This window comes from Somniosus microcephalus, chromosome 8 (genome assembly GCF_052327205.1).
Source record: "Somniosus microcephalus isolate GS21.2 chromosome 8, FLI_Smic_1.0, whole genome shotgun sequence".
Taxonomy (NCBI): Eukaryota; Metazoa; Chordata; class Chondrichthyes; order Squaliformes; family Somniosidae; genus Somniosus; species Somniosus microcephalus.
The window spans coordinates 253676192-253748280 of NC_140994.1; positions in this window are offsets into that span (position 1 = coordinate 253676192).

Consider the following 72089-nt stretch of genomic DNA (forward strand, 5'->3'; position numbering starts at 1 on the left):
TCCCAGATTTTTTCTCCCAAATTGGCCATTGGGTTTTTTATCTGGTTTTTCGCCTCTCCCGGAAGATCACATGTTTTCGGGTGGGATGGAGAGTGGAAGTAGATTTCAGGTTAGGATCAGATCAGCCATGATCTTATTGAATGGTGGAGCAGGCTCGAGGGGCCGATTGCCTACTCCTGCTCCTATTTCTTATGTTCTTATGTACCTCTTTGACCAAGCTTTTGGTCACCTGTCCGAATATCTCCTTCTGTGGCTCGGTGTCAAACTTTGACTGCACTCCTGTGAAGCGCCTTTGGATGTTTTACTGCATTTAAAGGTGCTTTATAAATGCAAGTTGTTGTAGGGCAAATCAGGAGTACTGCTAATTTCGTGGAGCCATTCTGCACAAGTTCTGCGCACTCCTCAGATGAGCCACCAAACCTTTCACCATTTGTACCCAGCTAAGTGTCAAGTTATAAAAACAGAAAATTGCAGGAAATACTCAGCAGGTCAGGCAGGATCTGTGGAGAGAGAAACAGAGTTAACGTTTCAGGTCGATGACCTTTCGTCAGATCTGGAAAAAAGCAGGAAATGGAACAGATTTTTAGGCAAGTGAAGAGGCTGGGAAAGGGGGGAGGGGATGAAAGAACAAAAAGGGAAGGTCTTGTAATAGGATGGAAGGCGGAAGAGGTTAAGAGACATTAAGAGATATTCAAGGCATCAGTGATAACTCCCCTGCTCTTCTTCGAAATAGTGCCATAGGATCTTTTACATCCACCTGAGAGAGCAGATGGAGCCCTCAGTTTAACATCTCATCCAAAAGACAGAACCTCGGTTTAACGTCTCATCTGAAAGACGGCAGCTCTGACAGTGCAGCACTCCCTCAGCACTGCACTGGAGTGTCAACCTAGCTTTATGTTCTCAAGCTTCTGGAGTGGGACTTGAACCCACAACCTTCTGACTCAGAGGCGAGTGAGCTACCAACTTTTTTTTTATTATATCATTTATTGAACATTCAGACCATCATGATCATTCCATTGTATCATTCACAGCCATTCCTCCACCACATATCAACTTCAAAACCTGAAGTTTAATTTGTCTCCCATAACATATATTAATCGATTGTACTTTAAAAATTGATCATAAAATACTATCTTTAAATTTGTTTCTGAATAAAACATCCACAGAGCCTTATAATGATTTTGAGCTTATATTTAAAATACTCCTTTAGATTGATTTTCCTCCCCTTAAAACAGAGCATTCCTTCTTTGCACAATCACAAATCTAGCCAAACTGAACATTAAATTAATTGCCGCTCCGCTAGACTCGGGCAAATTCTCCTGCAATCCCCATCTCAAAATTGAGTCCCACGGGATTCCCATTCTTGCAATTCAGTCCCCATCCAGCAAAGAAACCTCACACAACTGTCGAACACAGTACTTAAAATAATTTAACTGCGCACATAACACCAGTAAATGGGACAGAGTCTCATCCCGTGTCCCACACACTGGGCAAGTTGCCCCCTCCGCTCGCCCAATCTTACACAAGACCATCATGGTAAAAATCCGGTTATGAGCCAATTTGAAATCCAGTTCAATCCACTCTGGACATTTAAAATTCGCCCACACTCCCTTCCAAATCCTGTTGAAGTCCAGCTGTGGGTATATACTCTGCCAAAACTCCTGACCAGCAGGTGTCTTGAATCTCCATATCTCCATTCTCTAAATACCTCATAGAAATCTCGAGTATTACAGTTGTCAAATTGGATCAACTCTCCCCCTTTCTCCAGCAGAAAGCTTGGAAAAGCGGGATGCATTTTACTTCCTTTGGAGATTTCCACATTTATTTCTTCCATTCAATCCTGTGGCATTGCCCTCACAATCTTCTCATACATGACCAGAATTGCTTTTTCCTCTACCTCCTGATCCTCCTCCCACACCATGTCCCTCACTATCGCTTCTGGCAACCAACCTGGAATTACCACATATAATACATCTTTCACACATATAATACCAGCTTTTATAAAAGCTTGATTAAATAATACCTCTCCTTCGATGTTGACCAACTGTTCAAAAATAAGGGCTGTTCTAAAAATTCCTCAGCACCTTTCGGCATAAACTGCACACTTATTAAAAATTGGGCACAAGTCTCTGCAACCCCCTTATAAAACCTAGGGAGAAGTTTAATCGATTTCAAAAATATATTATTGTATTCCATATACAATATCCCCTGTATTTGACTGCTGAAGAAATCTCTTCACCCATTTGATTCTAAAAGATTTTTTCTTCAAAATCAATATCCGTCCAATTATGGTATTGTAAGCAACCAAGGCTGGTTTCCCTTCCCATAAAAACCGCAAGCGCTTTTCGGATTAACTTTTCCGCCCACTCAGGAATATCCTCCACCATCAATAAGTACCATAGCTTACATAGCAGGAGAGTGGACACCACTGTCGCTCTTCCTTGCACTTTCAAACACATTCTTTCCCATCTTCCCAAAATCTTTTTAATTTTCATAACCTTTGGTTCCCAATTTAATTGATCCATTTCATCCCGGTCTTTGTTGTACCCCATATGCACCCCCAGAACTTCCAAAACCTCCACCACCTTAAAGGGACTTTCCTCCAACCATTCCCCTCTACCCCTTCCTGCAACCAGCATTGGGATTTATTACAATTCACTCTGGCTCCTGAAGCTCTACAAGACTCCTAATAATAATAATAATTCAATTTTATTTGTCATATATGCAGCAAACATGTGTACTGCACAATGAAATGTTGATTTTTATGAGTCCTCCCAACATTGGAATAAATATGGCATAGCAATGATAAAAATACTAATAGAAATACAGTAATAATAAATAAAACAACAGTAATAAATAATAATAAATTATTCCTCCACTATGTCCATAGCTTTCCTCACTGACTCACCATTTCTCAATGTTAAGGTGGTATCATCTGCATATTGGTGTATCACCGACACCAGCCCAGAACTGGAAACTGCAATCCCAACTACACCTTGTTTCTTTCGCATCATGTAACCTAATGGTTCTGCTATCAATGTGTGCAACAATGGGGACAGGGGACAGGGGACAACCCTGTCTCACTGTCCTCTATCAGAAAATACTTGGATAAAAAGCCATTACATTTAACGCAGCTAAATATGTTTAAATAAAAAATCCTTATCCACTCAATGAAATTTTCCCAGAAACCAAATGCTTCCAAAACCTTCAATAAAAACTAATGAGAGACCCTATCAAAGGCTTTATCTTGATCTATCTTTAATACATAAGCCTCCCTCCCACTCTCTTCCATGAGCTCTATCGCATCTCGGATTGAGACCACAGAGTCTGCGATGTCCTGGCCTATGACTCCATAGGACTGAGAGGGCAAAACTACCTGCAGCAACACCTCCTTCATTACGATTTGCCATAACCCTGGTCAAGATCGTATAATACACATTTAATAATGTGATGGGCCTCCAATTTTTCAGATCCCTTTCATCCCCATTATTTATATATAAGCTAAGCTTATGACACGTCTCCTCATAGATGGGGCCAGGCTTCCCTCAATTTTAATCTCCTTAAAAACCTCTAAGAGCAATGGACTTAAAATCTCAAAAAATTCTTGATAAAATCCTGCACTTAGTCCATCGGACCCTGGGCTTTCCCCCCCCCCCACTTCATTCCACTTATCGCTACTTTTATTTCTGCTAATCCTACTTCTTTGTCACACATGCTTCTCTCATCCTCCTTTAAACCTTCTCCATCACCAAATTGGAAATGTCTTCTTTTGTATATAAATCTTGAAAAAAGCTGCTAGTCGCCTCTATAATCTGCCCACATTCATTAATGATCTTCTCCCCAACCTTCAACTCTCCAATTAATGATAATCTCTGTCGCAGCTTCTCGCTCTAGAAAATCTCTAGTGCATCTTTCGCCCTCCAATGCATCTCTAGCCTTTCACGGAGAATGGCCCACCTGCATTTTTCTGCTTGCAATAATTCCCACTCTTCCTTTAAAACCCAGAACTTAGTCTCAGCTCTCTTATCCCCTTCGTCAACTGCTTTACCGACATCTGTAAACCATTTGTTTATATTCTCTTCTTGACGCCGGTTAGCTGCCGCTCTCTCTTTCCCATAATGTACCGAAAAAACTTTTACCTCGTATTTGAAATTGTCCCACCAAACTCTTCTTTCTTTCAAGAACAAAGATTCCTTCCAAGCATTCTTTATTATATTTAAAATCTCTTCTTTATAAGCAATTTATTTCAGGCATTGATTGTTTAAAATCCACACCCCTGAACTGACCTTAACTCTGCTGTTCCTAATTCTAAGAGTCAAAGCCGAGTGGTCACTAAAAAATACTTTTTTATAATAAATCTCCATCAGCTCAGAACTTAACCCTTCCCTTAATTAACACAAAATCTATTTGGCTCCGTTTTAAAACATCACCCACCCAACCTATTCTGGAGAACTCCCTTTTTATGGGGTTCCGGTCCCTCCATAAGTCTCTCAAATTTAAATTTGCCATCATTTTTACAATCAACCCTCTGGAGTTATCATCCTTAAAGGTCATCTAGGCTGAAATGTCCATCCGAGATAAAAATACATTAAAATCCCCCACTATACAAGGGTTTTTCCACCTCTGCCACTTCTGTGAATAACAACCGAAAAAACTCGATGCTTGCAATGGTCATTCGGTGCATAGATATTAAAGAGATCACAATTAAATTCCTCCATTTTTACCCTTAGCCATAAAAATCTCCCCTCACTGTCCTTGTCCACCAAGGCAACGTTCTCTTTTATGGACGGACTCCACAAAACAGCCACCCCTCTACGGTTATTGATTGCACAACTTGCAAACACCTCTCCCTTCCAAATCTTCTGAACTCTTTCTAGGATATCCTCATCCCAAAATGTTTCTTGCAGACATAACGGGCTCGATTTTGCCAGGCGGCGGGATTGGAGGCGTGTGAGGTGTTAAAATTTCAAAAACTGGCGGCCGGGCCTGATCCCGCCTCCGAGCAATTTTCCCAAATGCGTGTTTTCTGACCCCGTTTCCATCCCGCCTCCAAGTGGCAGGATGGGCCCTTAACAACCAATTAAGTGCCTCTATAATCCCATTTTGATTTTAACAGTTTTCCCACGTGCTGCACACCTCCTCTGAAACACGCCAGTGAAGCCTGGCGGGAGCACAAGTGGATTGCTTACTACCAGCTGCAGCTCCACCATTAAAAAGGAGTTTTCAGCAATCTTCATTCGCAGGTGGCAGAACTTTGTTGTCTCCGGTCTGTGGGAACTTTTAGCAGGCATACTAATTGTTGTGGAAGTTTGGAGCCGGACACCCATCTCCAGTGTGACCTCCTGGGAAACCCCTCTCATCACTTTGACTGAGCGCTTCCTCAACTGAGGCATATACCAGAAGCATGGGAACCATTTATTTCCTTTCCTCCTGGACATCAGATTCGGATGAAGACCAGCCATGGCAGCAGCAGAACCATGAGCAACAGCAGCACCAACAGCAGCAGCAACAATAGGAGCGCCAAGCTGCTGCTCACCCATCCGAAGCTGCACAGGCCGGAAGGGGCCAGCGCATGGAAGCCCGTCGGCGCAGGAGATACCCCCCAAACAGTGTCTACAGACAGAGGATCAGCTACCTCAACATGACTGAGCAGCAGTGCCAAAGGAGGCTCAGACTTTCGCGAGAGGTAGTGGGTGATATCTGCGCAATGGTGCAGCAAGACCTGGAGCCCAGAGGAACAGGTAGACACCCCTTACCTGTGGCCATCAAAGTCACCACCGCACTCAACTTTTTTGCCTCGGGCTCACTCCACTGATCAGCAGCAGACATCAGCAGCATCTCCCAGGTGGCTGCACACACTTGCATCACGCAGGTAACCGATGCCCTCTTTGCCTTCGCGCACAATCACATCCATTTCTCCAAGGATCAAGCCAGTGTAACCGCGCGTGTGGTTGGGTTTGACAATGTGGCAGGCTTTCCAAGGGTGCAGGGCATCGTTGAATGCACACATGTGGTCCTTAAGGCACCCCATCACAATCCAGGTTTTTTTGTCAAACCGCAAGGACTTGTGCTCCCTCAACATACAGCTGCTGCGTGACCACAAGAAGGAAATTTTGCATGTTTGTGCCAAGTACCCTGGCAGTTGCCATGACTCCTTCATCTTGCACCAGCCTAGTGTGCCTCCGCTCTTCAGTCCGCCAGACCAACTTAACGGATGGCTACTTGGAGACAAGGGCTAGCCCCTGAAGACGTGGCTAATGACGCCGTTGAGGAGGCCATCCAAATGAAGCTGAGGAGCGCTACAACTACAGCCACATTTCCACCAGATCCATAATCGAGCAAACCATCAGCATGCTGAAGATGTGCTTCAGATGCCTGGATAGATCAGGCAGAGCCCTGCAGTACTCAGCAGCCAGGGTCTCCAGAAAGGTCGTGGTTTGCTGTGCACTTCACAACATGGCACAGCGTCGTGGCTTGCAGATGCCTGAGGAACAAGTGGCTCATCACATAGCCTCCTCAGATGAGGAGGAGGAGGAGAGTGACAACGACTAGCTTGCAGAGGCGCATCAACCAGCGCCAGCAGCATGCGAGCACATTGCTGGCCGGGATGCATCTTGGCCAGATTTGCTTAGCCTGGCCAATCAAAAACTTTTGTTTCGCACCATTGACAATGGCCAAGAACCTGCGGATTCCTATCACCCTGACCACCATACTGACAATTGCAAGTCACCCTAAGCCCTCATTGTGGAAGTCCCATTTGCGAAATGACACAGGCCACAACTGCAACAGTTTGCCATCAGAATGTTTTTAACAAAACAAGCAACTGATGGCATTTCAAAAATAAACACATGACACCCAAGTGACTGCCCTTGTGACTACTTGTGCATTATCTTCCTCTTACGCGTGCTCCTACGTGGTGCTTCCCCTGTGGCTTCAGCAGATGTGGAGGCCCCTTGCTCACTTTCTTGCTGCTCCTGTCTCGACACCTTTGGCGGGCGTCCTCTGGGGTTGCGAACCTGTGAGGGCTCAGCAACAGTCTGCTGCTCCTGCAGCTGTGCAGGAGTTGAGACGCCGATCTCAGTTGGGTGGGAACTCTGACCGAGGGCTCTGCAGTGGCATGGTCATGTGAGCGCTTGGAGAGGAGCCCTCACTTCCTTGATGTCTGCCACCAACATCCCTCTCATGGGTCAGCCCCACTTCAGAGCTAGCAAATGGCTTGACAGCACCTTGCTGCAGTTCAAGGGGGCCATGAGGACTCATTTCTGTACTGGAAGTCCTACTCCTGAGGACATGCCTGAAGGTCTGGTTTGTTTGCTCAATATCTGATCAATCGCTCCTCAAGAGATGTCAGTTTATTTTGAACAAAAACCATGTTTTCCATACCCTGGCGATTAAACGCCTCCATGGACGTAGCCATCCTCTCCTCTACCGTAGCCATCCTCTCCTCTACCGTAGCCAGCCTTACCATGGAGGTAGCCATCCTTTCCGTGGTGATGCATTCTTGCGCCAACGCCTCCACAAAGGCTCTGCTCATGTTCGCGATGGACTCCTCCATTCGCTCCACACTCAAAGAGACCCTGGAGACAAAACCTGCCAGAGGCTCCTGCACCTCTTCCTGGAGTTCCAGCACCGCTTTTCTTCTGGATGGACCTGGAGGCAGAGGGTCGGCATGCAGCTGAGCTGAGCTGGCAGAGTCCTGCGCCCTCTGACTAGGACCCTCCACTGCTGTCCCTGTCTCCACAATCTGCTGATGCTCACTTGTGAGCTGTGACACACCAGGTGACAACTCTACTTGTGGTGAAATAAGTCTTATAAGTATATACCTTATTCTACCTGTGTATAGTTTCCTATTGTAATCTATTGTAACCCTGCTGTTTTCTTGGTTGGCCAGGAATGCTGATGTACTGTATACCACTCTGCTGTGCCATTGATTGTCCTGATCTGTTACTTCACCCCTGGCTCCACCTCCTAGTTCACTTCTGAGAAGCTGGTCAGAAGGCTAACATGTGTGTTCTGTTCTGTCCAGTTCTAAGCTATTAAAAGCCAACTGTTTGAGTTATAACTACCAGTCTCTGTAGCTATTGAAGGTATATCACTACTCTATCCCACGAAGGTACCACCGAGGTGTGAGTGTCTGTGCTTGTGCTGGGTGCGCTGAATTCTGCTGACGCTACGCCCTCAGAGATTGCAGCTTCCTCTGAGGAGTCTTGATGTTCAGGCTCTTCCTCCTGGCTAGTGGGGATGGGTGCTGTCGATGGTCCTGTGGGGGAGTAAAGGAAAGAGCCAGAGATGTGAGGCCAAGGTTACATGCACATTGCAGATGATCAAAAGTCAATCTGTTAGAGCATCAGAATCATTATTAGTGACTCATGCAATGTCAATGAGAGAGATGATAAACTATTCTGTCACCAGTTTGCTCTGATGCACCTGTCTGTCCATCCCCCACTTGCGCATCATCGTCCACTCCCACGATCTCTAGGGCCGCCTCCTCTACTGTGAGCTGGGCTACGGAGGGTGGCCCTCCTCCTGTCCTCGCTCGTTCCATCTTACTGTGAGCTCTCTTTTCCTGCAATGAGGGAGACAAGTGGAGTTTGAATGAGAATGAAGGAGTGAGTGTAGAGAATCCATATCATTGATTGCTAGAAGGAGACAATGATGGAGTGAGGTGGCAAGACCAAAGGCCCTCCCTATGTGTTGTAAGTTGTTTTCATAGCATCACAGTGATAGGGAGTGTGAGGGCTGCATAGTCGAATAGTTAGGTGAATGTGACCATAGAGAGAGAGAGGGAATGGGTAAGGGTGCAGGGATGTCATTGTGAAGTGGGATGTGGAGGAAGAGGTTGCTAAAGCTGAGTGGTGAGGAGAGGCAATGGGGATCTGATTGAGGGTGATGGGAAATTCATACTCACTTGTCCAGTGCGCAGAAGGTCATGAAATCTCTTCCTGCACTGGAGCCAGGTTCTGCGGCCCACAGACAAGGAGTTGACCTCCCTGACCCGAGGAAGGGAAGAGCACCTCCTTCCTTCCTCTTGCTCCCTCCACCAGAGCTTGCAGGGCTGCGTCATCGAACCTTGGTGCAGACTTTGACCCACTGCTGGACATAGTGGCTGAATGAATCGATCACACCACTGGCCACAAAGTTTAAAGTCTGCAGAAGAAGCAAGGCTGCTTGCAGGCCTTAAATCCAGCAGCATTGATGACGTCATCGGAGGCGACTTTCAGAATGGAAAGATTCATTGGGCCAGGGGTTCCCACACGCTGGGAATCAATTGGCCAATTAGGTGAAAATCGCATTTCTCCCCCACATCAAAGTGGAGTCGGGTGGATAACACAAAAAGCGGCTGACACGCCCCCAGACCGCCCCAATCACATAATCGAGCCCAACAAGTCAGTGCCTTTAAAACACTGCAACAACTGCTGCAATTTCTTCTCACGCCTCAGTCCGTTCACATTAATCGAGACCAATGTAATCATGGCTCCGATTTAGGGAAGTGTAGTGTATGTAACCTGTACCACCTTAAGAGGATACCTTAAGGTGATGGACTACTTTTTGATAGCTCCTGTACATTGTAGTACAGGTGGTGACCACACCGGTATATAAACCCTGCGGAGCAAAGTGTATCCCAGTTCAGCCCTGACCCTCAATCACTAAAGACCTGTTTACTTACTTCTGTAGTCTGTGTCCTGTTATTCAGTGTAATAGCAATTGAAAACACAGACTCAACAGTGGCGACGAGTCTGATCTTACCTAACGGCAGTTTTGCATCAAAGGAAGCTTCGTCCTCAGAAACGGGCGTCGAAAAAGGGCATCTGCCCTCAACATCCTGCATCGCATGGGAGGCCATCGGAAACCCGGGTTGGTTTGCTGGCCACGAAGTCAAGCATCAGTGAGCATCCCTTCTACGACAGCGGTGGGTAAGCCCGATCGAGCGGCACGGGGGGGAAGTCGGCCGAGTTGTCAGTGGGAGAAGGGGAGGGGAAACGACGAAAAGGGCGGAGAACACGACCGCAGCCGGTGTCAGGGGCCGGACTGCAATCGGGCAGAGACGCGCAGCAGCCAGAAAAGCGTTTATGGCCACAAGGACTGCGGGAGCGGCAGGGGAACAAGAGCAGCAACGTAGGGGAAAATAAAGGACCACTGGGAGGCGTGGACGGCAACAGCGCGGGAATCGCCATTTTGAGTCGGCGGGGGAAGAAGACAAGTGCGGGAAAAGCCGCCAAGCGCGGGAAAAGCCGCCATCTTGAAATAAAAAAAGGAAAATAAAATAATAATAATAATAATATCCAAAGGGGAAGGAGAAACTCAGCAAGGATGCCAAAAATGGGTAACATCACTGCTTTTGATAACGATGTGGAAGATTGGGCCACTTATGTGGAACGCATCGAAGTTTACTGTACAACGAATGAGGTACCGGATGATAAGAAAGCACTAACCCTATTAAACTCAATGGGTGCGAAGATGTACGGGTTATTAAGGAAACTTGTAAGACCAGACAAACTGGTAGGGAAGAGTTTCGCGGATATTGTTACTATCCTGCAGGAGCATTTAAACCCCACGCCGCTGCTGATAGCGGAACGATTTAAATTCTACAAAAGAATTCAACTTAAAGAAGAAAGCAACACTGAATTCCTAACAGAACTGCGCAAGTTATCAAAGTACTGCCAGTTCGGAACAGGACTAGCAGACGCACTGAGAGATAAGTTTGTGTGTGGGCTCCTAAGGGAAGGAACCCAGAAGCGACTGCTAGAGGAAAAGGACCTTACGCTGGACAAAGCTTTCAGCATTGCAGCATCCCACAAGGCAGCAGCACGGGGCGCTGCAGAGATACAGCAAAGGCCATTGGAATTCAGCACCAATGAAATGGCATTGGGCACAGTAAAGTGCTATCATTGTGGAAGGACAACGCATGACCAGAACCAGTGCTGGTTCAAAGATAAAGAATGCAGGCAATGTGGCAAACTTGGTCACATAGCGAGAGTATGCCGGTCCGGAAAGAAGACCAGCAGCAAAAAGTCACTGCAGGAGAAGTACAAAAAAGTACACAAGGTGACAGAGAACAGTTCGGATGAACAGAAGACGGATTCAGACTCCAGCAGTAAGCAACTGGGTTGTCTGAAAATAATAATGTGGGTAACACAGCAGACCACCAAACTATCTGGGTCATGCTTCGGATAGCAGGAGTCCAAGTGAAGATGGAATTGGACACTGGATCGGCATTGACGGTCATGAATAAGCAAGAGTACAAAAGGTTATTCTCACACATTCCCCTGAGGGATACGGAGATTGTATTGAAAACATACACGGGGCAAATAGTATACCCCAAAGGAAAGATAAAAGTAAACGTGGTCTACAATGGTAAAGAAAGTCAGAAAATGGACTTGTATGTGTTACCTGATGGAGGTCCGCCACTACTGGGACGGGAATGGATCCGGAGAATAAATGTGGACTGGCATTCCATACAAGCACTGACTGTAGATGCCTGTAAGGAGGACGACGTCAAACCTAAACGACTGTCCAAAATCTTAGACGATGCTAAGGAGGTGTTCCAACAGGGACTTGGAACACTGAAAGGAAATACGGCAACCATCAAGGTTGAAGAAAAGGCAAACCCGAAATTTTTCAAAGCCAGACCAGTGCCTTATACGATACGACCTGCTGTGGAAGCAGAGCTGGAAGGGCTAGAACGTTCATGGGTACTGTCCAAGGTGGACTGGAGCGAATGGGCTACACCCATTGTTCCTGTCATGAAGTGTTCGTTGAGCAACAAGCCGGGGGAACCTGGGAAGGTTCGCATCTGTGGCGATTTCAAGATCATTGTTAATCCGGTTCTTCACATGGTGCAATATCCGCTTCCGCGGATTGAAGATATCTTCGCTTCGCTGTCTGGCGGGAAACACTTCACTAAGATAGACCTGGCGCAGGCGTACCTACAGATGGAAGTTGATGAAGCGTCACGTCAGTATCTCACGATCAACACGCATAAGGGCTTATATCGGTATAATAGACTGGTTTTTGGAGTGGCATCGGCTCCAGCGATTTGGCAAAGGGCCATGGAGCAGGTATTGCAGGGAATTCCAGGCACACAATGCTACCTGGATGACATCCTGATTACGGGAGATAACGATAAGGATCACCTCGCGAATTTGGAGCAGGTGCTCATCAGATTGAAAGAATATGGGCTCCGAGTTAATCACCAGAAATGCGAGTTCTTTCAAAAGCGAATCTCGTACTGCGGCCACGTCATTGACCGGGAGGGGCTCCATAAGTCACCTGACAAGATCGAAGCTGTTGTATAAGCTCCTGCACCGGAAAATGTATCCCAGTTGAAGTCGTTCCTCGGGTTGGTTAACTATTACCACAAGTTTCTTCCAAATTTATCCACGGTGTTACACCCGCTAAACACTCTTTTGCAAATGGGAATACCATGGAAGTGGAGCAATGATTGTAAGCGGGCTTTTCAAAAGAGCAAGGCACTGATCACCTCTAAGGAAGTGTTGGCTCACTTTAACCCAACGCTGCCTATTCGCTTAGCTTGTGATGCTTCTCCATATGGTATCGGGGCAGTGCTCTCACATAAGTTTCCAGATGGCTCGGAAAGGCCAGTCACTTTCGCATCCAGATCATTGACCTCCGCTGAGCGCAACTATGCTCAGATAGATAGGGAGGCTCTTAGCCTCGTGTGGGGTGTTAAGAAATTTAACCATTACCTGCAAGGCCAAAAGTTTACGCTGCTGACAGATCACCAGCCGTTGCTTTCCATTTTCAACCCTAAGAAGTGTGTTCCGGTAATGACGGCACAGAGGCTTCAGAGATGGTCCCTTTTCCTAGGGGCACATCAATATGATATTGAATTCAAAGGCACAAAGCAACATGGTAATGCTGATGGGCTGTCGCGCCTGCCACTACCTACAGCGGAAGAGGCACCGGCAGTTGACCCTGTCGAGATATTTCACTCGACCATCATCGAATGCTTACCAGTCACCAATGCGGGTATTGAGAGAGAGACCCGAAATGACCCGACACTGTCTCGGGTCTACGACTTGGCGAGCCACTGTTACCAGCATTCTCAGCCAGACGAGAACAGCTGTCCGTATGTCAAGGAACATTGATGTATGGAACAAGGGTGATTATTCCTCCGAAATTAAGAGAGAGAGTTCTGAAAGAATTACATGAAGGTCATCTGGGGGGAGTCAAGATGAAAGGCCTTGCTAGGGCTTATGTGTGGTGGCCAGGTATCGACAAACAAATAGAGGATCTGACTAAAAGCTGCTCAGGGTGCCAAAAAGTTCAAAATGCACCTCCAATTGCACCGCTGCATCCGTGGGAATGGCCTTCAGCCCCATGGCAATGTGTGCATATCGACTTTGCAGCCATGATCTCATTGAATGGCAGAGCAGGCTCGAAGGGCCGAATGGCCTACTCCTGTTCCTATCTCTATGTTTCTATGTTTCTATTCCATGTTTTTGATAGCAGTAGACGCACATTCTAAATGGCCAGAAGTGATTAAGATGTCGACCACTACCTCTGAGAAGACGATTGCAGTTCTAAGAACCATATTTGCAAGGAATGGGTTGCCGGAGCAAATATGTTCAGACAACGGACCACAGTTCGTGTCAGAAGAATTCCAGAAATTCATGAAAAAGAATGGGGTGAAACACTATACATCTGCCCCATATCATCCGGCTACAAATGGGTTGGCCGAGAGATTTGTACAAACGTTCAAAAAGGCGATAAAGGCCATGAGTGAAGACCATATTCCACTACAACACAAGGTGGACAATTTTCTGATGGCGTATCGAAACGCCACCCATGCAGTGACAAATCAAAGCCCTGCCATAATGTTCTATAGCAGAAGGTTGCGGTCCCGGTTGGATTTGTTAAAAACCAATGTGCGAAGGGAAGTCGAAAACAAGCAATTCCAGCATTTAAATAACAAGGCCACTCGTAGTTTCGAAATAGGACAACCAGTGTTGGCCAGGGACTATAGGGATGATAAATGGCAACCTGGAACAATTCGTGCACGACAAGGACCCTTGATGTACACGGTAGACGTTGGAGAGAACGTAATACGACGTCATGCTGACCAACTTGTGGAATCTAGAACAAGGTTCGACCCCATGTCTACGGCAGAGACACCAGTTGAAGAACTTATTGAGCCTGTAGCATCTACCTCAGACTCGAACGTACATGATGATGTTCAATCCATAGGAGATCAAGTGGATGAGTCACCCCAGCAACGAGAACCAGAGACCCCTGAAAGGCGTTATCCGGCCCGGATCAGGCGGCCTCCTCAGAGACTGAATCTTTGAACAGTTTTGTGTGTAAATTGTATATATGTTATCCATGTAATGTTTAATTTGGGGTGTATACTGTTAAGCTAAAAGGGGAGGAATTGTAGTGTATGTAACCTGTACCACCTTAAGAGGATACCTTAAGGTGATGGACTACTTTTTGATAGCTCCTGTACATTGTAGTACCGGTGGTGACCACACCGGTATATAAACCCTGCGGAGCAAAGTGTATCCCAGTTCAGCCCTGACCCTCAATCACTAAAGACCTGTTTACTTACTTCTGTAGTCTGTGCCCTGTTATTCAGTATAACTTCAATTGAAAACACAGACTCAGCACGAAGTATGCCTGGTAATCTCCCCATCATTTAATCTCTGGCCCTTCCCTCCTCTCATGCTCCTTCTCAACTTTTCAGGCAGCTGTTGCTTTTTCCTGCAGCCTCCGGCTCTTTTTCACCTCCTGTTTAAACCTTTCCTACTGTTTCAGCCTCTTCCATGCATTAGGTTTGGGCCGAGGAGCTGCCCTTTCTCCATCCTTCTGCCCCTCACTAACCTTTCCCTTTCCACACAATGCCACCCCACCCCTCACTTCCATGTCTCTGTCACCCTCTGATTCCTCACTCGAGCTCTTGTGACGTTTTGTTCTTGCTCCCCGTCAGATAAATAATCCTGCTCCCCGTCAGAAACATCATCTCCCATAGAAGAGTCTTCCTGCTGTTACAGTTTCTCCAACAGTGCCGCTCCCTTCGGCCTCATCATCTCTTGCTCCCTGATCCTTGTCGCTCTGGGACAATGGCACACCAATATTGCTCCCTTCTGGCATCTTTGTCTTGCTGCTCCTGTCCTGCTGCCCCTTTAAGGCTCCTGCCTCTTGCACCCTCTCCTTGTCTTGCCCCCTCCTGCTCACCGAGATGTCCGACTCCCCATCTTTCTTTGAAGTACTTGCATTTAACACGCACCCCGCTCCCGCCTCCTCTCCCCCCGCGGACACCAGATTCTTTAGGGAGAGCTGAACCATATTATGGCTCGACCCGTGCTGCCCTCTGCTGTCTTTGTCCTTTTCCACTGTACTTGGTCTGTTTTCCACCATCTCCATCCTGTTCTCTGCTCTGCAATTTTCTGCCTCTTCATAGAAACATAGAAGATAGGAGCAGGAGTAGGCCATTCAGCCCCTCGAGCCTGCTCCGCCATTCAATGAGATCATGGCTGATCATCCAAATTCAGTACCCTGTCCCTGCAATCTCCCCATATCCCTTGATCCCTTTCGCCTTAAGAAATATATCCAATTCCTTCTTGAATATATTTGATGAACTGGCCTCCACCGCCCTCTGTGGCAGAGAATTCCATAGGTTCACCACTCTCTGGGTGAAGAAATTCCTCCTCATCTCAGTCCTAAATGGCTTACCCCTTATCCTTAGACTATGACCCCTGGTTCTGGACTTCCCAGCCATCGGAAACATCCTTCCTGCATCTAGTCTGTCCAGGTCTGACAGAATTTTATACGTTTCGATGAGATCCCCTCTCAATCTTCTAAACTCCAGTGAGTATAAGCCCAATCGACACAATCTCTCCTCATACGCCATTCCTGCCATCCCAGGTATCAGCTTGGTGAATCTTCGCTGCACTCCTTCCATGGCAAGAACATCCTTCCTCAGATAAGGCGACCAAAACTGCACACAATACTCAAGATGTGGTCTCACCAAGGCCCTGTACAACTGCAGCAAGACATCCTTGTTCCTGTACTCGAACCCTCTTGCTACGAGGCCAACATACCATTTGCCTTCTTAACCACCTGCTGCACCTGCATGCTGACCTTCAGCGACTGGTGCACAAGAACACCCAGGTCTTTTTGCACTTCCCCTTCTCCCAATCTATTGCCATTCAATTAATAATCTGCCTTCCTGTGCTCTTTTCTCCTTCAATTCACCAGCTGTGTCCTCCGCCTACTCTGCTCCTCCAGCTGTTCCACTCACACCTTCTGCTCCTTCTCCCATCTCCTCGTCGCTCATAGAGCTTCCTTCTGCCTCACTCACAGCGGGTGGGGCCTTTGTGACTCACCCCACAGCTCTCTGCCTTGCAGATCCGAGCGATGTGTCCAGACTCGCCGGAATTGCAACAGAAAAATCTGGACAGTTTCTTACAAGATGGTCGTGTCCAAGACAATAATAACAAACCTTCACTTGGTTATCATGCAGTATTCGGAAGTACTGCACTCCTTCCATTATCTCAAATTTTATGCTTTTTGGTAATGACTTTGTTGTATCCGTGTGTTACTGAAGACACGGAATGCAGGAGTTGGTTTACAGGTGTTTACTGGACAAAGTCTGGAGGTGAACGAAAAGATACAAAACACTACACAGGCTTATATAGCCCGAGTGGCCATTACCGGCATTACAGTACACAGGGGCTCTTAAAGGCACATACACCACAATTCCTCCCCTTTTAGACAACCAGTACATAACATTTTAAGTAATTGTTATTAACATGTTTACAAGAACAATAATCGACATATTGCTGCAGTTAATCAATTAAAAGTCAGTCTCTCTGGAGGCTTCCTGACTCGGTTCGGATAACGCCTCGGTGGTGTAGTAGTTTTCGGTGGTGTAGTAGGTTCTTTTGGCAAGGTCGATTCGGCTGGAATGCCAGTGTCGGGTTCATCTGGTTCTAGCATCACCGGATCGGAGGTAGATACTATGGGTATCTCTGCTTCATCATCAGGTGTATAGAGTTGTGGTGTAGGTTGTCCCTTTTCGGATGACTCTATGATCTGGTCAGCATGGCGCCTTATTATGCTTTCTCCAATGTCCACGGTATACATCAGCGGTCCTAGTCGTGTGCAAATAGTTCCAGGCTGCCATTTCTCGGTACGGTAGTCCCGGGCCAAAACTTGTTGACCTATCTGGAAGGTTCTAGTTGGCCTTTCATTCATGCCTTGAAACTGCCGGTTCTCCACGTCCCTTCTGATGTTTGGCTTGATCAAATCCAGCCGGCATCTTAGTCTTCTATTGAAAAACATCATGGCGGGAGTCTTGGTTTGTAACCATATGTGTTGAATTCCTGTATGCAAAAAAGAAGTTATCTACCTTATGCTGTAGATTTATGTCTTCATTACCCATGGCCTTTTTGAAGGTCTGGACAAACCTTTCAGCCAATCCATTGGTGGCGGGATGGTATGGGGCGGACGTGTAGTGCTTAACCCCATTGTTTTTTTAAGAACTTCCTGAATTCTTCGGACACAAATTGTGGTCCATTATCAGAACAGATCAGTTTAGGCAGCCCATTCCTGGCAAATATGGTCCTTAATACTGTGATGGTTTTTTCCGTGGTGGTGGAGGACATCTTTATTACCTCCGGCCACTTGGAGTGTGCATCAACCGCGATTAAGAACATTGAGTCCATAAATGGACCAGCAAAGTCGATGTGTACCCTTTGCCAGGGAGATGAGGGCCACTCCCATGGATGTAGAGGGGCTTGTGGTTGGGCGTTTTGGACCTTCTGGCATCCTAGACAGCTCTTGGTCATTTCTTCGATGTCTCCATCGATACCTGGCCACCACACAAACGCTCTGGCTAGGTTCTTCATTTTCACTCCACCCAGATGCCCCTCGTGAAGCTCCTTTAGCACTTTATCCTGGAGTTTGGGTGGAATCACCACTCTGGATCCACACATCAAGGTTCCTCAGCACACTGACAGCTGTTCCCTTCTTTGCGAGAATGCTGGCAACAGTGGTTCACCATGTGCTGGCATAATGGGAACACCCTTTTTAGGGTTGAATATGGAGACGAGGGGTTGATGGTCAGTCAACAAGGTAAATTTTTGTCCGTGTAGGTAATGGTTGAATTTCTTCACTCCCCACACCAGGCTGAGTGCTTCCCTGTCAATCTGGGCATAGTTACGCTCAGCTGAGTTCAATGAGCGTGACGCAAAAGCTATCGGCCGTTCTGAGCCATCAGGGAATCTATGTGATAATACCGCTCCTATGCCGTAAGGGGATGCATCGCACGCCAGTCTGATTGGCAGTGATGGGTTGTAATGAGCCAAAACTTCCTTGGACGTGATCAAGCCTTTACATTTATGGAAGGCACGTTTACAGTCCTCGCTCCATTCCCAAATTACTCCAGTTTGTAGCAGTTCGTTAAGAGGGTGCAGAACAGTTGACAAGTTCGGTAAAAATTTCTGGTAGTAATTTATCAATCCCAGGAACGACCTTAATTGTGAGACATTTTCAGTTGCTGGTGCTTTTATGACCGCTTCAATTTTCTCAGGGGACTTATGCAACCCTTCTTCATTAATTATGTGGCCACAATGTGATATCTGTTTCTGGAAAAATTCGCACTTGGGGCGGTTTGCTCGTAGGCCCCGTTCTCTCAGCCTAGTGAGCACCTTCTCCAAATTGGCAAGGTGTTCGTTGTCATTTTCTCCTGTTACAAGGATGTCGTCTAGGTAGCATTGAGTCCCAGGAATCCCTTGCAGGACTTGTTCCATAGCTCTTTGCCAGATAGCTGGAGCTGATGCTATTCCGAAAACCAGTCGATTGTACTGGTACAGGCCTTTGTGTGTGTTTATTGTGAGATACTTAGAGGGCTCCTCAACCTCCATCTGTAGCTATGCCTGTGCCAAGTCAACTTTTGTGAAACATTTCCCTCCGGATAGTGAGGCGAAAATATCTTCTATCCTCGGAAGAGGATACTGTACCGTGTGAAGGACTGGGTTTACAGTCAACTTGAAGTCCCCACAGATGCGAATTTTTCTCTGTTCTTCAGATTTATCATTATTTAACGTTTTCTTCATGACTGGGACGATGGGTGTTGCCCACTCGCTCCAATCTATCTTGGATAACACGCCTGTCTTTTCCAAATTCTCCAGCTCTGCCTCGACTGCTGGACGAATTGCGTATGGCACCGGCCTTGCCTTAAACAATTTGGGAATTGCCGCATCTTCCACCTTTATTGAGGTGGTGACGCCTTTCAAGGTTCCTAGTTCCTGTTGGAACACTTCTTTGGCGTTGGCCAAGATGTCTTTTAATCGTTCAGGTATGATGTCATCATCATTTTTTTTCTTACTGGTCACCGTCAGTGCCTGAATGGAGTGCCAATCCAAACGTATCTTCCTGATCCATTCACGTCCCAACAGCGGTGGACCACCATCTTGCAGAACGTATAAATACAACTTCTGTATTTCCTTGCCGTTGTATACAACAGGCACCTTTATTTTCCCTTTGGGGTATACTTTCTGCCCCGTATATGTTTTCAAGATAATGGATGTGTCTTTCAAAGGTATATGTGGAAATAGCCGCTCATAATCCCGTCTACTTATGACGGTCAGAGCTGATCCTGTATCTAGCTCCATTTTAACTGGGGACCCCGCTATCGTGAGGGTAACCCAAATGGTCTGGTAATCTTCATTGGCAATTACATTATGTAATTTGAGAGAGCTTAGTCTCTTGTTTCCGGAGTCGCTATCGCTCTTCTGGTCTTCGGAGCTACTGTCCGTCATCATTTGTACCTTTCTGTACTTTTCCTTATTGATTTTTTTTCTCTGTCAGTGGATTTTTTGTTTCCAGATCGGCATACACGTGTAATGTGTCCCATCTTTCCGCATTACCTGCATGCTTTGTCCTTGAACCAGCAGTCCCTCTGGTCATGGGTGGATCTGCCGCAGCGATAACATCTCTCGAAACCCCGTGTCATTTCATGGGTGCCGAAGTCCTGTGGCTTTTGCTGTATCTCTGCAGCTCCTCTTGCTGCTGCTTCGTATGCTACAGCTACACTGAAAGCCTTGTCCAGTGTCAAATCTTTCTCAGAAAGTAGCCTTTTTGTGGTCCTTCATTAGGAGACCGCAGACAAATTTCTCTCATGGAGAATCTGCCAGTCCTGCCCCGAATTGGCAGTGTAGGGTATCAACAATCTCCTTAAAATTCTTGTCCATCGGTTTGGCTGGAGTGATTAAGTTTCGTAACAGCCTGTATGTCCTTGCGCCCATTAGATTTAGAAGTACCGATGCCTTTTTATCATCCTTTATTTCATTCGCTGTGCAACATACTTCCACTCTTTCCACATATGTGGCCCAATCCTCTACATCACTATCGAAAGTAGTAATGTTGCCAGTCTTAGGCATCCTGAAAAAAAAATTGGCGCCTCCCGCGCTTTCCTTTCTCCTTGCTGAAAAACAAAATGGCGCCTCCCGCGCTTTCCCGCCGCTGTTGCTGCTGACTACGCTGTTCTCCGCGGTTTTTATTTTAATAGTCGGAGACTTGTTCCCGCCGGACTCTCTGGGACTTTCCCCGCCCTCTGCGTGGTCCGAACGCCGGCCTGCTTTGCAGAGCTGGCCGTCTCCCGAGTGCTCCACCCTTCGTATTTGTTTGCCTGCGCCTTCACTGCTTGGCCCCGCTGTAGAGCCAGCCGACCGAGCCCCAGCCCGCCGCCCAGGAAGGATTATTGCAGTACCTGCCACCAGCCTGGCTAGCTGGTGAAACCACAGTTTTTTTTCTTTTTTCTTCTTCCTTCGTCTGAGGAATCGATCTCCTTGAGGTGCTGCCGAATTGCAGGTAAGTCTGTTTCCAATTCATCGCCACTGTTGTATTCGTGTGTTAATGAAGACATGGAATGCAGGAGTTGGTTTACAGGTGTTTACTGGACAAAGTCTGGAGGTGAACTAAAAGATACAAAACACTATACAGGCTTATATAGCCCGAGTGGCCACTACCGGCATTACAGTACACAGGGGCTCTTAAAGGCACATACACCATAGACTTCACCACCTCTGGGAACCATACCTTTACGTAACGGGTTCCACCTGCTACTCATGTTCCTGGATAGTATCTCCTCTTTATTGCTGAGCAAATTTTAATGTCCCAAGACTCCAACTTTTTGATTGCCACCTCGTCCTCAATATAAAATTGGCAAGTTTAAAAGTGAGACCACCACCTCCACCTCTTCCGACTATAGCAGAGATACCTCCAAGAACTTATCACCAACCTTCAAACTGAGTAAAAGTCTTTGCAACTCCTCTCGGTCACTGAGTGTCACCTCGAACCCAACACTCGGCTTTGGTCGGCAGACAAAGCAGCTTCCTTCGCCACAGTCCTCATCTACCGCTTGGATAATATCCCAAGCTCGTATCTCCTTATCCTCGCACTGAACCACCACCGTGTTTTCTTTTCCAAACCTCCTAGGATCCCGGCCCAAATCTCTCCCTTCCAACAACAGGTTCGCCCCTGATTAAATTCATCTTGGGGACACTGTCCTCTGAGGGGCCCGGCCCCTCTGGCTGCTGTTTATGGGCCAATAATTCCCTAAAACTTGAAAAAAAAACACCACCAACTTTTTGCAAGCTCACTCCAACTCCCTGCAGTAATCTGGTAACCAGCAACACCTGCCTACTCCTAACCCCTCCCACCTAACGAATGCTACCAACTGAGGCACAGCTGACACATGATGATGTGATCTTAAATAATCTCTTTGTTACTGAGCAAATAATGCAATAATTGGTACTTCCATGTTGCTCAGCAGATGGTGTGTAATTATACTTTCATCTCTAAATTAGTTTCTAGTGCTGCTTAGGAGACATCATAATCGAGCAATCAGGCTATGCAAAGAACTGAATGCATCGACGAAAGAGAACATGTACTGACATGAACAGTTCTTGCTTTACATTGCCGAATTCATGGTATATACAGGTAGGGGTAACTCCTAAGCTACAAGTCCAGCTCGTCCAACACTATAGACTGAGGGCAGGTGAATCGAGCTGGCTTGACTTATTTCTCTAACTCCCAGCCAAGCAAAACTATTATTAACCAATTACCCTCATTGGAAAATGCGACAAGTGTAGAATTACATAGAATTACACAGAATTTCCAGCACAGAAAGAGGCCGTTCGGCTCAACTAGACTGTGCTGGTGTTTATACTCCACGTCAGTCTCCTCCCATTCTATCTACCTCATCTCAGCCTTTCAGCATATCTTTCTATTCCCTTTTCTCTCATGTACTCATCTAGTTTCCTTTTGCAAGTATCTAAGCTATTTGACTCAAACACTTCCTGTGGTAGTGAGTTACACATTCTAACAACTCTCTGAGGAAAGAAATGTCTCCGTATTTCCCTGTTGGATTCAAGTGGAAACATTCTCTCCACCTCTACCCTGTTCAACCCATTCACAATTTAAAAAACCTATATTAGGTCTCCTCGAAGTCTTCTTTTTCCTTAAGAAAAAAGCCGTCACTTGTTCAATCTTTCCTGATAGCTGTAATCTCTCAGTTCTGGTACCACCCTTGCAAATCTTTGTTGCACTTTCTCCAGTGCTTCTATGTTCTTTTTATAGTATGGAGACCAGAACTGTGCACAGCACCATAAGTGCAGTCCGACCAGGGTTCTATACAAATTTACCATGACTTTACTACTTTTGAATTCGATACCCCTAGAAATAAATCCTGGTGCTTTGTTAGCATTATTAATTGCTTTCTTGATGTGTGATGCTGCTTTTAATGATTTGTTCACCTGTGTCAGCTGTGGCTCAGTGGGTAGCGCACTCACCTCTGAGCCAGAAGGTTTGTGGGTTCATAGTCCCACTCCAGGGACTTGAGCACATAAAGCTAGGCTGACACTCCAGTGCAGTGCTGAGGGAGTGCTGCACTGTTGGAGGTGCTGTCTTTTGGAATGAGAAGTTAAAGGGAGGCCCCGTCTGCTTTCTCATGTGGATGTTAAAAATCCCATGGCACTATTTCGAAGAAGAGTAGGGGAGTTATCCCGAGTGTCCTGACCAATATTTCTCCTTCAACCAACATAACAAAAACAGATTATCTGGTCATTATTACATTGCTGTTTGTGGGAGCTTGCTGTGTGCAAATTGACTGCTGCGTTTTCCACTTTGCAACAGTGGCTCCACTTCATTGGCTGAAAAGTGCTTTGAGTTGTCTGGTGGTCGTGAAAGGCGCTATATAAATATAAGTCTTTCTTTCTTTCTATCCCTAGATCCCTTTGCTTTTCTACCCCATTCGTTTAGAGTCATAGTCATAGAGTTATACAGCACAGAAAGAGGCCCTTCAGCCCATCGCGTCCGCGCTGGCCATCAATCCCTGTCTAACCTAATCCCATTTTCTAGCACTTGGTCCGTAGCCTTTTATGCTATGGCATTTCAAGTGCTCATCTAAATGCTTCTTGAATGTTGTGAGGGTTCCTGCCTCTACCACCCTTTCAGCCAGTGAGTTCCAGATTCCAACCACCCTCTGGGTGAAAAAGTTCTTCCTCAAATCCCCTCTAAACCTCCTGCCCCTTAAACCTTAAATCTATGCCCCCTTGTTATTGACCCCTCTACGAAGGGAAAAGTTTCTTCTTTTCTAAGGTGTAGGTGATGTTTCTATTTTTCTTAGCTATCATATGAGGACAGGACTCTGTTGTGATGGCCTGGATGGTCACGTAGCCAACTGACTCAGTGTCTAGATCTTGGAAAACCCCATCAAAATGTTTCCACTTGTGGGGGAGTCCAAAACTAGGGGTCAGGACTATAAGATAATCACCAAATAAATCCAGTAAGGAATTCAGGACAAACATTCCATCCAGAGAGTGGTTAGAATATGAAACTTGCTACCACATGGAGTAGTTGAGGGGAATCGCATAGATGCATTTAAGGGGAAGCTAGATATGTACACGAGGGAGAAAGGAATAGAAGGATATGTTGATAGGGTGAGATGAAGTAGGGTGGGAGGAGGCTCGTGTGGAGCATAAACACCGGCACAGATCAGTTGGGCCCAATTGCCTGCTTCTCTGCTGTCAATTCTAAGTAAAATGGTGGATGAGTGCAATTTTGTTAAGAGGGAATGTGCAAAAATCAATCAATCGCAATCCACCCGTAATAATGGTCCTTCAGCACTTCTGAAGCTACTCAATTGGGAATGAACAATGGGAAGTTTGGTAAACTACTGATTGTGCCGTACTTGTACAGAATGACTAAATGACAAGAGAGAAAATCGAGACCTTTGGCTTGTCGGCTCCTGGTCTGTAGTGCACAGCTCCATTAAGCAGGTCACCAATGCCCTCTTAACCAGAGCCAACCCGTACGTTACTGCCTCAATGGATGCCAGCAGCCAGAATGAGAGCGAACATAAGAACATAAGAAATAGGAGCAAGAGTAGGCCATTCGGCCCTTCAAGCCTGCTCCGCCATTCAATGAGATCATGGCTGATCTTCTGCCTCAGCTCCATTCTTCGGCCCTATCACCATATCCCTTGATGCCTTTACTAGTCAGAAATCTAGCGACTTCTGTTTTGAATATACTCAATTACTGAGCCTCCACAGCCCTCTGGGGTAGAGAATTCCAAAGATTCACCACCCTCTGTGTGAAGAAATGTCTTCTCATCTCAGTCCTGAATGGCCTACCCTTTTGTTGAGTCTGAGTGTTCCAGATATGCTTAATATAAATCACTGGACACAGACAACAAGAATAACTAAAACAGGTCTTTACTAATCGAAGGTCAGGGCTGAACTGCTTGGCAAATTACTACACAGAGTTTATATACCGGTGTGGTCACCACCGGTACTACAATATACAGTAGCCAAGAGAAAGTAGTCCATCTCTTAAGGTAGTCTCTTAAGGTGGTATAGGTTACATACACAACAATTCCTCCCTTTTTAGCTTAACAGTATACATCCCAATTTAAACATAACATGGATAACATATATACAACTTCATGCAAATCTGTTCAAAGATTCAGTCTCTGAGGAGGCCTCCTGATCCGAGTTGGATAACGCCTTTCAGGGGTCTCCAGTTCTCGTTGCTGGGGTGACTCATCTAGTTGATCTCTTATGGATCGGACATCATCAGATACATTGGCGTCTGAGGTAGATGCTTCAGGTTCACTAACTTCTTCCACTGGTGTCTCTGTCGTAGTCATGGGTTCGACCCTTGTTCTCGATTCTACAAGTTGGTCAGCATGACTGATACGCTTATCAATTACTTCATAAAAGGTGATGAGTCGAAGAAGAGATGATGAGTCGAAAGAAGAGATGAATAAGGCTTTTATTAGCTAAGAAGAGACCATGCTTCTTCGTGAGTGACTGAACAAGTCTGAACGAAACCCACACAGTGGTGGGTGGAGTCAGCTGAGGCATGCCTCCATACACAGCGCCACCCAGAGGTGGCAATATACAATACAGTGGTTTACCACATTCACCCCTTGTTTAATGTGAAGTCCGGCGGGGTGAAGGGTACTACAAGTTAAGTCTATCAGGAGGCCTTGTCTGACGTCCTGATCGTCGTGGTGGCGGCGGTGGTGTTGCAGCATCCGACGTCGGGTCTGGTGTCTGGGTGGTTGGCGAAGATTCCTGGGGCTTTGGCATGCCGTCTGCAGGGGTTGGGTTGGGAGGGGTGGTGGGGGATAACAGTGGTAAGGGGGATAACGGTGGTAAGGGGGATAACGGTGGTAATTCAGGGGTACCCGAGGGTGCGAGATCTCGTATGGAGACCGTGTCCTCCCGCCCGTCTGGGTATGTCACCCAGGCATACTGGGGGTTGGCGTGCAGGAGGTGCACCCGCTCGACCAGGGGGTCCGTTTTATGCGTCCTCGCGTGCCTCCGCAGTAGGACGGGCCCAGGAGAAGTCAACCATGCCGGTAGCGAGGTTCCCGATGTAGACTTCCGGGGGAAAACGAACATTTTCTCATGAGGGGTCGCATTAGTGGCAGTACAAAGCAGTGACCGAATGGAGTGAAGCGCTGCAGGGAGGACCTCCTGCCAGCGGGAGGTCGGAAGGCCCTTAGATTTTAGTGCTAAGAGGACTGCCTTCCAAACCGTCGCGTTCTCCCTTTCCACCTGGCCGTTCCCCCGGGGGTTGTAACTGGTGGTCCTGCTCGTGGCGATACCTCTTGTTAGCAGGTACTGCCGAAGTTCGTCGCTCATGAACGATGAGCCCCTGTCGCTATGTATATAGCTGGGGAACCCGAACAGAGCGAAGATGTCATTCAGACACTTGATGACCGTGGTACTGGTCAGCTGAGGCATGCCTCCATACACAGCGCCACCCAGAGGTGGCAATATACAATACAGTGGTTTACCACAATGACGTCGTATTACGTTTTCACCAATATCTACCATGTACATCAGGGGTCCTTGTCTGGCACGAAACTTTCCAGATTGCCATTTCTCATTCTTATAGTCCCGGGCTAACACTGGTTGTCCTATTTCGAAACTCCGAGCGGTCTTGTTATTTATATGCTGGAACTGTTTGTTTTCTACTTCCCTCCGCACATTTGGTTTTAACAAGTCCAACCTGGACCGCAACCTCCTGTTATAGAACATCATGGCAGGGCTTTGATTTGTCACTGCATGAGTGGCGTTTCGATATGCCATTAGGAAATTGTCCACCTTGTGTTGTAGTGGAATCTGGTCTTCGCTCATGGCCTTTATCGCCTTTTTGAACGTTTGTACAAATCTCTCGGCCAACCCATTTGTAGCCGGATGATATGGGGCAGAGGTATAATGTTTCACCCCATTCTTCTTCATGAATTTCTGGAATTCATCTGACACGAACTGCGGTCCGTTGTCTGAACATATTTGTTCTGGCAATCCATTTCTTGCGAATATCGTTCTTAGCACTGCAATCGTCTTTTCCGAGGTAGTGGTCGCCATCTTAATCACTTCTGGCCATTTAGAATGTGCGTCTACTGCAATTAAAAACATGGAGTCCATGAATGGACCTGCGAAGTCAATATGTACACGTTGCCATGGGGTTGAAGGCCATTCCCATGGATGCAGCGGTGCAATTGGAGGTGCATTTTGAACTTTTTGGCACCCTGAACAGCTTTTAGTCAGATCCTCTATTTGTTGGTCGATGCCTGGCCACCACACATAAGCCCTAGCAAGGCTTTTCATCTTGACTCCCCCCAGATGACCTTCATGCAGTTCCTTTAGAACGCTCTCCCTTAATTTAGGAGGAATAATCACCCGTGTTCCATACATCAATGTTCCTTGACAGACGGACAGCTGTTCTCGTCTGGCTGAGAATGCCGGTAACAGTGGTTCACCATGAGCTGGCCATCCTTTCACTGTCAATTCATAGACCCGAGACAGTGTCGGGTCGTTCCTGGTTTCTCTTTCAATACTTGCATTGGTGACTGGTAAACATTCGATGATGGTCGAGTGAAATAACTCAACAGGGTCAACTGTCGGTGCCTCTTCCGCTGTAGGTAGTGGCAGGCGCGACAGCCCATCAGCATTACCATGTTGCTTTGTACCTTTGAATTCGATCTGATATTGATGTGCCCCTAGGAAAAGGGACCATCTCTGGAGCCTCTGCACTGTCATCACCGAAACACCCTTCTTAGGGTTAAAAATGGAAACCAACGGCTGGTGGTCTGTCAGCAGCGTAAACTTTTGCCCTTGCAGGTAATGATTAAATTTTCCTACTCCCCACACAAAGCTGAGCGCCTCCCTATCTATCTGAGCATAGTTGCGCTCAGCGGAGGTCAATGATCTGGATGCGAATGCGACTGGTCTTTCCAAGCCATTTGGCAACTTATGTGAGAGCACTGCCCCAATACCATATGGAGAAGCATCACACGCTAAACGAATAGGCAGCGTTGGGTTAAAGTGAGCCAACACTTCCTTAGAGGTGATCAATGCCTTGCCTTTGTGAAAGGCCCACTTACAGTCCTCGCTCCACTTCCATGGCACTCCCTTCTGCAAAAGAGCGTTCAGCGGGTGTAGCACCATGGATAAATTTGGCAGAAACTTATGGTAATAGTTAATCAACCCTAGGAACGACCTCAACTGGGATACATTTTCCGGAGCGGGAGCCTTCACAACAGCTTCGATCTTGTCAGGTGACTTGTGCAGCCCTTCCTGGTCAATGACGTGACCACAGTACGAGATTTGCTTCTGAAAGAACTCACATTTCTGATGATTAACTCGAAGTCCATATTCTTTCAATCTGGTGAGCACCTGTTCCAAATTTGCAAGGTGTTCCTCATCATCATTTCCTGTAATCAGAATGTCATCCAGGTAACATTGTGTGCCTGGAATTCCCTGTAATACCTGCTCCATGGCCCTTTGCCAAATCGCTGGAGCTGATGCCACACCAAAAACCAGTCTATTATACCGATATAAGCCCTTATGCGTGTTGATCGTGAGATACTGGCGTGACGCTTCATCAACTTCCATCTGTAAATACGCCTGTGCCAGGCCTATCTTGGTGAAGTGTTTCCCACCAGCCAACGAAGCGAAGATATCCTCAATCCGTGGAAGCGGATATTGCACCGTGTGAAGCACCGGATTAACAGTGATCTTGAAATCGCCACGGATGCGAACCTTCCCCGGTTCCCCCGGTTTGTTACTCGATGAACGCTTCATGACGGGAACAATGGGCGTGGCCCATTCACTCCAGTCCACCTTTGACAGTACTCCGGAACGTTCTAGTCCTTCCAGCTCAGCTTCCACAGCAGGTTGTATCGCATAAGGTACCGGTCTGGCTTTGAAAAATTTCGGGTTTGCGTGTTCTTCAACTTTGATGTTTGCCGTAATTCCTTTCAGTGTTCCCAGTCCCTGCTGGAACACCTCTTTAGCATCGTCCAATATTCTGGACAGTCGTTTAGGTTTGACATCTTCCTTTTTGCCAGAATCTACAGTTAGTGCTTTTAAGGAATGCCAGTCCATATTTATTCCCCTGATCCATTCCCGTCCCAGTAATGGTGGACCTCCCTCAGGTAACACATATAAGTCCATTCCTCGGCTTTCTTTATCCTTGTGGACCACCTTTACCTTTATCTTTCCAATGGGGTATACTCTTTGCCCCGTGTATGTTTTCAAAACAATCTCCGTATCCCTTAAGGGAATGTGTGGAAATAACCTTTTGTAATCTTGCTTATTCATGACCGTCAATGCCGATCCAGTGTCCAATTCCATCTTCACTTGGACTCCTGCTATCTGAAGTGTGACCCAGATAGTTTGGTGGTCTGCTGTGTTACCCACATTATGTATTCTTAGACAACCCAGTTCCTTACTGCTGGAGTCTGAATCTGTCTTCTGTTCATCCGAACTGTTCTCTGTCACCTTGTGTACCTTTTTGCACTTTTCCTGCGGTGACTTTTTGCTGCTGGTCTTCTTACCTGACCGGCATACTTTAGCTATGTGACCGAGCTTGCCACATTTTCTGCATTCCTGATTTTTGAACCAGCACTGGTTCTGATCGTGCGTTGTCCTTCCGCAACGATAACACTTTACTGCACCCAATGCCATTTGATTGGTGCTGAGTTCTGATGACCTTAGTTGCATTTCCGCGGTGCCTCTTGCTGCTGCCTCGTGCGATGCTGCAATGGTGACAGCTTTCTCAAGCGTAAGGTCCTTTTCTTCTAGCAGACGCTTTTGTGTTCCTTCTTTTAATAATCCACACACGAATTTATCTCTCAGAGCATCTGCTAGTCCTGTACCAAACTGACAGTACTTTGATAGCTTACGCAGTTCAATTAAGAATTCAGCGTTGCTTTCCTCTTTCAGCTACGTTCTGCTGTAAAATTTAAATCGTTCCGCTATCATCAGCGGCGTGGGGTTTAAATGTTCTTGCAGGATCGTAACAATTTTCGCGAAAGTCTGATCCGCCGGTTTATCTGGTGTTATCAGATGCTTCAATAACCCGTACGTCTTCGCCCCCATTGAGTTTAATAATGTTATTGCTTTCTTATCATCTGGTACTTCATTTGCTGTACAATAAACTCCTATGCGTTCTCCATACGTGGTCCAATCTTCAACATCACTATCAAAAGCAGTGATGTTACCGTGTTTAGGCATTCTTGAATTTTTTATTTTCCCAAGATGGCGGCTTCCCGCGCTTGGCGGCTTTTCCCGCGCTTGTCTTCTTCCCCCGCCGACTACAATGGCGGCTTCCCACGCTTGGCGGCTTTTCTCAGCCCCAATTGCAGCCCGGCCCTTTACACCGGCTGCGGTCAAGTTCTCCGCGGTTCTCGTGGCCTTAACGCTGCCCTTGTCGCTGCGCCTCTCGGCCCCGATTGCAGCCCGGTCTTTTTCACCGGCCGCGGTCGAATTCTCCGCCCTTTTTCCTCCGGTTTCCCTCCCCTTCTCCACTGACAACGCTGCCGACTTTCTGCCCGTGGCGCTAGATCGGCTTACCCACCACCGTGGTAGAAGGATGATCACTGCCTGTCGCTGATGGAGGACTTCGTGGTCAGTAATTTCCCCGGGTTCTCGATGCCTCCCGTGCGAATGCGGTGCTCAGCAGGATGATGAGGGCGGATGCCTCTTCTCGACGCCCATTCTGGGGATGAAGCTGCCTTGGATGCAAACTGCCGCAGGGTAAGATCGGACTCGTCGCCACTGTTGAGTCTGAGTGTTCCAGATATGCTTAATATAAATCACTGGACACAGACAACAAGAATAACTAAAACAGGCCTTTACTAATCGAAGGTCAGGGCTGAACTGCTTAGCAAATTACTACACAGAGTTTATATACCGGTGTGGTCACCACCGCTACTACAATATACAGTAGCCAAGAGAAAGTAGTCCATCTCTTAAGGTAGTCTCTTAAGGTGGTACAGGTTACATACACAACACCTTTATCCTGAGGCTGTGACTCCCCAGCCAAGGGAAACATTCTCCCAGCATCCACCCTAACAAGCCCTGTAATAATTTTGTATGCTTCAATGAGATCCCCTCTCATTCTTCTGAATTCAAGAGAATACAGGCCTAGTTTACTCAATCTCTTCTCATACGACAGTCCCGCCAACCCAGGAATCAACCTCGTGAACCTTCATTGCATTCCCGAGCTCTGGGGTTTGCAGCTGTGGCCGGCTTCCCTAGTATCCAGGGAAGCATCGACTGCACACATGTAGCTATCAGGATCCCCAAGGATGAGCCAGGAGCCGGTCTCGATGGGAAGGGCTATCATTCTATCAATATCCAACGGGCACGTGCTCACCGCTGATGGGTCATGCAAGTCTGTGCCAGTTCCTCTGGCAGCTGCCAGGATGCTTTCATCCTGAGATATTCAACACCCTCTCCCCAATATTCCACCCCTCCAGGACAGTCCAACGGAGATTGCAGAGTGCTGTTGCCATGTCTGTGATGATACCACTCGGGCTAGATGTGGACACCTCCATCGCTTCAGACATTGTGCTGAAACTCCTTGGCAGGCCTTCTGATACATACTCTACTCCAGGGAGGTCACTGAAGCACTTCCAGCTCTGTATCCAGGTCCTGGGGGCAGGGTGACACTCTTGAAGCAGACGACCTCGGCAATCTCTCCCCATGCCTGGTGGACAAAGGTGTTTGGCAACCCTCCTGGCACCGGTGGGGAGCTGGAGTTCTTCCTCCCATCTCCTCACACTCAAACACCTCCAGGGAAGCACCTGAGACTCTGCGGGCGTGCCTCCTACTCATTCCAGAGTAGGTTCTTCTTCCAGCACCTTGGAAAAAAAGAGTGCCACCAGGTAATGCAATCGCGCTTTAAGAGGTGAAGTCCTGCTTCAAATAGGCCCCTGGTTGACCCAACGGAATTTGCAATACCCAAGTGGGCGGGTTTCCCCTTGGGTTAGCCAATTCAGTGGGAGACCCTGTAAGGCGTGCGGAATTACCCCTCGCCCCGTCCAACAGGTTATAGAGTTCGGACTTGAGACTTATGAGAAATTACACCAGACACACGGGTTCTGTCTTTAAACTTTTATTGTTCCTTAGACAGATTCCAAACCCCAACCACTGTTCGAGCAGTTCACCAATAATATTACAGGAAATCACACATACAGCCACCCGCAGGTGATCAGTCCAGCGTTGATTGTAGGTCCTCGTAAGTGAAAAGACTGGCCAGGCCCCTCCTTCCCACTGCAGCCTGATCCTCGTCAGTGAGATGACCGGCCAATCCACCTTCTTCTGACTGCAGAGCTGATTTTCTTTAGCCATCCTGCTTTATACAGCTTTCCTTGCCTTTGCAGTAAATCAGTCATTCAGAGAGAGTGCAATGTTCCTTTAATTTTGGTCTGAGCTGTCAAACGTTTACATTAACTCATGCTGTGTGGCTATTATTCAGTTTGTCCTTATCACAGCCCAAAATTGTTCATTCACTCCTAAAGTTTACAAAGGTGACAGAAAACCATTGGGCTCGGTTCATGAGTTACGTCATATTCTGCATTTCAAAACTTCAAAGGTTTGACTTCTCACCTCAAAAAGTTCACCCGAGACACCATGTCTGCAAAAGTCAGGGGGATTGTTTATCTCTGTTGTCTCTCACTACCCCCTGCAGTCACAACCATGGTTCCTGCCTCATCAGTGAAAGACTGCTTGTTACATTCACCAATTTTATTTCACTTTGTAAAACCTTTTTGCCCAGCAAAGCATTTCAAGAAATATTAAAAATTAAGGGTCTGTACAGTATATGCTTTCTACAACCCGCTGGTGAGATTATAATGAGGGCCCGTGAGGTTTAAACTCACTCGCCGAAGAGCCCAAGTCTCTGTCTGCTCTCTCAAAGTGGGCATAGAAGATCCCATGGCACTATTTGAGGAAGAGCAGGGGAGCTCTCCCCGGTGCCCTGGGCCAAAATTTATCCTTCAACCAAAACCACTAAAAAAAACAGATTATTTGATTTTTTTTATCTCGTTATTGTTTGTGGGATCTTGCTGTGTGCAAATTGTCTTCCATGTTTCCTCCATTACAACGGTGACTACACTTTAAAAGTATTCCATTGGCTGTGAAGCGCTTTTGGGACGTCCTGAGGATGTGAAAGGCGCTATAGAAATGCAAGTTCTTTCTTATTAATTTTAATGGATGGGATAATCGGGAACCCCAAGTCTAGACTATCTCAAGACATGCCCCATGCAAATAACGCTCCTTGGTGGGAACGCAGGATGGTGAAATCCCCCCTCATATATCGAAATCAGCCTCGTGTTAAAGAGCGCAATATTGAATTACAGTGAAATTGAAGCGATAACGTCTGTGCTTAGGAACCTGGTGAAATCCTGCAAGCAAACCTACAGCCATGGAATTGACATTTTTGTACTGGCACCTGGGTTTTCTTTCGCTGTTTTGCTGCAGTCTAAAAGTCCAAAAAGCAGTGATAACTCCAGCAGCTACAGCCGATAGGATATTGCCCTGATTAAAGACCAGATACGACAACTTGTTTTTTGGACATCACTTTGCAAAAGGGAGACCGTAGCTTACTGGTTTTGTTACTAGACTAGTAACGCAGATGGCTTGGTCTAATGATCCAGAGGTGGGAGTTCAACTAAATTTCCCCACCACGGCAGCTGGTGAATTTCAATTCAGTTAATTAACTAAAGCTGGAATAAAAATCTAGTATCAGAGATGGTGACCATGAAATTACCGGATTGTCGTAAAAACCCTTCCGGTTCACCAATGTCCTTCAGGAAAGGAAATCTGCCATCCTTACCTGGTCTGGCCGAGATGTGACTCCAGACCCACAGCAATGTGGTTGACTCTTAACTGCCCTCTGAAATGGCCTGGCAAGCCACTCAGTTGTACCAAAACCGCTACAAGAAACTACAATAAGACCTTTACTATGTCCGTGTATAATTGAGACACGGACTGCAGGAGTTGATTATAACAAGTCTTTACTGAATGGAGACAACCTGGAAACTGAAACTACAGAAGCCTGCTAGGGCCTTTTATACAGGGGTGGTCACTGCCGGCACTGCAGTCTGAGACCAGTTATTCCCTTAAAGGTACATACACAACAATTCCTCCCCTTTTAGATAAACAGTACATAACATTCATTTAACAACTAAATAATAACTAATTACAATTACAATTACGGTTGCTAGATACATTGGTTGAAGTTAAGCAATTATAAGTTCAGTCTTTGAGGAGGCTTCCTGATTCTGTCTGGATAACGCCTCTTTGGGATATCAGGTTCTTCTGGCAATGTTGAGTCGGGATCAATGTTGTTGTTTGGTTCGTCTGCTTCCAATATCACCGATTCTGCGGTAGATGCATTTGATACTTCGGTTTCATCGCCAGGTGTATCAGATCGTGGTGTGGAGTTGAAGTTTTCCAGTGACTCTAGAATCTGGTCAGCATGGCGTCTTACAATGCTCTCTCCAACATCCACGGTATACATTAGAGGTCCTTGCCGTGTACAGATCGTTCCTGGCTGCCATTTCTCTGTGCGGTAGTCCCGGGCCAAAACTGGTTGACCTATCTTAAAACTCCTGGTCAGCCTTTCATTCATATTCTGAAACTGCCTGTTCTCCACATCTCTTCTGACGTTTGGCTTAACCAAATCCAAGCGGCATCGTAGTCTTCGATTGAAGAACATCATGGCTGGAGTTTGGTTGGTAACCGCATGTGTCGCATTCCGGTAGGCAAACAAGAAGTTATCCACCTTGTGTTGTAGGGGTATATCTTCATTACACATTGCCTTGATAGCCTTCTTGAATGTTTGAACAAACCTCTCGGCCAATCCATTGGTGGCTGGATGATATGGGGCGGATGTGTAATGCTTAACACCATTGTTCTTTAAGAACCTCCGGAACTCTTCAGACACAAACTGTGGTCCATTGTCAGAGCAAATCTGTTCAGGCAGCCCATTCCTGGCGAATAAGGTTCATAAGACAGTGATAGTTTTTTCTGTGGTGGTTGAGGACATTTTTATTACCTCTGGCCACTTTGAATGTGCATCCACTGCAATTAAAAACATCGAGTCCATAAAGGTACCAGCAAAATCAATGGGCACCCTTTGCCATGGAGATGAGGGCCACTCCCATGGATGTAGAGGGGCTTGTGGTGGGGTGTTTTGGACCTTCTGGCATCCTGCACAGCTCTTGGTCATCTCATCGATTTCTCTATCGATTCCCGGCCACCACACAAACGCTCTGGCTAAGTTCTTCATTTTTACCCCTCCCAGATGACCCTCATGATGCTCATTGAGCACTCTATCCTTCAATTTGGGTGGAATTACTACTCTGGATCCACACATCAAGGTTCCTCTGCACACTGACAGCTGTTCTCTTCTCGGCGAGAATGCTGGCAGCAGTGGTTTGCCATGTGCTGGCCATCCCTTCACCGTTAAATCATAGACCCAGGAGAGTTTCGGGTCATTTCGTGTTTCCTTTTCTATGTTTGCATTCATCACAGGGAGACCTTCGACTATAGTCGAGTGGAATAACTCCACTGGATCCACTGCCAGTTCTTCTTCCACCGTCGGCAACGGTAGGCGCGACAATCCATCAGCATTCCCATGCTGTTTAGTTCCTTTGTACTCGATGTCATATTGATGTGCCCCTAGGAAAAGGGACCACCTCTGTTGCCGTTGTGCCGTCATTATCAGTACGCCCTTCTGAGGGTTGAAAATGGAGACGAGAGGTTGATGATCAGTTAGTAGAGTAAATTTCTGACCGTGCAGGTAGTGATTGAACTTCTTCACCCCCCACACCAGGCTGAGGGCCTCTCTGTCAATCTGGGCGTAGTTACGCTCGGCTGAAGTTAACGAGCGTGACGCTAAAGCTATCGGCCTCTCTGAACCATCAAGGAATGTATGTGACAGTACCGCCCCAATGCCGTAGGGAGACGCATCACACGCCAGTCTTATCGGTAGTGATGGGTTGTAGTGAGCCAATACTTCTCTTGAAGTGATTAGGTCCTTACTCTTCGGAAAGGCCCGCTTACATTCATCGCTCCATTTCCATGCTACCCCCGTTCGTAGTAGGGCGTTCAGTGGATGCAGAATTGTGGGCAAATTCGGCAAAAACTTATGGTAGTAATTCACCAATCCGAGGAATGACCTCAGTTGCGACACATGTTCAGGCGCTGGAGCCTTAACTACTGCTTTAATTTCGTCAGGGGACTTATGCAACCCCTCTTCATCAATCACGTGGCCACAATACAATATCTGTTTCTTAAAAAACTCGCACTTGGGGCGATTGGCTCGTAGCCCATGTTCATGTAATCTAGTGAGCACCTGCTCTAGGTTGGCAAGGTGTTCACTGTCATCTTCACCTGTCACTAGGATGTCGTCCAAGTAACACTGAGTCCCTGGAATCCCTTGCAGGACTTGTTCCATCGCTCTTTGCCATATCGCCGGAGCTGATGCTACTCCGAATACCAGTCGATTATACTGGTAAAGACCTTTGTGAGTGTTTATCGTGAGATACTTCCTAGAGGATTCTTCAACCTCCATCTGCAAATATGCTTGTGCTGGGTCAATTTTTGTAAAACGCTTCCCTCCAGATAGTGAGGCGAAGATATCTTCTATCCTTGGAAGAGGATATTGTACCGTGTGAAGGACTGGGTTCACCGTCACCTTGAAGTCCCCACAGATGCGAACCTTCCTTGGCTCCTCAGACTCATTGTTTAAAGTTTTCTTCATGACAGGAATGATGGGTGTCGCCCACTCGCTCCAGTCTACTTTAAATAACACGCCTGCATTCTCCAGATTCTCCAGCTCTGCCTCGATGGCTGGGCGAATTGCATATGGTACCGGTCTTGCTTTGAAAAACTTGGGAATTGCATTCTCCTCTATTTTTATCGAGGCGGCTACGCCTTTCAGAGTGCCCAGTTCTTGTTGAAATACCTCTTTGGCGTCAGCTAAGATTGTTGACAATCGTCCAGGAGTGACGTCGTCATCCATTTTACCAGCCACCATCAGTGTCTGAATGGAGTGCCAGTCTAAACTTATCTTTCTGATCCATTCACGTCCCAATAACGGTGGTCCACCATCTTGCAGAATGTAAAGATACAATTTCCGTATTTTCTTGCCGTTGTATTCGACAGGCACCCTTATTTTTCCTCTGGGGTATACTTTTTGCCCCGTATACGTCCTCAAGACAACGGATGTCTCTCTCAAGGGTATGTGTGAGAATAGCCGCTCGTAGTCTCGTCGATTCATGACGGTTAGAGCTGATCCTGTATCCAATTCCATTTTGACTTGGGACACTGCTATCGTGAGGGTGACCCAAATGGTTCGGTGACCCTCTTTTGTGATTACGTTGTGAAGTTTGAGACACCTTAGTCTCTTGTTCCCGGATTCACTATCGCTCATCTGGTCTTCGGAACTACTGTCCGTCATCTTTTGTACTTTCCTGTACGGTTCCTTAGTAGCCTTTTTGTTGTCGTTGGTCTTCTTCCCAGACCTGCAAACTCATGCAATGTGTCCCATCGTTCCGCATTGCCTGCATATTTTGCCCTTGGACCAGCAGTCCTTCTGGCCATGGTTTGTTCTGCCGCAGCGATAACATTTTGCACTTCCCCGTGTCATTTCGTGGGTGCCGTATTCCTGTGGCTTTTGTTGTATTTCCTCAGCTCCCCTTGCTGCTGCTTCGTACGATACTGCCACGCTGAAAGCCTTATCTAGCGTCAGCTCTTTCTCTGAGAGTAACCTCTTCTGTGTTCCTTCACTCAGGAGTCCACAGACAAATTTGTCCTGTAAGGTATCTGCCAGTCCTGCTCCGAACTGGCAGTGCTTTGATAGCTTGCGTAGTTCCGTAAGGTAATCAGCATTGCTCTCATTTTTATGCTGATTTCTCCTGTGGAATTTAAATCTTTCTGCTATCAGCAGCGGTGTAGGATTTAGGTGTTCCTGTAGGATAGCAACAATTTCGTTAAAACTCTTCGCCTTCGGTTTGGCTGGAGTAATCAAGTCCCGCAATAGGCCGTACGTTCTTGCGCCCATTAAATTTAGCAATACCGATGCCTTTTTCTCATCGGCTATTTCGTTTGCCTCGCAATATACCTCGACTCTTTCCACATACGTGGTCCAGTCTTCTATTGCATTATCGAAGGCAGTGATATCGGCAGTCTTTGGCATCTTGCAAATCTAAGATGGCGCCTCCCGCGCTTTGCCTTCGTCCCCGACAGATCAAAATGGTGCCTCCCGTGCTTTTCCTTCTTCCCCGCCGAGTTAAGATGGCGCCTCCCACGCTTTCCCGCCAGTGGCGCTGCTGCCAATGCTGTTGCTGGCGATTATATTAATTTTACTATCCTGTAATAGCGACGCCCTATGGTCTTCGCGCCTCCCTGATCGCTGCTGCCAACGCCGCTCCCCGCAGTATTTTTATTTTTCTATCGCGCTTCAATATTTGCTCCGTTAATTGAAGAACCGTTCCCGTCGTGGAGCGGACCCTCTGGGACACTTCCCTCCCTCGTCTTAGGTCCGAACGCTGCCCGGCTTCGAAGCACCGGCCGCGCCCTTTGTGCTCCACCCTCTCTCTCTCTCTTTGCTTCCCGACTCGCTGCCCGGCCCCATTGCAGAGCCACCCGATCGAGCTCTAGCCCGCCGCAGCCCAGGAAGGATCAGTGCACTACCTGCCACCAGCCCGATTAGCTGGGAAACCACAGACTGGAGAACCAAGCCTGGCTCTCGACAGTCTCTCCTGCACTTTTCAATTCGATGATTTGGAGGGCGGTTGCCCACGGTCGATGCCCGTTTCTCGAGTTTCTTTGGATTATTTTTTTTTCTTTCTTCTGGCTTCGACCTTCAATAACATCGTCTGAGGTGCTGCCGAGTTGCAGGTAAGTTCGTTTCTTACTCGTCGCCAGTATTATGTCCGTGTATAATTGAGACACGGACTGCAGGAGTTGATTATAACAAGTCTTTACTGAATGGAGACAACCTGGAAACTGAAACTACAGAAGCCTGCTAGGGCCTTTTATACAGGGGTGGTCACTGCCGGTACTGCAGTCTGAGACCAGTTATTCCCTTAAAGGTACATACACAACAACCTTCACCAGAAATACTACAGCAGTGCAAGGCGGCGGCTCACCATCACCTTCTCAAGGGCAGTTAGGGACGGGCAATAAATGCCGGCATTGCCAGCGGGGCCCACTTCCACTGAATGAATTATTTTTTTAAAAAGGCTTCTTTTTATAACCAGAAATTCGTTTTCTTTTGATCTATTTCGCGTGCATTTCCCGATTCATTTCTATCGAATCTGCCAAATGTGTTTTCTTGTGCAGGACTCAGATGAAGCCTACCCGATTGTGTTGCGTTTATTCTCTCACTGCCGTCTGATGGGTGGGTGCTCAGGAAGCTGCTGTACAGATTCTATCCATGCCCTCAGATCCTGTGTTACCTGGAAACACAAGCCCTGTTACATTCTGATAAATGAAAAGCCAGATTTCGCAGCAAATTGATGTGCTTGGGGAAAACATAAAAGAACATAAGAAATAGGAGCAGGAATCGGCCATTCGGCCCTTCGCGCCTGCTCCGCCATTCAATGAGATCATGGCTGATCTTCTGCCTCAACTCCATTCATCGGCCCTATCGCCATATCCCTTGATGCCCTTACTAGTCAGAAATCTATCGACTTCTGTTTTGAATATACCCAATGATTGAGCCTCCACAGCCCTCTGGGGTAGAGAATTCCAAAGATTCACTGCCCTCTGTGTGAAGAAATTTCTTCCCATCTCAGTCCTGAATGGCCTACCCTTTATCCTGAGGCTGTGGCCCCTGATTCTAGACTCCCCAGCTAAGGGAAACATTCTCCCAGCATCCACCCTATCAAGCCCTGTAATAATTTTGTATGCTTCAATGAGATCCCCTCTCATTCTTCTGAATTCAAGAGAATACAGGCCTAGTTTACTCAATCTCTTCTCATACGACAGTCTCGCTATCCCAGGAATCAATCTCGTGAACCTTTGTTGCACTCCCTCTATGGCAAGTATATCCTTCCTTAGGTAAGGAGACCAAAATTGTACACACTACTCCAGGTGTGGTCTCACCAAGGCCCTATATAATTGGAGTAAGACTTCTTTACTCCTGTACTCAAATGCTCTTGTAATGAAGGCCAGCCTACCATTTGCCTTCCTAATGGCTTGCTGCACCTGCGCATTCACTTTCCGTGACTCATGTACATGGACACCCAGGTCCCTTTGAGCACCTGCATTCCCCAATCTTTCACCATTTAGGAAATACTCTGCCTTTCTGTTTTTTCTACCAAAGTGGATAACTTCACATTTATCCACATTATATTCCATCTCCATGTTCTCGGCCACTCACTGAGCCTGTCGGGGTCCCCCCGAAACCTCTTCACATCCAAAAGGAGATGACCCGTGGGTTGTATCTGAAGAAAAATAGACTAGCTGAATTATTTTCTAGACTTTGGCCCACTTAATTATGAATTACAATGCTTTGTTCTAGAAAGTCGATCAGGCCCCAAAAAATGGGTGTTGGAGGGTGTAGGGGGTGTGCAGGGGGCAGGGGTCATGCAGCATGGTGCGACGGGCGGTGTGAAGCGGGCGTGGGGTGTAATGATGCAGGGGGTGGGCGGCAGGGGGCGGGGGGGGAAGGCTGAAGGGGACTGCATGTGTCTGTTCACGTGGTCCCTGGGATTCATACTGGAAGCTCACCATGATGATTCAGGCATGGTTACCCGTGCTAATCAGGAATGGGGATGTTCGCTGATGAATGCACAGTGTTCAGCGCCATTCGCAATTCCTCCGATAATGAAGCCGTCCATGCTCGCATGCAACAAGATGACATTCAGGCTTGGGCTGACAAGCGGCAGGTAATTTTTGCGCCACGTAAGTGTCAGTCAATGACTCTCCAACAAGCGAGAGTTTAACCACCGCCCCTTTTCCTGACAAGAGGAACACTTCCTACTTTAAAGAAGATTACACAGAATTACATGGAATTTACAGAAACAGGCATCTCGCCCCAACTGGTCCGTGCCAGTGTTTATGCTCGACACGAGCATCCTCTTACCTAACTTCATCTAACTCTCTCAGCAAACCCTTCTATTCCTTTCTCCCTCATGTTTCTCCTTAAATGCATCTATACTATTCACCTCAACCACTCCCTGTGGTTGCGAGATCCACATTCTCAGCACTCTCTGGGTAAAGAAATGGACGAGATGTTGCACAGGGATTTTTTTTCCTCATTTTTCAGTCTTAATTCTATCTCACACGACACAATCTGCGTGGCAAACTGCAGTTGCTTTCACCGGCCACTTCTTTCTCTGCTCTCCCTCCACATGAAAAGATAACCCTTGTTAGCTTTTTATTCTTTCATTTCAGGTGGCATGAGGTACGATGGCATTGTGGTTATGTTGCTGGACTAGTAATGCGGAGACCAGGACCTAATGATCTGCCGAGATGTGAGTTCAAATCCTGCCACAGCAACTGGGGGATTTAAATTCAATTAATAAAATAACTAGGGGGGATAAATTGGGTTGTTTTTGCGCTTGCTGGTGCAAAGCACCTAGCGCTGGGTGCCCTGCTTACATCCCTGCCGCAATCTTCGGTCGTGCCCCCTGACCTACTGCCAGACGCTATGTCCGACAGGGTCAGGGTGCCATGTTTGCGGCCAGGCTGCCATTTTTTGTGGACCGCCTGTCAGCACCTGCCCCCTTTCGCCGGCCGCGATCTATCTTTTGCTGGCACCCCGCTCCCCGGTGGTCCGGCAGGGCCCCGGTGCGCGCTGCGCTAGGCCCCTCCCCTTTACTCAGGGGAGGGAGGCCTGCAGTACCGCAGCGCTACGTGCCGACTCACGTGGCGCTGCTGCACGTAGCGCCGTGATATTCAATGGGAGCGCTTCCAGTCACGCCCCGCCTCCTGCTTGGGATGCTACCTTTCAATTTTTGCCACTGGGGTGCGAAATTTTTCGGGGCGCTAAAAGGCGAAGTTAGCGCCCTAAAGGGGGCGCGACCCAATTTTTGCCCCCCTAATGATTTGACCATGAAACTACTGAATTGTCATAAACACCTGGAAATCTGCTGTCCTTACCCGGTCTGGCCTATATGTGACTCCAGGCCCAAAGAAATGTGGTTGATGCTTAACTGCCCTCTGAAATGGCCTTGCAAGCCATTTATTCAAGAAGGTGGCTCACCACCACCTTCTCGAGGCAATAAATGCTGGCCTTGTGAATGAATAAAATATGTGGAGACAACTCTGCCACTTTATGCAGGGGAGGGCAGACTGCCTGAAAATGCAGCATCACTCAATCGTACTTTAGCGGGTAGGCTAAAGGAGGCATCTTCATGAGCTGCTCCAAAACTCTGTTGCCTGTCTTTCACCCATCACCCCTGCGCCCACTGACCTGTGATGCCTCGATATTACAATTCTCATTCTTGTTTTCAAATCCCTCCATGGCCTCGCCCCTCCCTGTGTCTGTAACCTCCTACAACCCTCCGAGGTCTCTGCATTCCTTTGATTCTGAAACATCTCGATTTTCATCGGCCCACCGTGCCTTCAGCTGCCTGGGCCCTCAGCTCTGGAATTCCCTCCCTATTCCTCTCCATCTCCCTTGGTCAAAGAGATGGGTTTGAATGTGGGACTTAAAGCAGTTGGAGTGGTGGCAAGGTTTAAGGAGGGCAGCTCGGCACAGACGCTGACTGAATTCATGAATTTCCTCTCTCTGTTTGGGCTGTTCCCTCCAGCGGACATCAGAGAAAGGAATTTCACATGCATCCATTATGGGTTTGTCTGTTGCTATCTCATGACATAATTTCAGAATAAATTAATTTATAAATTTTTCAATAGAACAAGTGAGAAAGAGCATTGGGGACATCAATATTTCAGCAGTGATTAGGGAAGGATGCCAGTGTCTTTTATAATTGAGATTTCGTGCACTTACTAAAGTGAGAATGTTAGAAACCGAGCCTTTGAGTAGCCAGTCAGCGTGTGTTAGTTATAGGTTGTGTTAAAGACAGACCGGGGGTAGAGTTTCCGATCCAGGCACCATCGGCGATCCGGGAGCTAATTGCGGGCCAAAATTGCGCTCGTTTTGAGAAGCGTTTTTTTCCTCTCTATAGAGTTTCTGCTCAAACTCATTTGCCTCTCAACAAATCTGTTATGAGCCAAAGCAATCAGGCGGCATTTTAGAACGTACAGGAAACTCTTACTTATTCGGCACCGACGGGACCGGCGTGGTGCCGGTTGATCAAAAATTCCGGATTACAGAGAGGTATACTTACTAAGGTACGAGAGCCCCGTACATGGCCACAGGTGCAGGAGTCCCGGTTACAAGGCCACAGATCCAGGAGTCCCTGTTGCACGGCAACAGGTGCAGGAACCCCGGTTACACGGCCACAGATCCAGGCTTCCCTGTTGCATGGCAACAGGTGCAGGAACCCCGGTTACAAGGCCACAGATCCAGGAGTCCCTGTTGCACGGCCACAGGTGCAGGAACCCCGGTTACATGGCCACAGATCCAGGCTTCCCTGTTGCATGGCAACAGGTGCAGGAACCCCCGTTACAAGGCCACAGATCCAGGAGTCCCTGTTGCATGGCAACAGGTGCAGGAACCCCGGTTACATGGCCACAGATCCAGGAACCTCGGGTACACGGCCACTAATATAAAGTAAAACTTTTCTGAACCTACTCCTGAATTTTGCCGGTTAAGAGAGATTTCCGGTTATTTAGGTGCCGGTAAAAAGAGAGTTTCCTGTAATAATATTCTGCGCTATATTTAAGTGTGGTATCTTGCGCTGAAAATGGGTTTATCACAAAAGTTAAGCATTTTTGAATCAGAGTGCCTAGTCCACTGCCTGTGAGCAACCCGACTTTAAATAACTGAAAATGACTTAAAAAAAACTATACAGACTTATCTGCCGGTTATACTGGGGTACAGTAGTCAGTTTCTCAGTAAATTAAACAAAAAAAAACACATTCGGAAGCTTTTAAACCGTGCCTATTAGTTTCCATGTACCCAAAAGTTCTGGCTTAATTTGAAGAGCCTCCTCGAAGGCCCCCAAACTGGGGCAATTAGTGGAAGCTCGCCATGGTGATGAAATCGATCGTAGCCATTTTTGTGAGCGGGGCCGGCCTCTAGCATGGTGTCCTTTAAACCAGCGCAAAAGAGCGCGGAAACTCAAGTTGCGCCGGACATGATTTGCGCTTGAAATTCCGCGATCTTATTGCGCTGGTTTGGCCGATTTCAGGCGAATTGCGCTGCAAGGACCAGTGCAACCGAGCAGAAACTCCTGGCCAGCGCCTGTTCTGCCCAAACAATGTCCTAACCGCAGCCTCTGCACTGCCTGCTGCACCAGAGTCCTGTGGCCTTTATAGAGTCTCAGGGGGAAAAATTCAGTTGTTTGCACCTCCCGTTAGCGCCTTAAGAGGGCGCTAATGGGGCGCAAAGCAACTGGCGCCTGGGCGCGGTGATGTTTGCGCCGCTCACGAAATTAACTAGACATTTTGCGGCGGCACTAAACACTACTGCCACGATCTCCTGCACCGGCAGATTGTGACGTCAGTCGAGCGCGCAACACTCCGGTAGCGCCCCAGACCGGATATTGAGTGGCGAACCCTGCCTTACCGCCTGCCGGTAACAACGACAGGTTGAGGGGAGCGTTTTGCAGTCGGGAAGGGACTGGAGGAGCGCTATTTAAAAGCGACCGCATCCTGCCTTCTTTTGTCGGCGAAATTTTTACACCATGCATTCTGAGTGAGAGAGAGACTGCAGGAGATATTCAAAGCTGTGTTGAGGGGTTTTGGGTTCTGAGCAGCACTTTGCAGGTTCTTTTTGATTTGATCTTCCTTGCATCGATTTAAAAGAGAATATGGCGGCTGCACTCTGAGCTCTTTCCCTGGGTCTCTCCCTTGTTCTTTCCAACAGATTTGATGTACAGGTCTCTCCAGGCCGAGATTCAAGGCTGCAATGATTAGGGTGTGGATGGAGAGCAAGATCGACCCTCCCCTTTAAGAACTTGCCGGCGCCAGTGTGTCTGTTTTCCATTGCTGACTGACATCACATGAGCTTCGCCAGCGCTCTGAGGTAGCGCTTCGCTCCTCGGCCTTTGCACCTTAAGACAGGTGTGTAGCGCCTGATTTAGCGCTCCAATCACCTCTAGGGGCAATAAAAGCCAAGTTTGCTGTCAGAGGCAATAATTAGCGCCAGGTGCTAATCTTTGCGCCTGGCCGATAATTGCGCCCCGAATGGGGCGATACTGAATTTCTCCCCCATAGAGTTATAACGGCAGAGAAAGAGGCCATTCGGCCCATCGAGACTGTGCCGGTTCTCTGCAGAGCAATCCAGTCAGTCCCATTCCCCCGCTCTATCCCTGTAGCCCTGCAAGTTTATATCCCTCAAGTGCCTATCCGGTCTCCCCTTGAAAACATTGAGTGTCTCCACTTTCTGCTGATTTATTTTATGGAACTTGAATCTTTCTGCTATCAGCAGTGGTGTAGGGGTTTAGGTGTTCCTGTAAGATATGAACAATCTCCTCAAAACTTTTCTCCATTGGTTTAGCTGGGGTAATTAAATTCCGCAATAGGCCGTACGTACTCGCGCCCATCAGATTTAATAATACCGACGCCCTCTTTCCATCGGCCACCTCATTTGCCTTGCAGTACACTTCAATTCTTTCCACATACGTGGTCCAGTCTTCTACCTCGTTGTCGAAAGCAGTGATACTGCCACTTTTCGGCACCTTGGGTGATTTAAAATGGCGCCTCCCGTGCTTTTGCTTCTTCCCCAATGGAATAAAATGGCGCTTTTGCTTCTTCCCCTTGCTGCCACGCTGCTCCTAGCGTTCTACAGGGTAATGGCGGCGACCCGTGGCTTCGGCGCGTCTCGCTTTCCTTCCCTCTGTTTATTTTCTCTCCGCTGCCCTGTTCTTGAGCACCGACCGTGCCCTGTGCGCTCCACCCTCTCTCTCTCTTGTTTTCTTTTCCCGGTGACGCTGCGTGGCCCGTTTTGTAGAGCCGCTCGATCGAGCTTGAGCCCGCCGCAGTCCGGAAGGGTCAGCGCGCTACCTGCTGCCAGCACGATTTGCTGGAACACCTTAACTGGGGAGCCAAGCACAGCTCTCCACAGTCTCTCCCGCAATTCTCCGAACACCGATGAATTCTTTGGGCGGTTGCCCGTGGTCGACGCCCGTTGCTCAGACTACGACCTCCAAGAACCCTCCTCTCAAGTCGAGATCCCCGCCTCTCTACGGCTCTCTCCTCCTTTAAGACGCCCATTAAATCCTACCTCTTTTGACCAAGCTTTTGGTCACCTGTCCTAGGGCAGGATTTTCATTGTGCCGTGGAGTCAGGATTGGAGGTGGGCGGGCTCAACAAGGTCAATCAAGTTAAAATCGCGTGGATTGGCCGCATCTCAATGGAGGCGGGACTACAACCCCGAAAGTTGTAGCCCCGACTCCTGAGTTAAATTCCTGCCCCTAATATCTCCTTGTGTGGCTCGGGGTGTCAAATGTTTTGTGATAACGCTCCTGTGAAGCGCCTTGGGATGTTTTACTATGTTAAAAACGCTATATAAATGCAAGTTGTTGTTGTAGTACACATTGCACTCATTATCTGCAGGTTGTCCATCATAACGGTCAACTAATTGTTTGTTAGACTTCAATGGCTAAAGGGTTCTGTCAGCTAAAAATTACTGTTGGTAGGAGTAACCCATGCACACTGCCGTCACATATCTCAAGACGTAACATATTAATGAAGATCACATTTTATCAGCACCTCCTGTCTCTGCGTAGGTTTTGCCTTTCTGTATTGGGCAACCAACTGGGGATTCGGATTCCTGGTGAGATACATAGATTATAAATTACCTCCTACCACTAAGGGCGGTGTTAAATGGTTCGCTAAAACTGAGAAAAAAAACTTATTTCAGATTATACTACATCAGACATTGGATGGGTAATCATTCTTAATATAGAGCATAGACCACTGGAGACTCTTTAATGTTTATTTCAAGATGTTTTGCAGGTCTTGAAATTATGCTGTGAATATTAGCATACCAATAATTAACACATTCGCAAGACAATCCTAGGACTGCTGTTTTAATGGAGATTTTAGCCTGCTTATTTTAAGTAGGTGAATGTCCCCATTAAGAAATTTCACATAAATGCATTACATAGAAACATAGAAACATAGAAGATAGGAGCAGGAGAAGGCCATTCAGCCCCTCGAGCTTGCTCACCATTCAATGCAATCATGGCTGATCATCCAAATTCAGTACCCGGCCCCTGTTTTCTCCCCATACCCCTTGATTCCTTTAGCCTTAAGAAATATATCCAACTCCTTCTTGAATATATTTAATGAATTGGCCTCTACTGCCTTCTGTGGTAGAAAATTCCACAGGTTCACCACTCTCTGGGTGAAGAAATTCCTCCTCATTTCTGTCCTAAATGGCTTACCCCTTATCCTTAGACTGTGACCCCTGGTTCTGGACTCCCCGACCATCGGGAACATCCTTCCTGCATCTAGTCTGTCTAGTCCTGTCAGAATTTTATAAGTTTCAATGAGATCCCCTCTCATTCTTCTAAACTCCAGTGAGTATAAGCCCAATCGACCCAATCTCTCCTCATACGTCATTCCTGCCATCCCAGGTATCAGCCTGGTGAATCTTCGCTGAACTCCTTCCATGGCAAGAATATCCTTCCTCAGATAAGGCGACCAAAACTGCACACAATACTCAAGATGTGGTCTCACCAAGGCCCTGTACAACTGCAGCAAGACATCCTTGTTCCTGTACTCAAACCCTCTCGCTACGAAGGCCAACATACCATTTGCCTTCTTAACCGCCTGCTGCACCTGCATGCTTACCTTCAGCGACTGGTGCACAAGGACACCTAAGGTAAATATCCATATGGTAATATTCACACAGTGTGACGTAGGTAATTGGAAAATTGTGTCTGTACTTATCTAACTAGCATGTTGGTCAGCTGTGACTCAGTGGGTAGCACCCTCACCTCTAAGTCAGAAGGTTATGGATTCAAATGTCACTCCAGAGACTTGAGCACAAAAATCTAGGCTGACACTCCAGTGCAGTGCTGAGGGAGTGCTGCACTGTCGGAGGTGCCGTCTTTCAGATGAGATGTTAAACCGAGGCCCCGTCTGCTCTCTCAGGGGGATGTAGAAGATCCTATGGCACTATTTTGAAGAAGAGCAGGGGAGTTATCCCTGGTGTCTTGGACAATATTTAACCCTTAATCAACATCACTAAACTAACAGATTCTCTGGTCATTATCACATCGCAGTTTATGGGAGCTTGCTGTGCCCGAATTTGATGCTGCGTTTCCTACATTACAACACCGACTACACTTTAAAAAAGAAGTACTTCATTGATTGCAAAGCGCTTTGGGACGTCCGGTGGTCGTGAAAGGCGCTATATAAATGCAAGTTTTTCTTTTTCTTCGATAATTACTCGGCCAATGTATATGTGAGTATTTGTTTATTTAATTCGATAGATATCTGTGTTTCTCGCTGTTTATATATGGACATGTACCACCGATATAAATTCTGCTGACTTATTAATTTCTCACTATAACAAACCTCACACTTTCTCTTGGTTAAAGCTCGATTATTGTGTAAAACCTCATGAGCTGTTTGAACTGATGCCCATGATGCTCCGATAGCATCAGATACTATCTGGTCTCAGAAGCTAAGCTAGATGTTGGCTTGGTTAGGACTGGGATGGTGAGACTGACTGTATACACCTAGGTGCAGCAGTTCTTGGATGCAGCCCCTTGGGAATGGTTTCTCTGGCTGCCTGGCTGTCTTCCATGATCCTGTCCACGCCCAGGTAGCCCTGGAGATGGAGCACGTGGCGTTCACCAGTACACGTGAGGCCTTCTGTGGCCATTAGGCACTGCAGGGACTGGAGCATACATTATTATTATTCAAGTTTCATAGAATCATATAGCGCAGTAGGAGGCCATTCGGCCCATCGTGCCTGTGCCGGGTCTATGAAAGTACTTTCCAATTAGTCCCACTTCCTCTGCACTTCCAGTTGTACAGGGCCTTGGTGAGACCACACCTTGAGTATTGTGTGCAGTTTTGGTCGCCTTATCTGAGGAAGGATGTTCTTGCCATGGAGGGAGTGCAGCGAAGATTCACCAGACTGATACCTGGGATGGCAGGAATTACGTATGAGGAGAGATTGGGTCGATTGGGCTTATACTCGCTGGAGTTTAGAAGAATGAGAGGGGATCTCATTGAAACTTATAAAATTCTAACAGGGCTAGACAGACTAGATGCAGGAAGGATAGTCCCGATGGCCGGGGAGTCCAGAACCAGGGGTCACAGTCTAAGGATAAGGGGTAAGCCATTTAGGACAGAGATGAGGAGGAATTTCTTCACCCAGAGAGTGGTGAACCTGTGGAATTCTCTACCACAGAAGGCAGTGGAGGCCAATTCATTAAATATATTCAAGAAGGAGTTAGATATATTTCTTGAGGCTAAAGGGATCAAGGGATATGGGGAGAAGGCAGGGACAGGGTACTGAATTTGGATGATCAGCCATGATCTCATTGAATGGCGGAGCAGGCTCGAGGGGCCGAATGGCCTACTCCTGCTCCTATCTTCTATGTTTCTATGTTTCCCCCAAAGCCCTGCAAATTTTCCCCTTTCAAGTATTTATTCAATTCTCTTTTGAAAGTTTCTATTGAATCTGCTTCCACCACCCTTTCAGGCAGTGCATTCCGAATCAAAACCGCTCGCTGAGTAAAATAATTTTTCCTCATGTCGCCTCTGGTTCTTTTGCCAATCACCTTAAACCTGTATCCTCTGGTTACCGACCCTTCTGCCATTGGAAACAGTTTCTTCGTATTCACCCTATCGAAACCCTTCATGATTTTGAACACTTCTATTAAATCTCCCCTTAACCTTCGCTGCTCTAAGGAGAATGATCACAGCTTCTCCAGTCTCTCCATGTAACTGAAGTCCTTCATCTCCTGGTACCATTCTAGTAAATCTCCTCTGCACACTCTCCATGTCCTTGACATCCTTCCTAAAGTGTGGTGCCCAGAATTGGACACACTAGCTGCGGCCTAACCAGTGGTTTATGTAATGTATGTACCTTTAAGGGGGGAACTACTTTCTACAGCTCATGTATACTGTAGTACCGGCAGTGACCACACCTGTATATAACGCTGAGTAGTAATCTGTTGTTGCAGTTGCAGTTTGAGCCACGTGTGGCGACACGCCACCACTGGACATAATCCGCTCACGGCGGCACAGACAGTCTAAGCAGAAGCCCCCAGCCGGGGGCCCTTTCCTCCAGCAACTTGTCATAGAGTCATAGAGTCATAGAGTAATACAGCACGGATAGAGGCCCTTCGGCCCATCGTGTCCATGCCGGCCATCAAGCCCTGTCTAATCTAATCCCATATTCCAGCATTTGGCCCGTAGCCTTGTATGCTATGGCATTTCAAATGCTCATCCAAATGCTTCTTAAATGTTGTGAGGGTTTCTGCCTCCACAACCCTTTCAGGCAGTGAGTTCCAGACTCCAACCACCCTCTGGGTGAAAAAGTTCTTTCTCAAATCCCCTCTAAACCTCCCGCCCTTTACCTTGAATCTATGCCCCCTAGTTATTGACCCCTCTACTAAGGGGAAAAGCTCCTCAGCATCCATCCTATCTATGCCCCTCACAATTTTGTACACCTCAATCATGTCCCCCCTCAGCCTCCTCTGCTCCAAGGAAAACAAACCCAATCTGCCCAGTCTCTCTTCATAGCTGAAGCGCTCCAGCCCTGGTAACATCCTGGTGAACCTCCTCTGCACCCTCTCTAACGCGATCACATCTTTCCTGTAGTGTGGCGACCAGAACTGCACACAGTATTCCAGCTGTGGCCTAACCAGTGTTTTATACAGCTCCATCATAACCTCCTTGCTCTTATATTCTATGCCTCGGCTAATGAAGGCAAGTATCCCATATGCCTTTTTTACCACCTTATCCACCTGTTCCGCCGCCTTCAGGGATCTGTGTACCTGCACACCCAGATCCCTCTGACCCTCCGTCTTGCCTAGGGTCTTTCCCTTCATTGTGTATTCCCTTGCCTTGTTAGACCCCCCAAAGTGCATCACCTCGCACTTTTCCGGGTTAAATTCCATTTGCCACTGTTCCGCCCATCTGACCAACCCATCTATATCGTTCTGCAGACTGAGGCTACCCTCCTCGCTATTTACCACCCTACCAATTTTAGTATCATCCGCGAATTTACTGATCATACCCTTTACATTCATATCCAAGTCATTAATGTAGACCACAAACAGCAAGGGACCCGCAGGGACAGGCTGCCGGGAGCACTCCCTGTCTGGGAAGTATTTAAGTGGATGCGCGGGCTTTTCTAGTTCCTGTTTGTCATGTGGTTGGAATAAAGCAGTTGTGTGTTCAATAGCTCTGGTCTCGGCTCCCACGTTTGCCGCGGTATCTCAACACTGGTGACCCCGACACTCAGGACGAATCCTAAGCTAGCATGGCGGATACAAATGCAGTCACGGTTAAATTACCAGACTTTTGGGAGAACCTCGCCGAAGCCTGGTTCATTCAAGCTGAGTCCAGATTCCGGCTGAAAAGCATTACAGTCGACGCCACGAAGTACGACTACCTCGTCGCCTCGCTCACCTACGCTACAGTCCCCAAGGTTTGGGCAGCGCTGCAGAATCCACCAACGGAGGGCAAGTACGAACATCTGAAGGCTGCGCTACTTAAAAAATTTCAAACGTCCTCTTACCAGCGCCACTGCCAACTCCTGGACCTCCCCGGCCGTGGTGACGCTTCACCATCAGACCTGCTTTCCCACATGCTGTCCCTCTCAGGCGACAAAAATCCCGGCGCCCTTTTTCGCACGCTTTTCATTCGGCAGCTCCCCGCCAGCATCCGCCTGCTCATTGTGGAGCCTGACTCCATGGACCTGAATGATATAGCCGAAAAGGCCGACCGGCTGCTCTCTGCACAGGCCGCTCGCGACGTCGCGCCCGACCTCACGGCAACGACCACGCGGTCTTCCCGGGCCGCTAGGCCCGACCGCCCTACCACTCCGGGTCACTGCTACTACCACACCCGTTTTGGCGCTAGGGCTCAACGCTGCACGCCACCGTGTTCCTTCAAACCCCCCCCCGCACCGGCCCCTGCGATGGCCGCGGGGCAGAAGGAGCCCCTACTGTGCGTCACTGACGACAGAACCAACCGCCGATTTCTGTGCGACACAGGGGCCCAGCACAGCATCACCCCCGCCTCCGCCCTCGAGATCCAACGCGGCACACGGGGTATCACACTGGCTGCAGCCAACGGCTCTGAAATCCGCACATATGGCACCCGCATGGTCACGCTCGACCTCGCGGGCCGCTGCTACCGCTGGGAGTTCCTCACAGCCAAGGTCCTCTGCCCACTCATCGGCGCCGACTTCCTACGCGCCCACGGCCTCCTTGTCGACATTCCGAGGCACCGCCTCGTCGACATCAACACTATGGCCCCCATCCCCGGCGCCTTTACCCCGGCCCGTTCGGCCGGCCCGACGACCTACTGCCTCGCCAGAGCCACGGACGACTACTCGGCACTCCTAGCTGAGTTTCCCGCCCTCACTAACCCGACCTTTTCGGCCAAAGCCGCCAAGCACGGTGTGGAACACTATATCCCCACCACCGGCCCCCCAGTTTCTGCCCACGCCCACAGACTCAACCCGGCCAAGCTGGAAATCGCGCGGGCCGAGTTCACCGACATGGAACAACTCGGCATCATCCGCCGCTCCAGCAGCCCTTGGGCCTCGCCCCTCCACATCGCCCCCAAGCCCGGCGGAGGCTGGCGCCCTTGCGGGGACTACCGCCGCCTCAACGACGCCACCACCCCCGATCGATACCCGGGGCCACACATCCAGGACTTCTCGGCCCGACTGGCCGGACGAACCGTCTTTTCCAAAGTCGACCTGGTGCGCGGTTACCACCAAGTCCCCGTACACCCCGCGGACATCCCCAAAACGGCCGTCATCACCCCATTCGGCCTGTTCGAGTTCCTGAAGATGCCCTTCGGCCTCAAGAATGCAGCACAGGCTTTCCAGCGCCTTATGGACTCAGTCCTCCGGGACCTGAACTTCCTATTCGTCTATCTAGACGACATTCTCGTGGCCAGCTCCTCCAAACAGGAACACCTCGAACACCTTCGCATCCTGTTCGGGCGCCTAGCCCAACACGGGCTCATCCTCAGCCCGGCGAAGTGCCAATTCGGCCTAACCGAGATCGATTTTCTCGGTCACCACATCACCCCTGCTGGGGCCGTCCCCCTGCCCAACAAGGTGCAGGCCGTCCAGCAATTCCCCCACCCCACAACCATCAAGGGCCTCCAGGAGTTCCTCGGGATGGTGAACTTCTACAACAGGTTCACCCCCAGAGCCGCAGCCCGCATGAAGCCCCTGTACGACTCCCTCCGAGGAAAATCCGGCAAGATGGACGTAGCCTGGACCACTGACACGGCAGCCGCCTTCGACGCCACCAAAAACGCGCTCGCCGACGCCACTCTGCTCACGCACCCGAGGGCCGATGCCCGGGTCGCGCTCACCACCGACGCCTCCGACCACCCGGTCGGGGCCGTGTTCGAGCAGTGGGTCAATGGCGCGTGGCAGCCACTTGCCTTCTACAGCCGCCAACTGCGCCCCCCGGAGGTCAAATACTCCACTTTCGACCGCGAGCTTCTCGCACTCCACCTGTCGGTCCGCCATTTCAGGTTCCTCCTGGAAGGCCGCCCCTTCACCGCGTATGTGGACCACAAGCCACTCACATACGCGATGGCCAAGCACACCGAACCCTGGTCCGCTAGGCAGCAACGCCAGCTCGCGGCCATCTCCGAGTTTACTACGGACATTCAGCACGTCTCCGGTGGAGACAACGTGGTCGCCGACTGCCTTTCCCGTCCCGCCGTCTTTGCGAATCACCCCGCGGTCGACTACGCACAACTAGCAGCGGCCCAGCTCACGGACCCAGACCTCCTCTCGGCGGCTACCAGCCTGCCAGGGCTACGCCTAGCCAAGGTCGCGCACGGGCCCTGTGATAAAAATGCTAACTTCCGAGAAGTTATGTCATCACATCCTGTGAACTATGAACTATGAACTATGAACTGTGTACATTCCTCACTTCCTGTAAATGTCACTTCCTGTTGGACTGGTATAAATACTGGTCTGTTCAGTATTGTAAGAGGCTTCTACCAGAGGCATGGTAAAGACCTCTCTTGTATATAGTGTGTTTATAAGTTACTTAAAGCTTACTTTAAAGTTACTTGATGGTAAGTCTCCTTTTTCTTACATCAATTTAAGTAACTTAGTATTTACACTGACAAATACTAGACCTTCAGACAAACTCGGAAGTTAAGGATCCAGGGAACCACCCATCATGGAGAAAATCCTTAGACCTATTCATCTGGACTTGGACCCGAATACACCAGCAGCTGGCAGGGTATGGAAGCATTGGTATCGTACTTTTGAGAATTTTCTGGATGAATGTAAAGTGGATGCTCCTGCTAAATTGAAGATACTTGTCAATTATGTGACCCCAAAAGTGTTCGAATATGTTGATGACTGGGATAATTACGAAGAGGTGATTCGGGCACTTAAGAAACTGTATGCGAAGACCCCAAATGAGGTCTATGCTAGACATCTACTGGCCACAGCCCGACAAGGGCCAGGGGAATCAATTGACGAATTCCTGCAAGAACTTCGCAGGCTCAGCGTAGATTGTAACTTTCAGGCAGCCTCAGCTGAGCTGTACCGCCAAGAAATGATTCGTGATGCTTTCATCTGCGGGATTGCCTCTCCATTTATACGCCAGCGTCTACTAGAAAGTAAAACACTTGAGCTACAAAAAGCTTTTGACCTAGCTTGTTCACTGGATTTGGCAAAGAGAAATGCAGACCTCTATCAGCTGCCCAGATCTCGATCTGCTGCTGTAGCTGCAACCAGACAATTCAAGCGGTCTCAGGTGAACCCTATCATGGGGGAATCTAATTCTGATAATTCTGATGAAGAAGAGGAGGACGACCCCACTTTAGCAGCCTCTTGGCAATCTAGGAAGGAATGCTTCTTTTGTGGAGATGCTTTTCACCCTAGGAAAACCTGCCCTGCTCGCAATGCAATCTGCAGTTATTGCGGAAAAAAAGGACACTTTGTTAAAGTTTGCCTATCAAGGGCCTCTACGAGGGCCAATCCAGCTAAGGCCTACCGAACTGCCCCAATTAGGGCCTATCAAGATGCTCCAGCTAGGACCTATCAAGCTTCCTCTCGAGCTCTCTCCCGAAGAAGCACACCGAGAGTTTTAGCCACTCTCTGTGCAACGACACCAATTACAGCTGCTTGCCCACAGAACCTGTCTCAGGCAGCCACAAAAATTTCAATTAAAGGGCATACCTTAGATGCCTTAATTGACTCAGGAAGTACTGATAGTTTCATTAAGGAACAGATTGTTGCGAAATTGAAACTATATGTCTTCCCATCGGACCAGGCAATTGCGATGGCCCAGTCATCACTTAATACCAGAATCTCCGGCTTTTGTGTTGTTGATATGACACTTCATGGTCGTATGTATCCCTCCACCCGACTTTCAGTGCTCAAAGACTTATGTAGTGATCTCCTCTTAGGGCTGGACTTCCAAAAACAGCATAAGAAACTCACCATTGAGTTTGGTGGATCCAAACCCGGACTTACTATTTCTAATATACCATCTAAATTACCATTTTGTGCATTATCAGCAGCTTCACTTGATGAACCCTCATTATTTGCCAGTATTCCGCCTCAATGCCAACCGATAATAACAAAATCGCGGCGCTTTAATCAGGGAGACCAATCTTTTATTGCGGCTGAAATCTCTCGACTTCTAGCAGAGGATATCATTGAACCATGTTCGTCGCCCTGGCGGGCTCAAGTCGTCATTGTCAAGAACCCTCTAAAACCTCACAAACAGCGACTATGCATCGATTATTCGCAAACCATCAATCAATATACCGACTTGGACGCCTACCCATTGCCACGCATTGATGATATGGTTAATAAACTGGCCGAATACAAAGTGTTCTCAACTTACGATTTAAAAAGTGCCTATCATCAGTTACCCTTGAAGGTCTCAGATAAGCAGTACACAGCCTTTGAGGCTAATGGACGGCTGTACCAATTTCGTCGCCTCCCATTCGGGGTTACTAATGGAGTGGCTGTCTTTCAACGGGCAATGGATGGCCTGGTTAAGCAGGAAAACCTAAGGGACACTTTTCCCTATCTTGATAACATTACCATTGCAGGTCACGATCAACAGGAACACGACTCCAACCTCCAAAAATTTCGGGATGCCCTCCATCGCCGTAATTTGACCCTGAATGAATCCAAATCTGTTGAGTCGCAACCGACCATCAACATCCTTGGCTACTGCGTAGGCAATGGTATCATTAAGCCAGACCCAGAAAGACTTCGCCCGCTCCAAGAGCTCCCGTCACCTAAGAATCCGGCTTCTTTACGTCGGGCTCTCGGTCTGTTTGCATACTACGCAAAATGGATTCCTCATTTTTCGGACAAAATCCAACCCTTGCTGCATGCTAGATCATTTCCACTGGGAACAGCGGCTGTTGCAGCCTTTAACCTTCTCAAAAAACAGTTGGAGAAAGCGGCTCTTCACTCCATCGATGAGAATCTCCCTTTCGTGGTTGAATGTGATGCCTCGGAGGTGGCGATCTCGGCTACTCTGAATCAGGAAGGTCGTCCTGTAGCATTTATGTCCAGGACCTTACAAGGTGCCGAGCTACATTATCCTCCAGTTGAGAAAGAAGCCACAGCCATCATAGAGGCAGTACGGAAGTGGAACCATTTTCTAGCTCGCCAGCACTTTACATTGATCACGGACCAACGATCAGTCGCCTTCATGCTCGATAATCGAAAACGAACCAAAATTAAGAATAATAAAATACAACTTTGGAGGATGGAACTGGCCTCTTTTGGTTATACCATTCTCTATCGGCCTGGCAAGGAGAATGTGGCCCCGGACACCCTCACACGGGCATTCTGCTCCACTATGTCATCCTCCACTCTCATGGATGTCCACAATAGTTTGTGTCATCCTGGCGTTACGCGCATGCTACATTTCGTACGATCACGGAATCTCCCTTTTTCCACTGGAGATGTAAAGAAAATATGCTCAGAATGCCGGCTTTGTGCGGAATTAAAACCTCAGTTCTTCCGCCCCTCAGATGGTATACTCATACATGCAACCCAACCGATGCAACGACTTAGCATCGATTTTAAGGGTCCAGTGCCCTCTTCAACTCGGAACACATATTTGCTCACCATGATCGACGAATATTCACGTTTTCCGTTTGCCTTCCCCTGCTCCAATATGCTGGCGTCCACAGTAATCTGCTGCCTTGAGCAGGTATTTTCTCTCTGTGGCATGCCGGCTTATATTCACTCAGATCGGGGTCCATCCTTTATGTCAAGGGAACTCAAGGACTACCTCTCAGAACGGGGAATTGCTACAAGCAAAACAACACCATACCATCCCATCGGAAATGGGCAGGTAGAGAGGTATAACGGTATCATCTGGAATTCCGTACGTCTCGCTTTAAGATCTCGGGGCCTACCAGACCAGCAATGGGAAACAGTGCTTCCGGATGCATTGCACTCTATACGGTCCCTGCTTTCTACAGCCACAAATACTACACCTCATGAGCGGTTCTTTGGATTCCAGCGTCGCTCATCTCATGGAACATCACTCCCGTCATGGCTAACTACTCCTGGACCTGTATTACTCCGAAGATACGTTCGGACGTCTAAAAATGACCCTCTTGTAGACGAGGTCGAACTAACCGATGCCAACCCCACCTATGCAAACATACGATATTCCGACGGCCGAGAATCTACCGTATCATTACGGGATCTGGCTCTCTGCCCACCAGGACCTAGTGGGACATCAGGTGATGGCATTTCACCAGGAAACTCTTGGGACCTATCGGGTACCCCTCTCCAGGATCCTGATCGGACACCAACTAGCTTGGTGCCGGTAGAACCCCGTGCTCAAGGTTGCGACCCTCCCAGTACCGCGCATGAAAGTACTGATCCGCCACAGACCAGCTCTGCACCTCCCTCTGAACAGAGGCAGTCCGACTTTGAACCAATTGGGGCTCGTACTCGAAGCCATGATCTCCCCGACCCTTCACAGGGCAATCCAGGCCACACAGACTCTGACCAATGGCCAACCGCATGTAAGCGGACCAGCGACCCTCTACGACGGGAATCCAAACGGGTGCGACTCTTCCTTGTTCGGCGGCTGCGGACCAAAAGGTAGACCACAGCCTCCTAATCCTGCAGGAGGGAAGAATGTGATAAAAATGCTAACTTCCGAGAAGTTATGTCATCACTTCCTGTGAACTATGAACTATGAACTATGAACTGTGTACATACCTCACTTCCTGTAAATGTCACTTCCTGTTGGACTGGTATAAATACTGGTCTGTTCAGTATTGTAAGAGGCTTCTACCAGAGGCATGGTAAAGACCTCTCTTGTATATAGTGTGTTTATAAGTTACTTAAAGCTTACTTTAAAGTTACTTGATGGTAAGTCTCCTTTTTCTTACATCAGGCCCGAAGCCACGGCAGTCACGTGCGACGTCTCACTCGGCCAACCCAGGCCGGTCGTCCCTGAGACCTGGCACCGCCGCGTCTTCGACGCGCTCCACGGGCTCTCTCACCCGGGTTCCCGCGCATCCGTCAAACTCCTCTCCAAGCGCTTCGTCTGGCGCGGCCTCAGCAGAGATGTTCGGACTTGGGCCACCTCCTGCCTCGCCTGCCAACGGGCTAAGGTACAGCTGCACACCAAAGCACCCCTGGGAGACTTCGAGGTACCCAGCCGCCGCTTCGACCACGTACACGTCGACATCGTCGGTCTCCTGCCGCCATCGCAAGGCCAAACTTATCTCCTCACGATGGTCGACCGCTACACACGCTGGCCTGAGGCAGTGCCGCTGACCTCCACCACCACAGCCGACATCGCCAGGGCGTTCGTTAACACCTGGGTTGCGAGGTTCGGCGTACTGGCTGACATAACCTCCGACAGAGGCGCCCAGTTCACCTCCGAACTCTGGAAGGCCACAGCACGCAACCTCGGGGTGACGCTCCACCGCACCACGGCGTACCACCCGCAGGCCAACGGACTTTGTGAACGCTTCCACAGGTCACTCAAGGCCTCACTCCGCGCCGGCCTGCAGGACAGTACCTGGACTGACCGCCTACCGTGGGTGCTACTCGGCCTACGCACCGCGGTCAAGGAAGACCTCCAGTCCTCGGCAGCGGAGTTAGTCTACGGACAACCGCTGCGCGTCCCAGGCGAATTCCTTCCGGAGCCTACCAAGCCTTGGTCGGCCGAACAGCAGCGGCTCGACTCTTTCTCTTCCGCTCAGCAGTTCGCCCCACTTCCGGTCAACCGACACGGCGAACTCGCACGTCACGTTCCGCCAAATTTACAGCAGGCGCGCTTCGTCTTCGTGCGACACGACGCACACCGCAGGCCCCTGCGACCCCCGTACGATGGTCCGTACGAGGTACTACAAACCGGGGACAAGGTCTTCAAGCTGCGACTCGGCGACAGGGTCGAGACAGTCTCCATCGAGCGGCTCAAACCAGCACACACAGAACCAGGGGAACAGGTCCCCGTGGCCCAGCCTCCAACTAGAGGCCGTCCCCCCGGCAAGCCAGCACAGCCGGCGGCGAACCGCCCGACCCAACCAACCAGACCGGCGACCACTCAGAGCCGCTGCGGCAGAACCATTAGACCACTGTCACGACTCGTCCACTCCTCCTAAGCGGATTCTGGGGGGAGCTCTGTGGTGACACGCCACCACTGGACATAATCCGCTCACGGCGGCACAGACAGTCTAAGCAGAAGCCCCCAGCCGGGGGCCCTTTCCTCCAGCAACTTGTTTCCCGCAGGGACAGGCTGCCGGGAGCACTTCCTGTCTGGGAAGTATTTAAGTGGATGCGCGGGCTTTTCTAGTTCCTGTTTGTCATGTGGTTGGAATAAAGCAGTTGTGTGTTCAATAGCTCTGGTCTCGGCTCCCACGTTTGCCGCGGTATCTCAACACACGTTGAGTAAACACCTATTGTACCGTTCTCCGCAGTCCGATTCTTATTATACACAGACGTAACATTGGCGATGAGGCAGGTTCGAACCTACCTGCAACTCTGCATCACCTCCCGGGGATTCGTTCCTGGAGATCAGTGGATTGGAGGTCAAGGCCAGAGACTCGGGCGTCGACCACGGGCAACCGCCCAGTCATCCAGCAGAGCCTTGAGAATTGCGGGGGAGGCTGTCGAGAGCCAGGCTTGGCTTTCCAGTCGAGGTGGTCCAGCGAAACAGGCTGGCAACAGGTAGTGCGCAGACCCTTCCCGGACGGCGGCAGGTTAGAGCTGACCGAGCGGCACAGCAAAGGGCTGAGCAGCGTCGACGGGGAGAGAGAGAGAGGGCAGAGCGCACAGGGCGCAGCCGGTGTTCAGGGGCCGAGTAGCGTCAGAGAGAGGGAGAGAGAGACGCGCAGAAACCTACAGGGCGCCGCCAATGCCACGAGAACCGCCGGGAGCGGCATCGGCAGCAGCGGGGGAGGAAGGAAAGCGCGGGAGATGCCATTTTAAGCCATTGGGAGATGCCATTTTAAACCACACCCAAAATGCCGAAGAGTGGCAGTATCACCGCATTTGACAATGAAGTTGAAGATTGGACTACATATGTCGAACGAATAGAGGTGTACTGCAAGGCAAATGAGGTGTTAGATGACAAGAAAGCGTCGGTATTGTTAAATTTAATGGGTGCAAAGACGTAAGGTTTATTACGAAATCTAGTAACCCCAACGAAGCCAATGGAAAATAGTTTTGAAGACATCGTAACGATACTAAAGAAACATTTAAACACCACACCGCTGCTGATAGCAGAAAGATTCAAGTTTCACAAACGGAACCAGCATAAGGATGAAAGCAATGCTGATTATTTAACAGAACTGCGCAAACTATCGAAACACCTTAAGGGACAAGTTTGTGTGTGGGCTTCAAAGTGAAGGAACCCAGAAACGGCTTTTATCTGAAAAGGACCTTATGCTGGAAAAGGCTCTCAGCATTGCGGTATCATATGAAGCAGCAGTACGGGGCGCTGCAGAGATACAACAGAGACCGCAAGAATATGGCACAAACGAAATGTCATATGGAACAGAGAAGTGCTATCGTTGCGGCAGAACAACACACGACCAGAATGATTGCTGGTTCAAAGACAAAGTGTGCAGACAGTGTGGAAAAGTAGGACACGTAGCACGAGTCTGCAGGTCGGGAAAGAAAACCAGCAATAAGAAACCGACCAAAGGGAAGTACAAGAAGATACATAAGATAATGGAGAATAGTTCAGATGAACAAAAGAGTGATAACGACTCCGAAAGTATGGAACTGAGTGGTCTAAAACTACATAATGTGATCACAACGGAGGATCACCGAACCATTTGGGTCACTCTCAAGATAGCAGGAGTCCAGGTAAAGATGGAATTCGACACAGGATCACCTCTAACTGTTATAAACCGACGGGACTACGAGCGGTTATTCTCACACATACCCTTGAGAGACACAAAAATTATTTTGAAGACGGACACGGGGCAAAAAGTCTACCCCAAAGGAAAAATAAGGGTGACCGTTATATATAACGGTAAGGAAACACCAAAACTAGACCTGTATGTATTGCAAGATGGAGGACCACCATTACTGGGAAGTGAATGGATCCGGAAAATACAACTGGATTGGCATTCCATACAGGCACTGACTGTGGCTGACAAAAAGGATGATGACGTCACACCTGGGCGACTGTCAAAGATCCTAACTGACGTGAAAAAAATGTTCCAGCAAGGACTCGGAACACTAAAAGGCATGAGAGTGACGATTAAAATTGAAGAAAACGCAAGCCCAAAATGTTTTAAGGCCAGACCGGTACCTTATGCGATCCGCCCAGCTGTCGAAGCAGAGCTGCAGAGTCTGGAACGTTCAGGTGTACTGTCCAAGGTAGACTGGAGTGAGTGGGCTACACCCATCGTCCCTGTGATGAAAAAGTCATTGAGCAGCACGCCTGGGGAACCAAGGAAGGTTCGCATCCGTGGGGACTTTAAGGTAACAGTGAACCCGGTCCTTCACACTGTACAATATCCACTTCCGCGGATTGAAGATATTTTCACCTCGCTATCTGGAGGGAAATGCTTCACTAAGATTGATCTGGCCCAGGCGTATCTGCAAATGGAGGTAGAAGAAGCATCAAAAAAATACCTCACTATCAACACCCATAAAGGTCTCTACCAATACAACTGGCTGGTATTCGGGGTAGCATCAGCTCTGGCTATTTGGCAGAGGGCAATGGAACAAGTCCTGCAAGGGATCCCAGGGACCCAGTGTTATTTGGACGACATCCTGGTCACGGGCGAAAATGACAGTGGCCACCTTGCCAACCTGGAGCAGGTGCTCACTAGATTGCAGGAATATGGGCTCCGAGCTAACCGCCCCAAATGCGAGTTTTTTAGAAAACAGATCTCGTATTGTGGCCACATTATCGATAAAGAGGGGCTACATAAGTCCCCAGAGAAGATTGAGGCAGTAGTCAAGGCTCCAGCACCGGAAAATGTGTCACAACTGAGGTCGTTCCTCGGGCTGGTAAACTACTACCATAATTTCTTGCCAAATTTGTCTACAATACTACACCCACTGAACACCCTACTGCAAACTGGGGTGCCATGGAAGTGGAATGATGAATGTAGACGAGCTTTCTAGAAGAGCAAAACACTAATCACATCGAAAGAGATATTGGCCCATTTCAACCCAGCATTACCAATTCGGTTGGCATGTGATGCGTCACCCTACGGCATTGGAGCGGTGCTGTCGCACAAATTCTCGGACGGCTCAGAGAGGCCAATAGCCTTTGTGTCACGAACACTAACCTCAGCCGAGCGTAACTACGCCCAGATTGACAGGGAGGCCCTCAGCCTTGTGTGGGGAGTGAAAAAGTTCAATCACTATCTGCACGGGCAGAAATTCCCCTTTCTGACTGATCACCAGCCTCTTGTCTCCATTTTTAATGCGAAGAAGGGCGTTCCGGTGATGACTGCGCAACGACTACAAAGATGGTCACTTTTTCTAGGGGCGCACCACTATGAGATTGAATATAAGGGCACGAAACAGCATGGAAATGCTGATAGGCTATCACGCCTGCCACTGCCTACTGTGGAGGAAGCACCAGCAGTGGATCCTGTCGAAATATTCCATTCGACTATAGTTGAATACCTACCGGTAACTAACGCTTGTATCGAAAAGGAAACCCGAAATGACCCGACACTGTTTCGGGTATATGATTTGACGGTGAAGGGATGGCCAGCACATGGCGACTCACTGTTGCCAGCATTCTTGACAAGGAGAGAACAGCTGTCTGTGTGCCTGGGGACCTTGATGTGTGGATCCCGAGTGGTAATTCCACCCAAGTTAAGGGATAGAGTGCTCAATGAGCTTCATGAGGGTCATCTGGGAGGGGTAAAAATGAAAAGCCTAGCCAGGGCTTATGTGTGGTGGCTGGGAATCGATAAACAAATCGAGGACCTGACCAAGAGCTGCTCAGGATGCCAGAAAGTCCAAAATGCACCACCACAGGCCCCTCTACACCCATGGGAGTGGCCCTCATCTCCATGGCAACGGGTGCATGTTGATTTTGCTGGTCCATTCATGGACTCAATGTTTTTAATAGCCGTGGATGCGCACTCGAAATGGCCTGAGGTCATCAAAATGTCCTCCACCACCACGGAGAAAACTATTGCAGTCCAACAGACCATTTTTGCCAGGAATGGCTTTCCAGAACAGAATTGCTCCGACAATGGACCACAGTTTGTGTCTGAAGAGTTCCAGAGGTTCTTGAAAAAGAATGGGGTAAGGCATTACACATCTGCCCCGTATCATCCAGCCACAAATGGATTAGCTGAGAGGTTCGTACAAACCTTTAAGAAGGCAATAAAGGCTATGTACAATGACAACATTCCGCTGCAGCACAAGGTGGACAATTTGCTGTTCGCCTACCGGAATGCGACACATGCAGTCACCAACCAGGCCCCAGCCATGATGTTCTTTAACCGAAGGTTAAGCTCTCGCCTGGATTTGCTCAGACCAAACGTACGAAGAGATGTTGAGAGTAAGCAATTACAGCACATCCATGAGAAGCCAACAAGGAGCTTCAATGTAGGGCAACCAGTCTTGGCCCGCGACTACCGAACAGAAAAATGGCAGCCAGGAACGATATGCACACGGCAGGGCCCACTAATGTATACAGTGGACGTTGGGGAGAGCATCGTGAGATGCCATGCTGACCAGATCCTAGAGTCACAGGAACAAGTCAACCCCATGCCTCGCCCATACGTACCTGGTGATGAACCCGACGTACAGGTAGCATCTACCCCAGAAACAGTAGCATCGGAAGCTGATGAACCAACCGACGACAGGGGGCCAGAATCGCCTCCGCACCAAGAGCAAGACACTCGGGAAAGGCGCTATCCAGAAAGGATCAGGAAGCCTCCCCAAAGACTGAATTTATAAATAGACTATTTTCAGCTAATGTTGCATGTTAAAAGTGTTAATTGTAATTAGTTTGATATTTAATTGTTAAATGAGTGTTATGGTACTGTTAATCTAAAAGGGGAGGAAATTGTAATGTATGTACCTTTAAGGGGGGAACTATTTTCTGCAGCTCATGTATACTGTAGTACCGGCAGTGACCACACCTCTATATAGCACTGAGTAGTAATCTGTTGTTTCAGTTGCAGTTTGAGCCACGTTGAGTAAACACCTATTGTACCGTTCTCCGCAGTCCATTTCTTATTATACACGGATGTAACAGTTTATAAAGGTTTAGCATAACTTCCTTGCTTTTGTACTCTATGCCTCTATTTATAAAGCCAAGTGCTTTTTTTAACAGCCTCCTCAACTTGTCCTGCCACCTTCAAAGACTTGTGTACGTACACCCCGAGGTCTCTGTGTTCCTTTGTTTATTTTTTATGGTTTTGTTCTCTATTAGTTGTGCACCTCCAAAAAGGGGGCACTTTTTTAAATTCATTCATGGGATGTGGGCATCGCTGGCAAGACCAGCATTTATTCCTCTACAACTAAACGGCTTGCTCGGCCATTTCACAGGTCGGCTAAGAGTCAATCAACATTGCTGTGAGTCTGGAGTCACATATAGGCCAGACCGGGTAGGGACGGCAGATTTCCTTCCCTAAAGGACATTAGTGAACCAGATGGGTTTTTACGACAATCTTCATGTTCACCATTACTGACATTAGATTTTTATACCAGATTTATTTAATTAACTGAATTTTAAATCCCCCAGATCCTGTGCTGGGACTTGAACTCATGTCTCTGGATTACTAGTCTAGGCCTCTGGATTACTAGCCAAGGCCTCTGGATTACTAGTCCAGGCCTCTGGATTACAAGTCCAGGCCTATTGGATTACTAGTCCAGGTCGACTGGATTACTAGTCCAGGCCTCTGGATTACTAGTCTAGGCCTCTGGATTATTAGTCCAGGCCTCTGGATTACTAGTCTAGGCCTCTGGATTACGAGTCCAGGCCTCTGGATTACTAGTCCAGGCCTCTGGATTATTGGTCTAGGCCTCTGGATTACTAGTCCAGGCCTATTAGATTACTAGTCCAGGCCTCTGGATTACTAGTCTAGGCCTCTGGATTATTGGTCTAGGCCTCTGGATTACTAGTCCAGGCCTATTGGATTACTAGTCCAGGCCTATTAGATTACTAGTCCAGGCCTCTGGATTACTAGTCTAGGCCTCTGGATTACTAGTCCAGGCCTATTGTATTACTATTCTAGGCCACTGGATTACTAGTCCAGGCCTCTGGATTACTAGTCCAGGCCTCTTGGATTATTAGTCCAGGCCTATTGGATTACTAGTCTAGGCCTATTGGATTACTAGTCCAGGCCTCTGGATTACTAGTCTAGGCCACTGGATTACTAGTCCAGGCCTCTGGATTACTAGTCTAGGCCTATTAGATTACTAGTCCAGGCCTCTGGATTACTAGTCTAGGGCACTGGATTACTAGTCCAGGCCTCTGTATAACTAGTCCAGGCCTCTGGATTACTAGTCTAGGGCACTGGATTACAAGTCCAGGCCTCTGTATAACTAGTCTAAGCCTCTGGATAATTAGTCCAGGCATCTGGATTACTAGTCCAGGCCTCTGGATTGCTAGTCCAGGCCTCTGGATTACCAGTCTAGGCCTCTGGATTACTAGTCCAGGCCTATTGGATTACTACTCTAGGCCTCTGGATTACTAGTCTAGGCCTCTGGATTGCTAGTCTAGGCCTCTGGATTACTAGTGCAGGCCTTTGGATTACTAGTCTAGGCCTCTGGATTGCTAGTCTAGGCCTCTGGATTACTAGTCTAGGCCTCTGGATTACTAGTCCAGGCCTCTGGATTACTAGTCTAGGCCTCTGGATTGCTAGTCTAGGCCTATTGGATTACTAGTCTAGGCCGCTGGATTACTAGTCCAGGCCTCTGGATTACTAGTCCAGGCCTCTGGATTACTAGTCTAGGCCTCTGGATAACTAGTCTAGGCCTCTGGATTACTAGTCTAGGCCTCTGGATTACTAGTCCAGGCCTCTGGATTACTAGTCCAGGCGTCTGGATTACTAGTCTAGGCCTCTGGACTACTAGTCTAGGCCTCTGGATTGCTAGTCTAGGCCTCTGGATTACAAGTTTGGCCTCTGGATTACTAGTCCAGGCCTCTGGATTACTAGTCTAGGCCTCTGGATTATTAGTCTAGGCCTCTGGATTACAAGTTTGGCCTCTGGATTACTAGTCCAGGCCTCTGGATTACTAGTCTAGGCCTCTGGATTATTAGTCCAGGCCTCTGGATTACTAGTCTAGGCCTCTGGATTGCTAGTCTAGGCCTCTGGATAACTAGTCCAGGCCTATTGGATTACTAGTCTAGGCCACTGGATTACTAGTCCAGGCCTCTGGATAACTAGTCTAGGCCACTGGATTACTAGTCCAGGCCTCTGGATAACTAGTCCAGGCCTCTGGATAAATAGTCTAGGCCTCTGGATTATTAGTCCAGGCCTCTGGATTACTAGTCCAGGCCTCTGGATAACTAGTCTAAGCCTCTGGATTATTAGTCCAGGCATCTGGATTACTAGTCCAGGCCTATTGGATTACTAGTCTAGGCCTATTAGATTACTAGTCCAGGCCTCTGGATTACTAGTCTAGGCCACTGGATTACGAGTCCAGGCCTCTGGATAACTAGTCCATGCCTCTGGATTACTAGTCTAGGCCTCTGGATTATTAGTCCAGGCCTCTGGATTGCTAGTCCAGGCCTCTGGATTACTAGTCCAGGCCTCTGGATAACCAATCTAAGCCTCTGGATTATTAGTCCAGGCATCTGGATTACTAGTCCAGGCCTCTGGATTGCTAGTCCAGGCCTCTGGATTACCAGTCTAGGCCTCTGAATTACTAGTCCAGGCCTATTGGATTACTAGTCTAGGCCTCTGGATTACTAGTCTAGGCCTCTGGATTGCTAGTCCAGGCCTCTGGATTACTAGTGCAGGCCTCTGGATTACTAGTCTAGGCCTCTGGATTGCCTGTCTAGGCCTCTGGATTACTAGTCTAGGCCTCTGGATTACTAGTCCAGGAATCTGGATTACTAGTCTAGGCCTCTGGATTGCTAGTCTAGGCCTCTGGATTACTAGTCTAGGCCTCTGGATTACTAGTCCAGGCCTCTGGATTACTAGTCTAGGCCTCTGGATAACTAGTCTAGGCCTCTGGATTACTAGTCTAGGTCTCTGGATTACTAGTCCAGGCCTCTGGATTAATAGTCTAGGCCTCCGGATTACTAGTCTAGGCCTCTGGATTGCTAGTCTAGGCCTCTGGATTACAAGTTTGGCCTCTGGATTACTAGTCCAGGCCTCTGGATTACTAGTCTAGGCCTCTGGATTATTAGTCCAGACCTCTGGATTACTAGTCTAGGCCTCTGGATTACTAGTCCAGGCCTCTGGATTACTAGTCCAGGCCTCTGGATTACTAGTCTAGGCCTCTGGATTGCTAGTTTAGGCCTCTGGATTACAAGTTTGGCCTCTGGATTACTAGTCTAGGCCTCTGGATTATTAGTCCAGGCATCTGGATTACTATTCTAGGCCTCTTTATTACAAGTCCAGGCATCTGGATTACTGGTCCAGGCCTCTGGATTACTGGTCCAGGCCTCTGGATTACTGGTCTAGGCCTCTGGATTACTAGTCCAGGCCTCTGGATTACTGGTCCAGGCCTCTGGATTACTGGTCTAGGCCTCTGGATTACTAGTCCAGGCCTCTGGATTACTAGTCCAGGCCTCTGGATTACTAGTCTAGGTCTCTGGATTACTAGTCCAGACCTATTAGATTACTAGTCCAGGCCTCTGGATTACTAGTCTAGGCCTCTGGATTACTAGTCCAGGCCAATTGTATTACTATTCTAGGCCACTGGATTACTAGTCCAGGCCTCTGGATAACTAGTCTAGGCCTCTGGATTATTAGTCCAGGCCTCTGGATTGCTCGTCCAGGCCTCTGGATTACTAGTCCAGGCCTCTGGATAACTAGTCTAAGCCTCTGGATTATTAGTCCAGGCCTCTGGATTACCAGTCTAGGCCTCTGGATTACTAGTCCAGGCCTCTGGATTGCTAGTCCAGGCCTCTGGATTACCAGTCTAGGCCTCTGGATTACTAGTCTAGGCCTCTGGATTGCTAGTCTAGGCCTCTGGATTACTAGTGCAGGCCTCTGGATTACTAGTCTAGGCCTCTGGATTACTACTCCAGGCCTCTGGATTACTAGTCCAGGCCTCTGGATTGCTAGTCTAGGCCTCTGGATTACAACATTGGCCTCTGGTTTACTAGTCCAGGCCTCTGGATTACTAGTGTAGGCCTCTGGATTATTAGTCCAGGCCTCTGGATTACTAGTCTAGGCCTCTGGATTATTAGCCCAGGCCTCTGGATTACTAGTCTAGGCTTCTGGATTACTAGTCTAGGCCTCTGGATTGCTAGTCTAGGCCTCTGGATTACAAGTTTGGCCTGTGGATTACTAGTCCAGGCCTCTGGATTACTAGTCTAGGCCTCTGGATTATTATTCCAGGCCTCTGGATTACAAGTTCGGCCTCTGGATTACTAGTCCAGGCCTCTGGATTACTAGTCTAGGCCTCTGGATTATTAGTCCAGACCTCTGGATTACTAGTCTAGGCCTCTGGATTACAAGTCCAGGCATCTGGAGTACTAGTCCAGGCCTCTGGATTATTAGTCCAGGCCTCCAGATTGCTAGTCTAGGCCACTGGATTACTAGTCCAGGCCTCTGAATAACTAGTCTAAGCCTCTGGATTATTAGTCCAGGCCTCTGGATTACTAGTCCAGGCCTCTGGATAACTAGTCCATGCCTCTGGATTATTAGTCCAGGCCTCTGGATTGCTAGTCCCGGCCTCTGGATTGCTAGTCCAGGCCTCTGGATTACTGGTCGAGGCCTCTGGATTACTAGTCCAGGCCTCTGGATTACTAGTCCAGGCCTCTGGATTACTAGTCTAGGCCTCTGGATTACTAGTCCAGGCCTATTGGATTACCAGTCCAGGCCTCTGGATTATTAGTCCAGGCCTCTGGATTGATAGTCTAGGCCTCTGGATTACCAGTCTAGGCCTCTGGATTACTAGTCCAGGTTTATTGGATTAGCAGTCCAGGCCTCTGGATTACTAGCCTAGGCCACTGGATTACTAGTCTTGGCCTCTGGATTACTAGTCCAGGCCTCTGGATTACTTGTGTAGGCCTCTGGATTACTGGTCCAGGCCTCTGGATTACTAGTCCAGGCCTCTGGATTACTAGTCCAGGCCTCTGGATTACTAGTCTAGGCCTCTGGATTGCTAGTCTAGGCCTCTGGATTATTAGTCCAGGCCTCTGGATTACTAGTGTAGGCCTCTGGATTAGTAGTCCAGGCCTGTTGGATTATTGTCCAGGCCTCTGGATTACTAGTCCAGGCCTATTGGATTACTAGTCCAGGCCTCTGGATTATCAGTCTAGGCCTCTGGATTGATAGTCTAGGCCTCTGGATTACCAGTCTAGGCCCCTGGATTACTAGTCCAGTCCTATTGTATTACTAGTTCAGGCCTCTGGATTACTAGTCTAGGCCTCTGGATTACTAGTCCATGCCTCTAGATTGCTAGTCTAGGCCTCTGGATTACTAGTCTAGGCCTCTGGATTACTAGTAAAGGCCTCTGGATTACTAGTGTAGGCCTCTGGATTTCTGGTCCAGGCCTCTGGATTACTAGTGCAGGCCTCTGGATTACTAGTCCAGGCCTCTGGATCACTAGTCTAGGCCTCTGGATTACTAGTCCAGGTCTCTGGATTACTAGTCTATGCCACTGGATTATTAGTCCAGCCTCTGGATTACTAGTTTAGGCCTATTGGATTACTAGTCCAGGCCTCTGGATTACTAGTCTAGGCCTCTGGATTACTAGTCCAGTCCTCTGGATTACTAGTCCAGACCTCTGGATTACTAGTCTAGGCCTCTGGATTGCTAGTCCAGGCCTCTGGATTACTAGTCTAGGCCTCTGGATTACTAGTCTAGGCCTCTGGATTACTAGTCCAGGCCTCTGGATTACTAGTCTAGGCCTCTGGATTACTAGTTGAGGCCTCCGGATTACTAGTCTAGGCCTCTGGATTGCTAGCCTCGGCCTCTGGATTACAAGTTTGGCCTCTGGATTACAAGTCCAGGCCTCTGGATTACTAGTCTAGGCCTCTGGATTATTAGTCCAGCCCTCTGGATTACTAGTCTAGGCCTCTGGATTACTAGTCCAGGCCTCTGGATTACTAGTATAGGCCTCTGGATTACTAGTCTAGGCCTCTGGATTGCTAGTCTAGGCCTCTGGATTACAAGTTTGGCCTCTGGATTACTAGTCCAGGCCTCTGGATTACTAGTCTAGGCCTCTGGATTATTAGTCCAATCCTCTGGATTACAAGTTTGGCCTCTGGATTACTAGTCCAGGTCTCTGGATTACTAGTCTAGGCCTCTGGATTATTAGTCCAGGCTTCTGGATTACTAGTCTAGGCCTCTTTATTACAAGTCCAGGCATCTGGATTACTAGGCCAGGCCTCTGGATTGCTAATCTAGGCCACTGGATTACTAGTCCAGGCCTCTGAATAACTAGTCTAAGCCTCTGGATTATTAGTACAGGCCTCTGGATTACTAGTCCAGGCCTCTGGATAACTAGTCCATGCCTCAGGATTATTAGTCCAGGCCACTGGATTTCTAGTCCCGGCCTCTGGATTGCTAGTCCAGGCCTCTGGATTACTGATCTAGGCCTCTGGATTACTAGTCCAGGCCTCTGGATTACTGGTCCAGGCCTCTGCATTACTGGTTTAGGCCTCTGGATTACTAGTCCAGGCCTCTGGATTACTAGTCCAGGCCTCTGGATTACTAGTCTAGGTCTCTGGATTACTAGTCCAGGCCTATTAGATTACTAGTCCAGGCCTCTGGATTACTAGTCTAGGCCTCTGGATCACTAGTCCAGGCCAATTGTATTACTATTCTAGGCCACTGGATTACTAGTCCAGGCCTCTGGATAACGAGTCTAGTCCTCTGGATTACTAGTCCAGGCCTCTGGATTGCTAGTCCAGGCCACTGGATTACTTGTCCAGGCCTCTGGATATCTAGTCTAAGCCTCTGGATTATTAGTCCAGGCCTCTGGATTACCAGTCTAGGCCTCTGGATTACTAGTCCAGGCCTCTGGATTGCTAGTCCAGGCCTCTGGATTACAAGTGCAGGCCTCTGGATTACTAGTCTAGGCCTCTGGATTACTACTCCAGGCATCTGGATTACTAGTCCAGGCCTCTGGATTGCTAGTCTAGGCCTCTGGATTACAACATTGGCCTCTGGATTACTAGTCCAGGCCTCTGGATTACTAGTCTAGGCCTCTGGATTATTAGTCCAGGCCTCTGGATTACTAGTCTAGGCCTCTGGATTGCTAGTCTAGGCCTCTGGATTACAAGTTTGGCCTCCGGATTACTAGTCCAGGCCTCTGGATTACTAGTCTAGGCCTCTGGATTATTAGTCCAGGCCTCTGGATTACAAGTTTGGCCTCTGGATTACTAGTCCAGGCCTCTGGATTATTCGTCC